The following is a 72089-nucleotide window of genomic DNA, read 5'->3' on the forward strand; positions in this document are numbered from 1 at the left end:
TTTCTTGTGTTGTGATTTGGATCCTGGGAGAGGATTTTTGATTATTTATAATTGCTTACTTTTAGTAGGTGACCTGATTTTTTTCTTTTTCTTTTATAATTGTGTGATAAGTGCCACTTAAAAAGGAAACTTTAGAGTCAGAGAAATGCTATGTTCATTGAATTTGAAATTCTACAATGATGATGAACAGCTTTTGGCATTTGTCTTGTGCTTTCTCATCAAGATCTTTGAGCCATTCTTGTTGTTACATATTCACCAGACATAAAGGTGCCTGGCCCATGTCAAACGGTGTAGTTTGAATCTGCCAAGTTGCACGGCTGTGTCTTCCTAGGGAATTGATGTCATCTTCTTTGCTTAACAAAACTGCACATCCTCTTTTTTTCCTCCCCATGCTATCTTGGAAGCAGATTGGATTAACCTGATAGGATTTGTTCTTAATGAAGTCTTTTTGGTTATTACCTAGTATCTTTTTTTCTTCAAAGAGCTGAAAATGTGATTTTTCGATGAGTGAAACCTAGATCTCTTGATAAAAGAGAAGATTCTCCTAAACAAATCTTGCCTTTTGCTAGTCCTGGATGGTCCTCTCTCTGATGTTGATGTTGTGTGTCTCACAGTAGAGGGAGTGTGGTCAATACTGGAACCATGAAGCATGTGTCCTTAAGAGTTTTCAGTTGTCTAATTTCTAGTACCATGTCTTCTGCAAAATAACCACAAATTAATTGCACCATTTTCAATAAGTGTGGCCACTGAAGATGGGCTCAGCATGCTTTATGAGATGAACAACAAAACATAACACACACACATACAAGATAAGTGTGTGTGTAGTGTGTAATGAACATTTTAGCAATTACCTTGCAAAATCTGTCTCTTATGGATTGACTTCAGAATGTATTTTGTAACTTTATATGTTATACTCTTGGATTAATTATAACTCTCTACCAGTGATCTTGGCAGCCAAACAAACACTTCCTTTGCCATTGTTAAAAATGGGATCATAAGCTTATGATCTGTACTATTATGAACAAGTTAAGTTGTCTAGGCTAACCAATTGAAAGTTGGTTAATCTTAAACAGATTCTCAAGTTGGAGGTATCTTTGGGCCATAGGCTACAAATTACTAATAAAGGAGAGGCCAGTCAGTTAATGTAAATGAGCATAATCAATGTCATGAGTGTAAGGTAAAATAACTCATGTAAATGGTGCAAATCACAAGGCCTTCTCAAGCAAGGATCTTTTTCTCATTTTGGGTAGAGATGTGGGTTCACAGAAATATTTTTGGCAGATAAAAAAATAGTGAAAATGTTACGTAACACATCAACTGTGACCTAGGAAATTCCAGCTTTGCAAATAAAAGGAGGGTGTGTCAGGAACATATTTTTGTCTCTTTCCTGGCAAGTGCAACCTGCGCAACATGGCTTGGGTGGGTGCTGGCCTGAGTTTGTAAGCCTGGGTTTCTGGTTACCTGGTCTGGTAGTGCTGGGAGTTACCAAGCAGAGGGTCATTTCTGGTGTTTGTGGGTTCTTTCCTGCCAGGGCTCCTCTTTCTTTCCCATGTCTCTTCCATCTGCCATTCCTTCTCTCTCATATTTATACAGTGGCAGCAGGGCGGGAGGATTGGCATTCTGAGTGCTTTGAGATTCCCTTGTCCTACTTCATTTGGCCGGGTTTTCATGCTCTTAGGAGAGTTATCCAGTAGCTTTTATCTTTATCATGTATGTCATCTGCTCCAGACAATCATATCAACAAATGGCTGTTCAGTGTCAGAAGGATTTGAACCACATTCTTTCGAGGAAGAGAGTGATTAGCCTGCCTCCTCTTGCCCACTGCATTGGAAAATCCAGGAAGCACTGTCTGCTCACAGCCCTTTCTCAGAAAAATGGCCCCCAGTAATTATTTCTATAGAAACTGGCTTTGTTTTGTGCTGAAAGACCTTGCTTTCTAATCTCAGCTGACTCAGGCTGGGAGGGCACATTCAAGCCCCTGGGATCTATTACCATCCAAATATTGATGCTTCTCAAAACTGTATTTCTGGGTAGACTGTGCTGATGAGCTCCAACTCTAGATCGCCAACTCTTTCTCTGTACCTGTGTCTGCGTGTGTCGGCTGCCTGCTAGACTTCTTCACATGGGTGTCTCACAAGCATCTTAAGTTCATTATATTCAAACTTGAACTCACCATCGTCTTCATCAAACCTGCTCTTTCTTCTTGATTCTCAATCTTTATAAATGGCACAACCAATCACTAGTAACCTGCGGCCAAATACCAGAGTAACTGACCACATTTTTCTCTCTCACCTCTATACTCAATGAATTGCCAAGTGTTACTGATACTACCTCCTAACAATCTTCCACAATTACCTACTTTCTCCTTCTATGCGGTTCCACCCAACTCGGCATCTCTATCCACCTACCGACCATCATTTGGATTTCCTACTAGGCAGCCCTGCTTTCACTCTTACTCTTCTCTAGTCTCCCTCTTCTCATCATCCTCACAACAACTTGTGAGAGTGATCTTTATTAAATGTAAATGTGTCTGGGCATGGTGGCTCATGCCTGTAATCCCAGCACTTTGGGAGGCTGAGGCGGGTGGATCACCTGAGGTCAGGAGTTCAAGACCAGCCTGGGCAACATGGTAAAACCCTGTCTTTACTAAAAATACAAAAATTAGCTGGGTGTGGTGGTGGGCACCTGTAATCCCAGCTACTTGTGAGGCTGAGGCAGGAGAATCGCTTGAACCCAGGAGGCAGAGGTTGCAGTGAGCCGAGATCATGCCATTGCACTCCAGCCTGGGTGACAGAGTGAGACACCGTCTCAAAAAAAAAAAAAAAAAAAAAAGTAAATATGATTATGTCACTCTTCTGCCTAAAACTCGGTAGTGGCTTCCATTTCTGCTTACTGATTCCTGCTTTTGGCTACAGTCTTAACTCTCCCCATACCCTAATTATACTGCATGCTCCAGTCCCTGCAAACTTACTTCATGTACCTTTTTGCCATGAAGGTCAGGTATCTTATTGTCCCTGGAGCTTTGTATATTCTATTCTTCCTGAATTAGGATCATTCCTCCTCCCCAAACATACACACCTACGTGCGTGTGCATATACATGTACATTTGGCCAACACCTTCATTGTAGATGTTACTTCCTCTGGGAGATATTTTTGACCTACGGGTCTGGGTTGGGTATCTTCTAATGTGCTTTAGAGAATCATGCCCTTCTCAGACTATTGTTATATTTATTATCTTATACTTTCCATATTTGCCCACCTCCCCAGCCCTACCCTATAAGCTTGGTGAGGGCAGGGATCTTGTTTATCCTATTCAGTATTCTGGTTCTATTTTAAGTACACAAACCAATGACTAATCCATAGTATGTACTCAATTAATATTTGTTTAAATTATCGATTAAAAGCCCACATTATATAGGTTGGATTTACAGGAAATCAAGGCACATATAGTGACTTGAAACATGTATGGGTGTTCTGAATCTGAACTGATTAAACCCATTTTTAAAAAAATGCAAATTTACAAAGAAATAAAGCAGCTGGAGCTTATAGACTCTTGTTTCTGATGGGATGATAAAATTCTCTGGGCTCCCAGAGCTGCTGCTGGACCTGAAAAATGAAAAGTTTTGATTCCAGTTCTTGGTGAGGCATCTCCTTTCTCTTAATATTGGACATTTGGCCTCAGAGTGACTCTTTGGTGGCTGAGATGTTTTCTTGTATCTCCTCATCTTCACATATCCTTATACTATGCCTACAAAATATTTGTTTATTTATTTTTACATAAAGAGACCTGTGATGAGACCCTGCACCCAACACACAGTCTCCCCATGAAGAGACTCTGCACCCAACACACAGTCTCCCCATGAAGAGACTCTGCACCCAACACAGTCTCCCCGTGATGAAACCCTACACTCAACACACAGTCTCCCCATGGTGAGACCTAGCAACCAACACACAGTCTATTTATTATCTTATACTTCCTATTTATTTTTACTATTTGGTAAGCCTATTTTCTTCCAAAGTTTAAGCTCAGTTTATAGGGCTTTAAGAAAAGCACAGCTTAACTTTTAGTGATTTCACATCAGAAAAAATGGGGAGGAAAAAGGGCCCATTTATTTTTACTGTCCCAAAAAAGTCTAAGTAAACACACATCTACACTTGTTTTCTTTTACTGTCATTTAAATATATCAATTTTTACATAGTCTGACACCATAAAGGACTAATTATCGATGGCTAAAATCTCGATATCTTCATATCTGTATCTCCAGGTATCTGCTATCAGTGCTCAACAATGGACTAGATTTCTTAAATTATTTCAAACAGTTTTATTTAAAAAATATATTATTCTAGGACTAGCCTTCTCCCCACCCTACCTTTTTGGTTTGTTCAATGCTTTGACAAATCTTTATTCTTTGCTTGGCTCTGTTGTATCTTCAGCTGGTCCTTGACTTTACTCTGGATGAGATTAATTTTCCTCACCACCACCTTTATGTGCTTCAGATAAAGTCCCTCCCCTCATTTATTCAGTTTGGAGATCAACTCTCCTCTCCTCAGTAGCTTTCTCTTCCTCTAATCTGCCTCTTTTTGAATCAGGAATGTTCTTAGGAGTCGTGTGTGTGCATCAGTACATGCTGGTGTTGTGACTGATGGAAAAACGCCAACAGATACCATTTAATTGCAAAGTATATAAAAATTCACCTGCCCTACCATGACTGCACAAAATAGACACACAGGATGTTCCCAGCCTGATAAATGGTGTCCCTGATCTCTCAAGCTTTCCAACCTGCTAATGACTCCACCTGCCCAGAGTGAAGATGCTGCCAGCTACAAGAAGCTTCCCTACCACTTTGCAGGAATGCTTATATTCTCTGGGCCCTCTTAGCTGTTCTAGAGACCCAGGCTATATGCCTGCCTGCTTACCAGGTGCAGGTATCCAGTGTAAACAATCTCAGACTCTTCCTGGATGTTAACTACAAAGGTAAATTCTCCAGGTTACCTGTTCTACAGCAGAACCAGAGCTTCAGACCAGCCTGTGATCTATTTCTGCAAGCCAGTTTGATTTTTCTCTTTTATGTTCTACCTACAAAGTCAATAAAAAAGCAAAATATTTCACCAGAGGAAATATCATAGGCTGTCAGGAGTTAGCCCCTGAGAAAGCTCAAGGCATTATTCTCTGGAACTTTTATTCTCTGGATGCCCTTTTTGCAGTATATCTTTATTGTTTTCAACTAGATCTATAGCATCCACTGCTGGTAACAGAAGTAATCCCTAGAGACTTCTAGAAATAAAAAAGCAGATATTTTTGGCAAAGACAACCATGAGACAGAATGAAATTGCAACCTTCATATTTTGCACACCATAATGCAGCGTGATTAAAAGAAAAGCTAATGTATGTAAAATACCTAGCCTGGTGCCTGCCTGCCACACAGTAGGTCCTCTAACCACAATTGTTATTATTATTATTATTATTATTATTAATCCACCTCATTGCAATCAGTTACAATGGGAAATCACAGTGGCAGAGGCACATGACAACTGTTTCTGTTCTTGCAGAAGGCTATCTCAGGCTCAGCATGGTTGAATATGTGTTTTCTATACTCATGCTGCAACTGTGGTAGGTGATATGTAAGTAGCTACAACACTCTTTCATCACTTTGCTAGAATGAAAACCCAGTAGTGGTTCATATGGAGCCATTTTAGACTAAGAGTGCTGGTGATTAATGTTCAGGCTTATTTTCTAGAAAGAGAAATTGATATTCTGTTACCTTGAGACCTATGGCGTGCACTAAGTCTTGTGATTTTTTTTTCCTCTTTGGCTGCCTAAAATATTTTCCCCCTTTCTAACAGTATGATGTTAGGCTAATTACCTCATCTGCACTGGAAGCAGCAGTGGAATTATAATTGGGTGCACTGCCCTGCACTAGCCTAGAGGTGGGATTTGACCCAAGTTAGACCAACTGAGTGTTCCCTCCCTGGAATATAAATCTTGGGTAGAGGGACAAAGAGATGGAATGTAATGGAAATCCATGTATCCCATTGGCAGACAAGTCTTGGTTAAAGATCATTCCTGACTCCTGCCTCTTTATATCTGGATCCAACAGCTGTGTTCTGCCTGTTTCTAAGTCTGATTCTCTAATCTTTCCATTGGTTCTGTCGCTACCTTCTAATAAAGGCACCTCGTTTATGTTGGGCAGCCAGTTTCCATTGCCTAGAGTAAAGAAGTCTAGTTGTTATAAGAGCCTGCCCAATAGTGACAGGCCTGACACATGGGCTGCACACTTCTTTCTTCCTGGACTTAGTAAGAGCAGGAGAGTCAGGAGAAAATCACTTGCTTTCTCAAAGACCCCAGCCCCGAGAAGTGAGAAGGGTAAAGTGAAATTTCTCATCTCGTAGCTAAGGCTAATCTCCCTTACTGGATTACAAACCCTTTTAATTATTAATTTGGCTCTTCCACTGAGGGAGAATAGCTTGCACATAGTAGGTGCTCTGTAAGTGCTAACTGCATTAACTGAGTTAACCCTCCAGGCCTCAAGGAATTCTTCCACCTCAGCTCCTGAGTAGCTGGCATCATAGACACCTACCACCATGACCAGTTAATTTTTAAAGTTTTTGTAGAGACAGGGTGTTGCTGTGTTGCCCAGGCTGGTCTTGAACTGGGCATAAGCGATCCTCCCACTTCAGCCTCCCAAAGGCTTGGGATTGAAGGCTTGAGCCATTGCACCCGGCCTTGGGTTCCAGTTCTGACTCTGGCATTATTAACAATGGGAACTTTGCTTAACCTTGGCCTCACTTTCTTCTTCCTAAGATTAGAATTTTAATATCTGCCTTACCTACTTGTGAAAGTTGTTAGGAGGTAAACCTGCACTCTTCTTTTTCAGCACTTGTCACCCTCATAATCAAATCATAAACTTTATATTTAGCTGTTTTTATAATTAGCATGATGTAGGGGAAAGGACTCTGCCACAAACTAAAGCAGGGAGAAAGCAGCTGGAAAAGGAAGACATGGGGTCTACCTTTGGCTCTGCCCAAGGCCCTCTCACTGTCGCCAAGCCCTTTTCTCCTTGGTCTTTAGTTTCCTGATTTATAAAGACAGGAAGTTGGACTATATGATTTTGAGGTTGCTTCCACTTCGAACTTTCTGTAATTCTATGGATGGAGAATTAGAATTATTTGGTGTGGGGCAGCTGACCTCATTTAGCAAGTCCAATCAGCTGCTTCTCTTCAACACCTTAGTCTAAGCCTCCATCATCTCTTGGTAATAGTCTCCTATCTCATAGATTGCACATTTGCTTCCTCTGATGTGCACTGAAGCCAGAGTTACATTTTTTTTTAAGAAAAACCAAATGCTTTTGCTCAGTATAAAGTTTACCCTTGACACATCCACACTGTCCCTAGCTCTCTGCAATGCTGCCACACTGGCTTTCTGTGTCTCAGAAGTGTAATTTCCTTTTCCTGTGTTCAGGGCCTTGTGCATAGTTTCCAGTTCTCTGTCCATTTAATTCCTACTCATCTTTCAAGGCTTACCTTGAGGATCACCATCTCAGAAGAGCCTTCCATGATTTCCTAGATTAGGTCAGACTCCTGTTAGGTGTGCTTATAGCCCCCTGCCTACTTCTTTTTCAGCACTCGTTACCTTTGTCATCAAATAATAAGCTTTATAATTCGCTATTCAAGGAAGACCTAATGCAATGGACTGAATATCTGGTTCCTCCAAAATTTATATGTTAAAATTCTAACCTCCAGTGTGAGAGTATTAGGAGGTGGGGCCTTTGGGAGGTAATTAGGTTATGAGGGTAGAGCCCCCATGAATGGGTTAGTGCATTTATAAAAAGAATCCCAGGTAGTTCTCTCATCTTCTCTACACCATGTGAGGACACAGCCAGAAGACAGCAGTCTGCAATCCAGAAGGGGGTTCTTGCAAGATCATGACCCAGCTGGCACCCTGATCTCAGACTTCCAGACTCCAGAACTGTGAGAAATAAATTTTTATTGTTTATAGGCCACCTATCTATGGTACTTTGTTATAGCAAACTGAATGGACTAAGATACCTGCTATAGTTTGAATGCTTGTCCTTTCCTAAACTCATATTGAAATTTAATTGCCATTGTAACAGTGTTAAGCGGTGGGACCTTTAAGAGATGATTAAGTTATGAGGGCTCCACCCTTGTGAGTGGGGTTGGTGCCATTATAAAAGGGCAAGTTCGGCGTGGTGGCTCACGTCTGTAATCCCAGCACTTTCGGAGGCCAAGGCAGGCAGACCACCTGAGGTCAGGCGTTCAAGACCAGCCTGGCCAACATGGTGAAACCCTGTCTCTACTAGAAATACAAAAATTAGCTGGGTGTGGTGGCACATGCCTGTAGTCCCAGCTACTTGGGAGGCTGAGGCAGGAAAATTGCTTGAACCTGGGAGGCGGAGGTTGCAATGAGCTGAGATCGCACCACTGCGCTCCAGACTGGGTGACAGAGCGAGACTCAGTCTCAAAAATAAATAAATAAATAAAAATAACAGGGCAAGTTCAGCCCCTTCTTTCTTTTTCTTGCCCTCTTGCCTTCTGCCATGTGGTGATGCAACAAGAAGACTCTCATAAGATGCTGGTATGTTAATATTGAAATTTTCAGCCTCCAGCACTGTGAACCAATAAATTTCCATGCATTATAAATGACATAGTTTCAGGTATTCTGTTATAGCAACATGAAATGGACTAAGATAACATCCCACTAGGTGGTAAACTCCATAAAGACAGAGTGTATACCTGTTTGTTCGCTGTTGTGTACTATCCCCTAGCAGAGTATTGGCACATTAGTAATTATAGGTCAAATAAGAGACTTTCCCAGTTACTTGATTATTCTGGGAGAGGTGAGATGCATGGAACTGAAATCCAAAGAATCAAAGGTGTTACATCAGAAGTTAGTTGAAATCTACAATGTAATGAATGAGTGACTATTTCCAGTGATACTTTCTCAAGTCCCACCTCTACCCCAATCCTCTCATTTTTATGTGGGAATTAATAAATTTGGGCTGCCTTAATTTTAGTCTACCATGTCAAATGGGGTGTGTCTGAGTTATCTATTTTTATATAGCCAATCCAGCACTTAGTGGCTTAAAATTACAGACATTTGTTTGCTTGCAATTCAGTGAATTGTCAACTTGGGCAGGATTCATGTGGATTGGCTCATCTCTGCTCCACTTGGAGTTGGCTGGGCTCACTCATGCTTTTACGGTTAGTTGACATGTTGGCTGGCACCTCATTCACATGTCGAGTATCTCAGCTGGGAAGACTGGAATAGATGGAGTGGCAGGGCCACTCTTTCCCAGTGATCTCCCTCTCCAGGAAGGCTGTCATCCTTAAGATGGCTAGCTGGGCTTGTTCACAAGATGTCAGTGTCCCAGAGGGTGGGAACAGAAGCTGCAGGTGCTCTTGAAGCTGATGCTTGCAAGTCACACAAGTCATTTCTGCCTCATTCTATTGGCCAAAGCATACCACAAGGCCAACTCAGATGTAAGCAGTTGGAAAATAGACTCCATGCAAAGAATATGTGGTTATATTTAATCTACCACAGGAGAGCATCCTAGAAGACACTGGGGGAAAAGCAGAAGTTAATATTCATGCATATGATAAACCTCACATTTTGAACTAAGGAGTAGAAAATTTTAATAGAAAATCATTGCTTACTTCCTTCTACCATTAAATAAACAGTGAACAAATGCTTAAGGAATACTAACGTAAAGTGATACCACATTGTCATCTTGCTGGGGTCCCCATATGTCTTGAATGGGGTTGGTATAAAGGGCTAGTATAAATTGTTGAAAGTGGATACATCCTCTTGCCCAAGGGAGTATCCAAGAGAGGAGCTTTTTATGTCAGATGATTTAAAATCCCATAAACAGAGCTCAAAAGCAATACAGAAAAGGTGAAGGTTTTTCTTGGCAGGGGGTGGATGTTAAGGATCTTTGAGGCAGATTAAGAGTTTATTTATATTTTCTTTAAATCAACAGGTTTAGCATCATCCAGTTACTCAACTATCATTATTTAGCTCCATTAACAGTTGTTTTCCCAATTGGAGTAGTATGTCTGATTTAGGACCAGTCAACTTTCTTAAGGAACAGATATTTTCTGGAGCCTTTCCAAGCACGTACTCTTACCAAGTACTATTTGCCAATTAATATTCTTTAAGCCAGTCTGTTTCTTTTCTAATAAATGTTCTGGCATGTACAATACTATTGTTGTAGGAAGCCTTTACACTGAGATTAATCTTTGTGACAATATGCTTAGTTGCACATTTACCTTTTTAAAATGGAATTCATTGTCAGATGTCAGAGTTTATACAAAGAGATGCGATTTTTAAACTCCTTTTGTGTCCCAAAAGTTCATGTTTTCTATGTAATTATTTTTCTATTTTAATTAACTGTAGAAATTATGGTATTACTATTAATGACTACCATGCATTTAGCACCAGGTACTTTGCTAAGCATTTTACTCACCTGATTGAACTGAATCCTCTCAAATCATTTATCCCAGGCTTGTCCAACCTGCCGCCTGTGGGCCACATGCAGCCTAGGACGGCTTTGAATGTGGCCCAACACAAATTCGTACATCTTAAAACATTATGAGATTTTTTTTCAATTTTTTTTTCTTTTGTTCATTAGCTATTGTTAGTAACAGTGTATTTTATGTGTGATCCAAGACAATTCTTCTTTCAATGTGGCCCTGGGAAGCCGAGAGGTTGGACATCCCTGATGTACCCTATTAGGTATGGATTATCCTCATATTTTAGATGAGGAAACCGAGGCTTAGGGGAGTTAACTTTCCCTAAGTCATCTAGCTAGCACACTATGTTTTCTATTGCCTTTATTTCCATGGGTAAAATCTGAAGACAAAGTTTAGTTATTTTTCAAAGACACATTTTGTTTCTTTGATATAGAAATGAATTAGCACATGTTCATTTGTGTGAACTTAATGCCTATAAGCTAGTGGTCCAAGGCTGGACATCTGGATACTCATAGAATACAGCTGATCCTTGAACAACAACAGTTTAAACTGTGTGAGTCCACTTACACCCAGATGTTTTCAACACAGTTGGCCCTCTAGGTTGGAGGGTTTTTCATCCACAAACAAATGCAGATTGAAATGGAGTATTCTTAGGATACAAAGCCCATGTGGAGGGCTGACTTTTCATATCCATGGGTTCTCAGGACCACCTGCAGGACTTGGGTATGTGTGAATTATCGTATCTGTAGGTCGTCCTAGAAACAATCCCCGAAGATACTGAGGGACAACTGTGTACTAAAGAGGTCCTCAACCCCCGAGCCATGGACTGGTACTAGTCTGTGGTATTAGGAACTAGGCTGGACAGCAGGAAGCGAGAGGCAGGAGAGTGATCATTACCATCTGAGCTCTGCTTCCTGTCGGATCAGTGGTGGCATTAGATTCTCACAGGAGTGTGAACCCTATTGTGAATTGCGTGTGCAAGGGATCTAGTTTGTGCTTTCCTTATGAGACTCTAACTAATGCCTGATGATCTGAGGTGGACCAATTTCATCCCCAAACCATCCCCTACACCCTGCTATCCATGGAAGAATTGTCTTCCATGAAACCGATCTTGGTCCCTGGTACCAAAAAGGTTGGGGACTGCTGGTAGACTAAATTATGATGAATTTGAACTTAAGTTGAAAACAAAATTATAGATCAAGGGCTGGCAAACTTTCTCTGTAAAGGGCCAGATAGTAAATATTTTCAGTTTTGTAGGCAATATGATTTGTCACAACTACTCAACCTTGTCCTGTTGTACAAAACAAAAAAAAAGTCATAATAGTATGTAAATAAATGGACATGTGTTTGTCTCACTAAAATTTTATTTATAAGACCAGATGGTGAGGTAAATTTGGCCTATAGGTTATAGATTATCAACCTGTACTAAAGGCCATTTTGTGTCCATTTAGTCACCATTAATGTTATTCCACTAAACAAAGATATTGGAATAAGTTTTTCATAAGATACAGTGGTTTAGCATAAAAAGGTCTGGAATACAGGAAAACCTGCTCCCATTCACATAAACTGACTTGGAATCGCTTGTTGGCTTTAATCGTCTGCATAATGGCTTCCTTAGTCTAATTTTTTAGCAGCTAATTGAGTTAGAATATCTATTGTAGAAGTCAAATTGAAGTGGCCCTGCCACTATCATGACTGAGCGTACTTATGTCCCACAGTCTGGATTAAAAGGAAACCCCACCTTGTACCCTGAGACAAACCAAAAAGAACAAATTTGTTCTCTCTAGTTTAATTTCCAAAGTGAAAGAAAACCTTGAGTATTTCCTGTAAGGTACTGACTCCTTAACAAAACAAGTGTATCTCTGACTTTTGCAAAACTGATGTCTGAAGATACATTATGTCATATGTGAGAAAACTCTGTTTTCACATGTCAAACTGAGAAAACTGCTGTTTTTTTCCCACCATGAATTCAGATTAAGTATAAACTCAGTAATCTTGGCAATTTAAAAAGTAAATATACTCATTGTGTTTTAATTTGATGAGTAAGTTCTCCTGAAGTTTGACTCCTTTGCAAATTCTTTGCAAGCAAACTGCTGCTTTTATTTTCGGTATGCTTCACCTCTGATTCTTCCTTTCACGTATGTTAAGGTTTGGAGGACTGCTTGCTTATAGCCCAATGTGAACAGGATGAAAAATTTCCTACCAGAAACATAAATGATTAGTAATTTAGGATTTTGAAGTTTGAGCAAGCTTGAGCAGGCTGGTCATGGCCTATTTTGACCAACAAGGGATACAGCTGTTGGACACTACAGCAAGAGAAACCTTTCCTTTGCCTGACTTTCTTCCATGGTGACAAAAGAGGAAAGATTTTGGGAAAATTAGAAAAAAGAAACCTGGAAAAATTATTAACATATTAAAACATATAAAATCTTTGTGAAATCTTTATTGCCTGAGTCAGACTTGACATTCAACTTATGCTTCATTCAAATGGTGCAGTAGACACAACAAGGGTAATTCAATAATCTGACATTCTACTTGTCTAATGGCTTCCATATTCATTGATCACAGGTTTCCAAAAGAGTTATGAATATGGAGTAAGGGGTCCTGCCTTTTACATTCCCAGTATTCCATTACTGCATTTCTCTTCTGTCCTAAGATTGAGACCCAAGCCAAAATGACCCAGAAAAAGAATCCACATATTGGATTTGCTAATGAAAATCTCCCAAATCATAGTTTTCATCATAATGAGATTATAAGAGCTACTTCCATGACAATAGAGAAGGCTATTTGGTTATATAGGGCAGATTGAATGCATGTATTTATCCTCGCTGCTTTCCAAAATGTCATGAGAATGACAAAAAAGAAATGAGTATACTTTTATAAGGACAGACGATAAGGAAAGAGAAGGCAGTAAATGAGCATTATCAAAATTTTAGAACTGCATTGTCTAATGTACTCACTAACTACATATGGCTGTTTACATTTACATTAATTAAAACTAAATACAATTAAAATTTAGTTATTCAGTTTCATTAGCCACGTTTCAAGGGCTCCATAGCTGCATGTGGCTGGTGGCTGCCTTATTGGATGGCACAGACATGGAACATTTCTATCATGGCAGAGAGTTCTATTGGACAGAGCTGTTTTAAAGATGGGAAGGTGATGGAGGAACAGGAACTGGGTGAAGTTTCAGGTTGCTCTGTTCTCCTAAGTAACTCCTTGGATGTAGTGGGTTGAATGTTGGCTTCCAAAAGATATGGTCATGTACTAATCCCTGGAACCTATGAATGTAATTTTGTTGGAAAAAGGGTCTTTGCAGACTTAAGGTTCTCGTGATAGGATCATGCTGGACTATTGGGTGAACTCCAAATTCAGTGACGAGAGTCCTTAGAGCAGAGGAGGAGGCCCTGTGAACATGGAGGTAGAGAGTGGAGTTATTTAGCGATGGGCCAAGGAATGCTTACAGCCACCAGAAGCTGGAAGAGGCAAGGAAGGATTCTCCCCTAGAGCCTTCAGAGAGAGTATGGCCTTGCCAACACCTGAATTTTTGACTTCTGGACTCTAGAACTGTGAGATGATACACTTCTGATGTTTTAATTTGTTATGGCAGCCATAGAAAACTAATGAAGAGGGAAAGTCAAGAAGACTAAATGCTTAATAAATAAGGAGGTTGAACTAGAAAGGCTTAGACTGGGAGACACTGGACATCATGAGGGTGGGAGTAGGGTGCCTTCCTGTGAGAGTCTGAGAGCAAGACTTTCATCCAAAAGGGGCATTTATTAACAAAACACTTTGGTATGTTACAGACCGTAAAAGTATTTCTCAGAGAAGAAGGGTCTTAGATGGGGCAGACACCCCAAACCATGGCTACTATTCCCCTCCACAACTCAGTACCAAGGTCGTGGTATTTGTCTTATCCCTGAAGGCGGAGGGATAATTTGTGTTATCTCAGCCATGAACTGAGAAACTAACTGGCCTCAGTCCTCTGAGCACTTAGTCCCCTGAGTGTTTACTTCCTCTTCGAGAGTTTTAGAGAAAATTTATACCATACCCCATCCCTTCTTTGCCTTCTGCTTCAGTTTCACCTGTTTACCCAGCCTCTTCATTCCTGATAGATTTCTTCCCTCACTCTGTGGCTGAGGTCCACTGGTGAAATATACAGAACAAAAAGAAAACCACACCCATCTCAAGAATCATCCTTTAGTTTGCAGGGGACACCAAATGTAGCCTGCTGACATTTCTGCCTTCTTCAGGAATCTTGGATTTTTGGACTCTTGATTCTTCTAGAGAGGATCTTTTGGGCAGGATCCAGATTTTATGAGGCTTTTGTAATTTTAGGAGTACTATTTAAGAAAAGGAATTCACATTTATAAATACAAAATTAAGCATAAGTGTCAATATTTATTTAAAGCATAAAAAGAAATCACAACAAAGTACCAACTTAAAAAATCTGATAAATACCCTAGACATATAAAATAGAAAAATAGCAAAGATTTAAAAATTTAATTGCCTGTTGATATTATAGTTTTAATAACTCTACATCTTGAGATTGTTCTGGGGTGTTAAAATTTCATGTACTACATTATTGAGTATATTCATTAATATACTCAATATAAGAAAAATTCCTTTTGGCTAGTAGTCAATGAGAACCCAATCTTTGTTTATACGGTTGACTCTTGAACAACTCAGGGGTTAGGGGCACTGACCCCCTGCACAGTCAAAAATCTGTATAATTTTTGACTCCCCCAAAACTTAACTACTAATAGCCCACTGTTGAAGCTATACAAATATCATCGACAGTCAATTTAACACAGATATTGCAGGTTATATATATTATATACTGTATTCTTACAATAAGTTAAAGAAAATGTTATTAAAATCGCAGGGAAGAGAAAACATATTTACTGTTCATTAAGTGGGAGTGGATCATCATAAAGGTCTTCATCCTTGTCGTCTTCATGTTGAATAGGCTGAAGAGGAGGAGGAAGAGGAGGGGTTGGTCTTGATGTCTCACAGGTGGCAGAGGCAGAAGAAGATCCATCTATAAGTGGACCTGTGCAGTTCAAACCCATGTTGTTCAAGGGTCACTGTAATTTTATAGGTCTTATGATTGGATAAATGTTCCTCAAATGAACTTTCAGCTTCTTGCATTTCTTATTCCTCCTCCACTCGCATACTCCCAACACTGGGTGCTGTAGGACCACTTACATTGTGATACAGCCTCTTGTCCTATATCTTCATGAGCCAGTGCTGGGGGAGTCGCATAGTGGCAGTAGGAATATTCTTCCTAGAAGCTCTTCTTACTAGACCAGCTAGCAATAACTTAGCTGTATGTGGAAGTGGCTGTGAACCACATAAGTACATCTCATTAAATTTAAATGTATTTCCAACTCAACTTTCTCTCTTAGCTGGATCCCAAAATAACTGCAGCTACTTTAACACTCTCCTACTGCAATTGGTTGATTAAGGCTGCTATTTCCTTCCACTACAACATCTGCATGAAGAAGATGTTGAAGTAGAAGGAAACAGGGGTCCTAATCAACCAAATGCAGTTAAAATATTTTACTTTTGCATTTTTTACAAAAACGTATAATCATGGTGACATTGTGAGGGCACTTTCAAGGGTCTTGGAATGGGCCCATGCGAGTGAGGGGCCTGGAAATTCAGATTCATTAGCTTCACCACAGATCTACTTCTGTTTAACCATTTCTTGAGTCTCTGCAGGGTCAGTAATTACAGATCAAATTAATTCATTCACTTCTCTCAAGTGCTAGCATTAGTCTTAGATTCTAAGAGCATTGACCTGAGAGACACATTTTCTCATTAGAATCTATTCTTCTAATTGGCAAAAATTATGTTCATACTTTATATTAGAATCTTTAAAGTAGATGAGTGACACAGCTATGATTCTAAAGAAACTTGAAGAGTGAATAACAAAGTGGCTTTAATAAAGAACTCCCCAGATCTTGCACTAGCACTTAGCTCTTTCTCCCCAAACATCTTTGGCTTCCATTCTGACATATACTACTTATGCAACATGCGTACTCCCATCATTCTTGACCATATAGTTCTGCTTTTGTCTCAAAGGATGGGGCATAGCTGTGTGGTTGATTTTCACCCAAGCACCATCAATCAAAAAGGACCCTGCCATGCTTTTCTTACATATAATGTACACAGAGAAGTGCATTACTGAACAGAAAATACCCTTGAAGTTTGCTTTCTTAACTCCTCAGAAGTGATCACTTTGTTGAGCCAAATGAGCTTTTCGGTACCACCCAGGTTCAGGATTTCATGATTCTGTGAGTCAATGGTGCTATACAGGCTGACGGTTTCAATCTTACCTGGCCAGTTGTTCAGAGTTATGGAAAACCTCACCCTCTTTGTGGGGTCTCCTGGCTCAGGATTTCCGCCATATCTGGCAGGGGGTGCACAAATAAAAGAATATCGTATCTTCTACTTCAAGACAGAAGATGTTGTCTGGGTCTCTGTGACTACCTGGGGGAGGGTAAGAAAGCCAACAGACTCTCCATGTGTTCCAAAAGGTAGTTGAACTCAGGCGCCAAGGGAGGCAGAGGAAAAGCCAGTCTGGTAAGTTTCTGAGAATGAAAGTCCACCAGACCATTCCCTAAGTGTGTGATTTCAGAAAAGTCGCTTAACTTCCCGAGGTTCAGTTTCTCTGCTGTCTGTGATAGGTGTTGTGAGGATTCAATAAATACATAAAAGGGTGGTGGTAGGAAGGTACTAGTTCGAGTTCATGTTGATTTTTTTTTTAATGTTCACAGTGTTGGCAGGAGCAAGATAGAGAAGCTGAGAGAAAAGTTTGTGTGTCGGGGGGACTGGGAAGGGAAGGGAGTGACCAAATTTAAAGTTCTATGTACATATATCTATATATATGTTTATGTATATGTATATGTATATGTATATGTGTATGTAAATATGTAGTTTTCAATAGGCCCCAAATAGCAATGTCAAGAAGAAAAATCATGCAATTTCTGGCTACTTGTAGTCTTTATTCTACGACTTGAAGACTATTGACGGCGTCTGGCTGTGAAAGTACCTCTCACTTTCCGGTGCCACCAGGAGGGCTGTGTTCTTTGGACTCAGCATAGGTTTTGGCTCCTGAACATCAACTGGGTTCTGAAGGTGTTTTTTGCACTGCATGAGCTTGGAGCATCCAGAAGCTGCCAGTTTCTCAATGCTTAAGGGATTTTATTTCAGCTCTAATTTCCCCAAACCAGCACAGGTCCCAGAGGAACCTGTATATCTTTAGTTATTTTAGTTTTTTTCCCCACCTTGAAATTATTTCTAATAATTATATTTAATAATCTACTACCTAATATACATCAGCTGCCTGAAATAAGTAAAACAATATTTCTTGAGAATTTTGAGGCTTGACACTTACCACTGAGTTTTGAATTAACACATAGCCTTTTATTTCATAGAAGGCCTTGTCAAAATTTGCTCTCATATATTATTTGAATAGAGCTGCCTAAAAGCTTTTTTTTCTTTCTTTAGGGAAAAAGTACTTCGCTAGAGAGTTGAAGGGCTTCATTTTAACGTTGCAATCACTTGTTTCTAAACTTAACATTTGAATAAAGTTTTCATATTAGATTCTTCTAATTTCTGGCTATGATTTGCAAAAGATGATTTATTTTTTCATGGAACAAGATTTTCAGAGGTAATTAAAAGTAATCTCCTATTAGGGAGACCACTAACAAGAGTAACACATTATATAACTTCTTTAAGATTTAACAGCCTTTTGTATTTACTTGGCCTGGGAGATTAGGCTTTTAGTGGATAATGACTTTCATCGTAACAATGAGAAAGATGGGACACTTCTATTATAACAGGCTGGGATCAAACTCTTCTATTAGAGTTTTTAAAGTCTTGTTTCTGTGTTCCACATTGCTTTTTATAATTAGTTTCAAGTTTAATCATATGTAATTTGAGGGGAAAAGGAAAGGAGAACTTATGTGAAAATCCACATTTGTAAATGGATAAGTTTTAAGCTATTTAGCATAGACCTTGATGGCCTATGAAGGCAGAGATGCCCAAATGTAGAAATAAAGAGGTTTATCCCTGTGGTATAGCCATGGAATTATACTACTTTCTCCCCTAGAGATAGAGTAATATTCTGGGGCTAGAAGATTGTCCTTAAGAATAGGGACATTTTCTATGGGTGGATATTAAACTAGATATTCTATTGTATAAAAATTCTTAATATAAAGTGAAATGTACCTCGTGAAGAGGTAGCCTATAACAAAAGAATAATTGTCTTAATATATACTCTTACCAGTCAATAAGGCAGACATGAATGTTCCATTAAAAATGGATGGAAGTCAATATTTAAATATAAAAGAAGAAAGATACATAGTTAATAAACATAGAAAAAGATTCAATTTTATTAGTAATCAACAAATGAAAATGACAACAAAGTGAGATGTCACTTTGCCTGTTAAATTTGAAGAGATCAGATCATTAATATCCCGCATTAGTGAAAGTGTGGGGACTGAACACTATTCATGCAAGTGGGGTGGAGGCGATCTGTACAAGTAGAAGCTTAGGGCAATGTAATGCACATATTAAACAAAATTTCAAAAAGCATATACATAGTCTGACTCAGCAATCCTACTTCTAGATTAATCTGAAGGAAATAATAGGACAAGTCCAAGAATATTATTAGTGGCTTTAGAAATACCTAAAAGTTATTTTAAAACATTAGTTAAATGTGTCATAGAACATTAATACAATTTAATATTATGCAGCCACTAAAAAGAGTGACATATACATATAGCCTGCTGAGAGGTAATTCTTCATGAATCTCTCACATTCATGTATGGCTTGAGAGCAGAGGTGCTGACTGCGTTAGCTCCAAACCAACTTTACAAGGATGCTTGCCTAGTGAACAACCTTGGAATAGAGAGACAGCATTTTCCTCCAGAGCAAAGCACTGGCATATTTACTACCTAGTATAAAAGATTCTGATTCTTTTAAGGTTAGGGTTCTTCTCCTTTAACACAGCCCAGGGCATGTGTGCAGGTATCACCTGGTCTTCTTTGTCCTGCAGGATTGGAAATTAATATAAGAAAATATTGACATTCTGCCTATTGTTATTTCTGTGAGTAATATTTATTGCTGACTCAGGAGTCTTGCATCTTTTATCAGTACAATGGACTCAATGTTTATGCCCTGCATAAATTCATATGTTGAAATCGTAACCCTCAAGATAATGGTATTAGGAGGTAGGATCCATGGGAGGTGTAATGGTTAATTTTAGATGTTAACTTGACTGGATTAAGCGATACCTGGATAGCTGATAAAGCATTATTTTTATGTATGTTTGTGAGGGCTTTTTCCAGTGGAATGAATAAAGAATATCGCCCTCATCAATGCATCATCCAGTCAGTTTAGGGCCCGAATAGAATGAAAATGTAGTGGAAGATTTGCTCTCTCTGAGCTGGGACATCCACCTTCTCCTGCCCTTAGATATCAGTGCTTGTGGTTCTCAGGCCTCTGGACTCACACTGAGACTTAGACTAGTGGCTCCCCTGGTTTTTGGGCTATCGGACTTGGACTGAATTATACCATTGGCTCTCCAGTGTGCAGACAGCCGATCATGGGAGTTCTCAGCCTCCATAATCGCATGAACCAATTTTTATAATAAACCTTCTTAGGTATCTATCTATTCATTTATCCTACTGGTTCTGTTTCTCTGGAGAATCCTGATTAATACACCATTGTATAGTGGCTCATAATTTATTTAACCAGACTCCCATTGGTAGTTCCAGTTTTTGACTGGTACAAACAATGCTCCAGTAAATCTTCTTGTATAGATACCTTGATGGATATATACCTGCAAACTAAAAACATTCTCAGATCTGTGCTGAAGTGTTTTGACCCCATGGGGATTGGTTGGGAGCCAGAGGCTGATTTTATAGTACTAGGTCAAAAATGTTTTTGAAAAATAAACAAAAGATATTGAATAGTATATTTAGTATGGCCTCATTTTGAATACATGAATAAGTAGAAGTCTGGAGGAAAGCTACAGAAATATTAGCAGTGGTTAATTCTGGGTTATGACCTTTATTCCTCTTTATAATCTTTCATATTTTCTGATATTTTTTGCACTATGCATGCATTACCTTTGTAATCATAAGGGCAATAAAGTTACTAAAATTGAGAGGCAGTATGTAACAAAGCAAGGGCAGAAAATGGAATATAGACACAAGACATCAAAAGATGTGAATTAAAGGTTTCATGTCGAAGAAATGATGTGACAGATTTTAATTAAAATTGTTGGAGGCAGCCTTAGTATTTCTTGAGTTCAGGGGAAAGAAATGCTTCCCAGTAGAGCAAATGTGGGGATTAGCAAAACAGAGATACACATTTATTCTTTTATTTGTTCTGCATTCTTATTTTTTTCTTATATTTACTAATTGATTCTATTTCTCTACTAGTTACTGTATACCTAATCTTGCTTTAGATGCTGTATCAGATGCAATATCAAGAACAGGTAATAATATGTAAAGCAACTAATAATATGCTTGATAGTAATTTTACCCAGAAATGGCTCCCAGTTTGTCGTTAATTGAGGACATTATTTTCTGTTTTACTGTTCTTTTGATCATCTTTATTACTCACTATTCTATTTTCTACAATTGTGTGGATTTGTGAAAGAATGTCGAGATAAAATGAAGAGTCATTAATTCAGCCACATGCTGATCAAATGAGTGTCTTGCAGAGAAATTAAGGTGAGTCCCTTGACACTTTAGCTGCTGATTTTTGAAAAAAATGCAGGTGTGCATAAAATGATTTATTGATTAACAGACAGCTAGCAGTTTAAATGGAAATTTCCCCTTAGCTAGCAGTTTATATGAAAATGCGTATGATGTGTATGATGACAGCACTGAGTTTGCACATTTTCTGGTTAGCAATTGATATGGTTTGGATGTTTGTCCCTTCCAAATCTCATGTTAAAATTTGATCCCTAACGTTGGGCCAACATTAGGGGCCAGGTGGGAGGCGTTTGGATCATGAAAGTGGATCCTTTAAAAACTTCTTGGTGCCACAGCAAAAGAAACTATCATCAGAGTGAACAGGCAACCTACAGAATGGGAGAAAATTTTTGTAATCTATCCATCTGACAAAGGGCTAATATCCAGAATCTACAAAGAACTTAAACAAATTTGTAAGAAAAAAGCAAACAACCCCATCAAAAAATGGGCAAAGGATATGAACAGACACTTCTCAAAAGAAGACATTTATGCAGCCAACAGACACATGAAAAAATGCTCATCATCACTGGTCATTAGAGAAATGCAAATCAAAACCACAGTGAGATACCATCTCACACCAGTTAGAATGGTGATCATTAAAAAGTCAGGAAACAACAGATGCTGTAGAGGTTGTAGAAAAATAGGAACACTTTTACACTGTTGGGAGTGTAAATTGGTTCAACCATTGTGGAAGACAGTGTGGCAATTCCTCAAGGATCTAGAACTAGAAATACCATTTGACCCAGCCATCCCATTACTGGGCATATACCCAAAGGATTCTAAATCATTGTAAGATAAAGACACATGCACACATGTTTATTGCGGCACTATTCACAATAGCAAAGACTTGGAAGCAACCCAAATGTCCATCAGTGATAGACTGGATTAAAAAAATGTGGCACATATACACCATGGAATACTATGCAGCCATAAAAAAGGATGAGTTCACGTCCTTTGCAGGGACATGGATGAAGCTGGAAACCATCATTCTCAGCAAACTAACAGAGAAACAGAAAACCAAACACCACATGTTCTCACTCATAAGTGAGAGTCGAACAATGAGAACACCTGGACACAGGGAGGGGATCATTACACACCAGGGCCTGTGTGTGGTGGGGGTCTGGGGGAGGGATAACATTAGGAGAAATACCTAATGTAGGTGATAGGTTGATGGGTTCAGTAAACCACCATGGCACGTGTATACCTATGTAACAAAACTGCACATTCTCCACATGTAACCCTGAACTTAAAGTATTAAGAAAAAAAAACAAACAAAAAAAACTTCTTGGTGCCATCCTGGAGGGTAATGAGTGAGTTCTCATGCTATTAGTTACCCTGGGAGCTGTTGTTAGAAATAGCCTGGTCTGGCACCTCCTCTCAGTCTTTGCTTCTTTTCTCGCCATGTGATGCCTGTTCCCATTGCCTCCCACTGTGAGTGGAAGTTCCCTGAGACCCTCACCAGAAGCAGATGTTGGTGCCACGCTCCTTGTGCAACCTGTAGAACTGTAAGCCAAATAAATCTCTTTTCTTTATGAATTACCCAGCCTCAGGTATTCCTTTATAGCAATCCAAAATGGACTAAGACAGAAGTTGTCAAATTTAGACCTTCACACTTAACCTCTGTAGCAGGGAACTATTTTCTATTAATATTCTTTTTTAAACCTCTTCTCACCAGTAAAAATGAGTGTCCTGATTTTCAGGGATGCCATCTTGTGTCTTCTCTTCATTTGAGTCTTCATTGAGTCTTGTGTGGGTAACGTTAATGAGTCCCTCTGACTCTGTCATGACATATCTGACCTAGTACTCTGGAAAGAATATATCCTTTTAGTATACAGAAAGTCCTGGTAGGTCAGGAAGCATTTTAGTTTATTCAAGTGGAGACATTCAGCTCATGCTGGGAGAAGTTAGTTTATTTGTTAAGTTTGTGGTGAGACTTTAAATTCTCACATTAAGTTTGACAGAGTAGTTGATGATATTTGGTTATGTTTTGGCTTCCTAACAGTCTCTGGCTGACTTAAAAATAAATCATTACAGACAGACCATTAAGTTTTATGAACTATGAATGTGCTTAAAAGCCCATTTTAATGAAATGCTCTAAGTTTCTCCATGGGCCATTGCTTTTACCTGAGCCATGACTGCATTTCAAATCCTGCTGACCGTTTCAAAGGTGATTATTCCACTCAGATGATAGCATGACTGGTGCCTTTGTAAAGCATTTGAACTGTGTTTGACCTCACAGCGAGGTGAGGTTGAAAACTTTGGTAGTATTACAGCAGTTCCCCGTTATCTGAGGGGATACGTTCCAAGATGCTCAGTGGATGCCTGAAACTGTGGATAGTACCAACCCTATATATACTAAGTTTTTTCATATACATACATAGCTACGATAAAGTTTAATTTATAAATTAGGCAGAGTATGAGATTAACAACAATAAGAAGGTAGAACAATTATAACAATATACTGTAATAAAAGCAAAATAAGGGTGACTTGAACCCTATACTTCTATTGCACTGCAATATTGCAACAGTGATCCGATAACTGAGATGGCTTCTAAATGCCTAATAGGTGGGCAGGGTCTACAGCACGGATACACTGGACAAGGGATAATTCATCTCCAAAGCAGGATGGAGCTGAATGCTGTTCAATTAAAATCTTGTGAATTATTTCTGGAATTTTCCATTTAATATTTTTGGACCTTGGTTGGCCTTGCGTAACTGAAACCACAGAAAATGAAACTATAGATAAGTGGTGGTTGGCGGGGACTACTGTACTGAGTATTTGCTAACTAAGTATTTGTAAAACTTTTGGTTATGGTGTGTGATTAAATTCCTTCTGACTGCATAAAAGCTATGGTCTATGAAAAATGATTTAAAAGATTGTTTTTTGTTCACAACATTTATTTTATTATTTATTTATTTTTATTTAAGTTTTTCTTTTTTAGAGATAGGGTCTTTTATGTTGCCTAGGCTGGCCTCGAACTCCTAGCTTTAAGGAACTCCCGGGTTCAAGTGATTCTCCTGCCTCAGCCTCCATAGTAGTTGGGACTACAGGAACATGCCATGGTGCCCAATCTACATTTTTTAAAAAGTGAACTTTGTTTCCTCTAAAACAATAACTTGTCTCCAAATTTTTTTTATTATTATGCACAAGGTGACGTAGATTTTTATTTTATCAAATCTGGAAAAAAAATGGAAAGGAGTTTATCATGGTGGTTAGTAATTGAGTTTCTGTTCTGGTTGTACTATTTAAAGCTGATACTAATTTAGGTACCTAGATCCTCTGAGACTGCCTTTAAAATGAGAACAGCACCAGTATCATAGGTTATAAGTTACAAACTTATAAGTTATAAACTTATAAGTTACTATATATCTCTATATATGTATGAAAATGTATTGCTATTGTTGTTTTCACTGATATTTATATAGCAACTAGACTAGGCATCAAATTATTTTACAAAGAGCCTTATCATGGTTTCTCTATTCATTGGAAGCAGCATAGATGAGGAAGTTGCAGGGCCTAGGAATTTGATATTGATGAAGAAGGCCCATTTTCTATTTTCAATTTTCTGGGTCCCCTCTCTTTTTTCTCCTTTGCTTAAAAAATACACCTTACCCACAAACCCTCTTTATCAAGACTCAGCATGCTTCAAGGTGACTTTATGGCCTTTGCTAAGACCCCCTGACCAAAGACCATCAGAAACACAGCTAAAGTAAAAATAAAAGGGTTAAATTTAATAGTTTGCCTCAGCAGGGAAGGATGCACACCATGGATGAACCTTGGGCAGTTCATCTTCCATTTACCCTTCTCTAACTTCCAAAGGGAAGTTAGAGAAGGGTAAATCTAGAGTTTTGAGGACTAGAGTTAGTTAGTCACCGAATAGTCTTAATGGGTACTAGTAGAATTTGTCAGCTAGGGTGAGCCTGTGTCTTATCTTGGAAGATAGGGCCCGAGCAAGCTGCTGTTAAAGAATCTGAGCTTAGACTGTTTTCTTGATGCCACAATTTGGTCCAGTTTTGCAAGTTGTGAGTTCTGTTTCAATTCTTGGTTACCATCTTCTGGTCATTCTTCAGTCTAAACTGAACGAGAGATCATTATTTCTGCGACATGATCTATCAGATCTGCACTATTGTCTGGAGTCTGTTGATTAGAAGGTTGCTCAGAGAGTGTCATCTGCAGTTGAACTAGAGTTAGTCCCTCATGTTTCTTTAGTTGCAGAATGACCTGTTGCATCATCTGGTATGCCAATGACTATATCGCAGCATCTCAGACTCTGGAGACATATACCTGGCACCTGCCAGATAGGCAAAACTAGGACAAGGATTATTACTACAGTTTGAAACATGCCCGTAACTGATTTAGATGTCCCTTTAATTTTGATATGGATTGTTTGACTTTGCCAATACCTGAGTAATTAGTCCTTAACCCAGTGGTTTGTTAGGGGTAAAGTTCTTGAGATTACCATGATTAAAAATGGAGATGTCTACTAACAATTAATTTATAACCTTAATCCAGCAGGAACAAAACCATGCAATGCAGCACATGGTAATCAGTGGTTTCTGCCTCTGGAGAGGTTTGTTTTCAAAGTACTGGGTGGAAGTCATCTTCAATACTCGGGCTGAAAAGTCCTAGAAATCGTCATTCAGTCACAGGAGACCCTTCATGGTGCTGATGTTAATGGTGCCTGGGGATTACTCCCCTGTAGTATTAATAGACCAGGGTACCTGGTATAATCCTTTATTGAGGTTCTTTTGTTGTTACTTCTACTATGGAAGATTCAGATCCTGATCTTAAGCTTATGGCAGGGCCTTTTAGGTGAATATAAGGAAAAAGCAGAGATCGTTTTCCATAATATGATTAAATGGCTCTGATTATTTTTTGTAGTAAGTAACAACATTAGAGTGAAGGGGAGTGGAATTCTATAATGATTAATAATACAAAATGCTCTTATAAGAACTTAGTCCTTATAAGATTTTCCTAGAATTAGAACATGTTATGGACTGTGAAGGTATTGACAAATCTCTAGGCCTTCAATTTATCTCCAAAAGTATACTACGAATGTTACCAGTTGACAAGTATGTTTTAACAGAAAGGCAAAAATATTTTGTATATAGTTATTATATCAGCCTTTTATGTGAACATGTGTGTTTCTTTATATCTGAAAGGCATGTGACTATTGGAACATATTTATATTAACTCATTCTACTTTTATATAATCTTGGAAGTCTGAATTTTTCTTTTGACTTTACACTCCCGAGAAAAATAAAATTTATCTTATGGAAAAATTTTTTTCAAGGTAACTGTGCCAACAGTTTGAGTAAACTTGGAAGATTCTGCAATGAGTAAATACTGCCCTATAGTCTTGGAAGAAGACTCAAACTTTTTACTCAAACTAATTATTTACATCCTTTAATTGGTAATAAATTCAACTGAATATGCGTATAAGCTTCGCAAGCTTCATTCCCACTCAAAAATAACAAATATATTCAGGTTGCTTTTTAAATTTAAAAAGTGAATATGTTGAGTCAGCTCTTGATTAATATTTGTTGATTGAAAAATACTGCCCAAAATTTATAAGTTGCTGATATTTTTGAGCAGAGAACCCAGATCATGAACCCAATGGTTTTAAAAGCCTAATTTTATTTTTTTTCCTTCTCTATTTGCTATCCAAGTTCCAAAATTTGTTATTTGCTACTCAAGTGACAGTGTTAGTAAAATGTGAAATTTGTTCTTATAATAACATGGAACCATTTCAGAAATAAGTTTAGTTTTATCTTGACATTTGTTTGACAATGGGAGACCATTATTGGATTGCAGGCTCACATCTGTCTAAGTTATTGTCTAATTAACCTGAAATATGCTTGCAGAAGCATAATTTTCTCTATTTCATTGGTTTCCCAACTTTTTTTTTTATCACAAAGAGGCCACATTTTTTTTAATTGACAACTCAATCTCTACATACATACAGTATTGCATGAATTATAAGTGGATCAACAATCATATTATTGATACAAACTCATGAGCATTTACATAAAACTACTGCTCTAGGTTTTGGTGTGTTTTGTGCCAGCTACTTTAGTGAATAAACGAAACATTAAGGAACTCAGCTACTTGAATTCATGAGAATCAGCTTTCATAAAAAGCATATATATCATCTCATAGAATACTTAATATGTCAAACCGAGGAAAATCAGTAACTAAGTGACAAAAGGAACACTTTTAAAGAAAAGTTGGTGATAAATATGTTAGGCTAAAATACTAAGAACTTTAGCAACTGGACCGAGGAACCGGAAAGTGTATGCACACTGGGAATTTTAACAAAAGATCCCCATGTTCTCCTGCACAGTGAGGACCGCATTCCAAAAGCATAATTCTGTGTTGCTACAATGTCATCTCTCCTACAAACCACTGTTTCAAAGGTGAAAGAAACAAGATGGTAATTCACATAAAAAGGTTTTAAAATTCTTCCCACTCAAAATAAAATAAAAATAATATAATCTCTATCAAATTATAAAGAAATTCTATTAAAATGTTGACCACATAAAGCAGTCAGACCATTTGCCTTCGCTGACTGCCTCAGAGGGCAGAGCATGTGTCACCTACAAGGAAGCGGAGAGGGGGGTAGAGTCCCTACTCTCCCCCAACCTATAGAGTCAGGGTGGAGACGAGCCCTTTGGCTTCCCTGGGGTTTTGCTTCCTCACATAGAGAATTGAGGGAGGTGGGCTAGATGGCTTTAAGAGACTCCTCAACTAAAAGAATCAAAATCAGCTTGAGATCCCATCTCTGAACAGACATATAGGGTGGCAAAAGAAATGGATTAAAAAACAGGTGGATGACGTCTCTCTCACCTTATCATACCATCACTCAGAACTAATCTGTACTATAGTTGAAAAAAATCTTTGCCTGGTACTATTAAAGCGTATGCAATGAGGCAGCTGACAATGAAATTTTTCATAAAAATGTATGAAAAGGCTATGTTAAGTTCGGGTGGAAGAAACAAAGCACCACCATATTACTACCAGCAGTCAGGACGTCCTGTCTCAGATTTTAGGAGTCACCGATCTGGTTGGGAGAAATGCTGAGGGATGTTCAAGCCATTCAATAGCGATCTAAGGAGTGCACACAGTTCAGGAAATGGATAAACAGGTGTCCAGGAAGGCAACTTTAATGAAACTGGTTCTAAAACAAAGGATGCAAGAGATCTAAATGATCCAAAGAGAGTGATGACTTCTCATTTTGTCCCCTATAGAGAATACAAATATCATTTCTTCTGGAATCCAACACACTGGCTTCATTTTCAAGATGTATCACTTTATTTTCCAGTACGTGACAGTCACATGATTTCTGCAGTGAGCCCCAAAGCTTCCACCAGCTTTCCTGGAACCTACGGCCAGAAGAGTCCTGAGATTTCAAATATTAAAGCTTTCTCCACAGCCACAAGTCCCTTTGATGTTTGGGTTATTGAACACAAACTCACTGGATAATTTGTCTTCAACATAGTCCGTTTCTGTTCCTAAAAGTGTTAACTGTGCTTTCTTTTCCATGAATACTCTGACTCCATCTTGAATAACTTCTTCATCAGAATCTCCTTTTGTCTTTGTATATTCTAGAGTATAAGAAAGGCCGTTACAGCCCCTGGCTCGGACACCAACTTTTACACCTACATGCTCAGGCTTATCTTTAAGAAGTTGTTTTATCTTGTTTACTGCTGAAGGTGTCAGGGTGAGGGCTGCCTGGGTGGGCTGCAGCTTCCTCTTGCTCACAGCCTGGACAGTTGCCCGGACTAAGGAAGCCAACCAACATCTTCGCCGTCCTGGCGCCCTGGTGCCTCGGGCCGGAGGTCGGCTGCCTCAGCCTCTCTCCACGGACACGGCAGGCGCATTGGTTTCCCAACTTTTAAATTGTGCCTCTCATTAGCAAAATAGTTTGAAAATGTCTCTCTCTAAAATGTGTGCATATTCCTTTTTTCTTCAAATCATATACATATAGTATTGTTATTCTGTATATTAAATATTAAGAAAGCCTAATTTCTAATTTTTGAGATAAAAGTATGAACAGAAATTCTATTATTTTAAAACATATTTTCTGGGGTATGTAACTCCACTTTGGAAACTGTAGTCCTATATTTCTGATTTGTAATAATTTTCCTGCTCTAATATTTCTTTGGGATACAACTTTTTTTCTGTCATTTTAACACCATGGAGCAGTGGCTCTCATCCGAGGGCAGAATCTGATGGCAGTTGCCTAAGAACTAGAGTTTAAAAAGGCCTGTCCGTGATCCTGATCCACCTCCCCCAGGACCACTGTATTCACCACCCAGCTACCCCATCTCATGAAGACGGTGACTAGTAGTAGCAACATGGCCTTAACATACCTTACCTGGGTAGCAAAATGACATGACTAGCAATTTATGCAGATTGTACTTGCCTAGATGTGGTAGAAAAACAGTGAGGCAGAATAATAAAAAAATAATTTGTGTCCTATTGAAAAAAGCTTATATGATAAATTTAAAAAAAAGTGGTTTACATCTGTGTGTATTTAATGCAATGGTCACTGTGCAATGCCACATGCAATTGTGTCTCTCTGTGAGCCAGGAGTTTTGTTGAGTATGTGTAAGTGGGTAAACTTAATGGTTATTTTGTAGAATCATTTTTTAAATGTGGTGGGAGAATCTGTGATTTAAGGAGTTTTATGGGGAATCTCATTTTGTGATGTAAATACTCATTTTTTGAGTATAAATCCAAATTTTTGTATGCTGTTAGCCTAATAAGTTCCCTATCATAGACAATATTAGGTGATGGCAGGGAGGTGGGACCCCAAAGCTTTCATTGTACATGTAAATTAGAATGGCTAATTGAAGCAGATATCCAGATAATTCAGACCAAACTCTCCCTTTTTGTTTGCAATATACTTGGCTGAGTTGTTTAAAAAAAACAAAAACCTGTGCTTCTTTTCTTAACCACGACCTCAGCAATCTTGAGCAAAATGTCTGAGGGAGTGTTCTAACAGGCCTAAGAGGAAGCCCTTAAAAGAGAGACCTGTGGTCATACAGACTTGAGAAACACTTCCAACTTGTCCCTTCTTTTGGAGAGTCATCATGCATTACAGACTATGAGAAGTCCTGCACAAAGGAAAACTTTTGAACTTAGTTTAACCCAGTGTTTTCTAAACTTCTTTGACAGGCAACCCTTTATTTACATAAAATTTGCTAACTTACAGTCAAACTGGTGTTCTTTGAAAGTCCATTTTGAGAAATGCTGGTATAAATTAAAGCGGTACTTATACAGCCACAAGTGCTAAGAGTGCTAGTCAGTAATCCTAAGAAGCCAAGGATGATGGGGCATGAATGTCCACAGTTTCATACTGCTGCCACTGGTAGTTTGAGGGATTTGCTAAGGGGATCCTCCAGGCAAACACTGGGTTTATAATGGTTAGGCTTTATCCCCAAAGAGAAAAATAACCACCCAGTGGGCTGAGATTGGCCCATTAGTTTTCCCAGAGTCTCTTTTTCTCCTGAGCACCTCCTCCCACTCCCAATTTTTGCAACTTTTTAAGGGGATGAGAGGGATGGGGTGGAGCATCTTTTCCCAAGTGGAGAGGTCCCAAGGGCTCTGTCATGGAACACCGGGAAAACAGAAAACATTGAGTAGAGACAAAGCCTTGAGCTCCCCCTAGAGGTAAGTATCTGATCATCTCTACTGTGGCAAGACACGAAAATACCATTTTTTTTAAGATTTACATATCATGGACATCATTTAAAGTTCGATTTAACAATCACCTGAATATTTTAGTTAAAAAGTAAAAGAGTAGTTATCTTTTAATATTAGTGCTTATTTGAGGTTAGATATTATTTTATAACTTACATTGTACCTCTCGTCAGCAAAATATTTTGAAACTGTCTCACTGTAAGTGTATATATTATTTTTTCAAAATATGTACATGTAGTATTGTCATTCTGTATATTAAGTATTAAGAAAGCCTAATTTCCCTACAGCTGTTGCAGTGTTTACCAATAGCTACTCCTGTCTAAGGGCTATGAACTAGTCGGAATCTGCATATGTTTTTGGTCAGAAACAGCCACACAGGGTCAGTGCAGATGACCCAATCTGCAAATACTATGTCTTATAGAAACATAACTTTGGCTAATGTGACTGTTATGAGGATTTCAAATGCAAATTCTTCATCCTTCTTCCCAAACTGAGCCACTGAAGTACATTTATTTATTTATTTCCTTTATTTATTCACCTGTATTTGGTAAACAGCAGGCACTTCTCTCAAATGTTATGACATTAAGGGATGCCTTATGACATTCCCTTAGGGTGCCTATGACATTTGTGATTCTGTTAAGATCACTTTGGCATTATGGTTGTTCTAACTTTGTTCACGAATGTGTTGTGTTCTGTTTTTATGATGTTTATGACCAGAGATGAAAGTAGGCTGAGCTCAGACAGCTGGTCCCTGTTTAGCCTATTTCCTCCCACATTGTGATTTGGAGAAAATCCTTTAGTTTTTCAGGGCCTTGGCGTTTTATTTATTAATCATGAGATGCTGGCCAGGCGCGGTGGCTGATGCTTGTAATCCCAGCACTTTGGGAGGCCGAGGTGGGCAGATCACCTGAGGTCAGGAGTTTGAGACCAGTCTGACCAACAATGGTGAAATCCTGTCTACTAAAAATACAAAATTAGCTAAGCGTGGTGGCACACGCCTGTAATCCCAGCTACTTGGGAGGTTGAAGCAGGGGAATCACTTGAACTGGGGAGGTGGAGGTTACAGTGAGCCGAGATCGTGCCATTACACGCTAGCCTGGGCAAAAAGAGCGAAACTCCATCTCAAAAAAAAAAAAATAAAAATAAAAAAAATAAATCATGAGACGCTACAATATCCAAAGGTGGACCCACACTCTTACTTGTGCTAATGGAAGGGCAGTCCCACGTGGTAGCACATTGAGGCACATGTATCCTCAAGTGTGTGGGGAAGGTGCCGATGGGTCAGCAAAATCACCATATGATTATAGCACGCCTCCCTAAAGGTTCATATTTCTCAGAGATGTAGGAGAAGGCAGTATTGTTTTGACATTAAAACCAAGAAAATTTGCTTGGGAGCAAATTAAAAAGACATGGAGGTTTACCACAAAAGAAGAATGAATTTGGAAGCTTCCAACAGGCCCCAGGGCATACATTCACCGCTCTTTACAGTTAGTGGGGTTCCAATAGAAAGGCTTGAGAAGTGTTGCCTTTGGCCCCAGAGCCCGGGGTGACACCAGTGTGCCTGGAAACCCACTCCAAGCTTGATCACAGCGTCATCTTCAAGCTCACTCGGGGTCACTGTACATCTCTTCTCCCTACACGAGGGTGGTGGCATCTATTACACCACTACTGTGTGCCAGGCTGGGTGCCAAGCCCTTTATATGCATTTACTCTTCGCAGGGGTCCTATGGTAAGAGCTGTTATCCCATTTTCGATGACAAAACCAAGACACGAGGATTTGAAGTTTCTGTATTTGCCGTCAGTGAGTGCCTGACGCAGAAACTGAATGCTTGGTCTGTTTAGCTCTCCAGTGTGCAGTTCCAGCTGCAACCCTGTGGGAATGCTGGCTAGGCTGCTCCCTAGCGGTGAAGTGATGGGAGCGCAGGAGCGGAGCGGAGCTGGAGAATCCCACTCCTCCCATTCCGAGCCTGAATTTTAAGGGCTGAGCAGTATCAGTGGTGGTGTACCATGATTGCATTATCAGTCTGCCTTTACAGAATCCAGGACATATTCCACTGTGCAGTTTGACGTAAGTCTTTTTTTTTTTTTTTTTTTTTGAGACGTCTCCCTCTGTCGCCCAGGCTGCAGTGCAGTGGCGCGATCTTGGCTCACTGCAAGCCCCGCCTCCCGGGTTCACGCCATTCTCCGGCCTCAGCCTTCCGAGTAGCTGGGACTACAGCGCCCACCACCACGCCCGGCTAATTTTTTGTGTTTTTAGTAGAGACGGGGTTTCACCGTGTTAGCCAGGATGGTCTCGATCTCCTGACCTTGTGATCCGCCCGCCTCGGCCTCCCAGTGCTGGGATTACAGGCGTGAGCCACCGCGCCGGGCCCGATGTAAGTCTTATATTTCAAAGTTTTATCATTTTGCCCAGTCGTGGTGAGCACAGTACCATAATTCACTCTATGGCCCAAAAGAGGAGGTCCGAGATAAATAAAGTGCTTGGAGGTTTTTAGGTCTTTTGTGCTGCTAAGTCAGAAAATGGAGAATGAAGACAATTTAGCACAACTTAAGAAATATGAATCGGGTGCTCACTATACACTAGCACCGGGCCCTACAGTTGGAAGAGATAGACATGCACACAAATCTCTCTCTTTTTTTTTTTTTTGTAGTTAAATGCTATGAGAAAGATAAAGTAATACCCTTTATCTTGGGTATTTTCTAGTTCATATTCTCAAAGAAGATCACTTCTTTTGAGGGAGGTGGGCAGACTATGCCCAGGTCAAGGTCCCTATCATTTGTTGGGGGCAGCATTGGACGACATCGTAGTTTCTTGGAGGTTCACAGTGGCTTTCTGTGGAGCAGGCACCAAGATTGAGGCAGTTCATGCATCACTTATTAAGACAAATTCCCTTGGTCTAGCACTGTGACTGTTGGCCTGATGAAGGGAAATTGTGAGAAATTTTGCTTGTTTCAGAATTTCAGCTTGCTGTTCTGGCCATCGCCTTGCCTCTGCTAATGTTATTTGTGTCCCAAGGTTTGAAATTATTTGGTTTATTAAGAGAGCCTGATATGAGGTGCTCAGTCAGTGTCATCTCATCTCCTAAATACTGCCCGAAGTTCCAGGAGGAAGGGATTTAATAGACTCGTTCCTTTAGGAAGCTTAATTTGAAATTCATTTGGGTTCAGAAATTTTATGGGTACAATCGGATCCAGACATTGCTTAATGAAGTTCTAGGCAGATGTACAGTGAATGATCTGTGCCTTCTCCAAATCCTCAGTTAAGCTCCTCTGATATACCATTAACTTTTAGAAAACCAGAATCTATGACCCAAATTCTAATTAATCCTAAGAATAATGAGGTACAAAGGCATTATTTTTTCTTTTTTTGAGTTTTCTTTCTCTTGCTAACAAAGAATTTTAAATTGTGGCTCTAGCATTAAAGTGCATACATTTTGAATTTACAAAGTATGGAGAATAACATGAAATCATCAGCAGGTCAATGAATTAGATTTTATTTTTGTGTGTGTGGTAACATTAAACATCTATCGTATAACTTTCATTTATTCTTATGTCAGCTATTGCTTAGAGTAATTCAGTATCATAATCTATATTTAACTTATTCTACTTTATAAAGGACTTTAAAATAACATATATTATCTTCCATAACATATGCTATGACACTGGTATTATTATCCCCACTTCGTACTTGAGGACACTGAAATTTAGGAAAGATTAGTTAACTTGCCTAATTTCACACAGTTGTGGTCCTAGGAAAGAAACATATATTTTAATAGCCAGCCCAGGTTTTTTTTTCCATTAAATGATAGATTCTCTGCTATTATGTTTTTGGTTTTAGTTAATAGACATATTGGTTGCTATTGACATTTGGCACATCTGGCTTGCTGTTCTTAATGACCAGTGGGTTCTGGGCACTCAAATATCGACCAGTGCCAGGCAGCTAATGTCAATGAGTGTGGTGGGCTGGGTGTCAGACAGGGAGTGGTGGGGACAGTGGCAAATTGGAGAGTGTACACTCCATTTAAAAAAGAGTTCCCTTACCTATTCCCACTGGGCATGCTGGCCTGGTGTTGCAAAATCTTCTAAAATTTTAAGAGGAGCCAGAGATCTGGATTTTATGTGGAATCTCTCCATTCTAAGTGTTGGCAACCAAATTTTTTTTTCCCTTTTAAACTCTGCAAGCCAAGCAAAACCCATCTATCAGTTGGATTCAGCTCATGACTGCTAGTTGTGACATGGGCTTGCTTTTTACTTTTTTGGAGGTACATGTGAAGGAGGAGTGAGTGGGTGGGGTAAGGCCAGCATCACTTACTCAGACTATAGATGGTTCTTTTCCTGAAGCCAGGAAGTCTGAGCAAAGCTGGGGAGGCTGTGGGTTTCCGGGCTGCTTAATGTGGGCTATTCTGGGACTGCCCTCTTCTTGCAGAACTATCTGAAATGAGGGAGACTTCCTTATAATTAGGGGCTGACCACTGAGCACTGTGGCATCGCCCACTCTCCAGTAGTTAGTTGTACTTTGTTTAGTAACTTTATTACTATTCCTTTGCTTCCTTCATTTCTTTCCTCTTCTTGGGAGATTTCATTTTCAGCTGAAATCAGTAACATTTGCAATGAAACTGAAACTGAAAATCAACTGAAACTGTTGCAAATGAAACTGAAATCAGTAACATTTGCAAACTTCCGAGACAGAAGACTTCAGAAGAGGGTGAACTTTATTATTATTATTATTATTATTATTATTATACTTTAAGTTCTGGGATACATGTGCAGAACATGCAGGTTTGTTACATAGGTATACACCTGCCATGGTAGTTTGCTGCACCCATCAACCTGTCATCTATATTAGGTATTTCTCCTAATGCTATCCCTCTCCTAGCCCACAACCCCCGCGACAGGCCCCAGTGTGTGATATTCCCCTCCCTGTGTCCATGTTTTCTCATTGTTCGACTCTCAGTTATGAGTGAGAACATGTGGTGTTTGATTTTCTGTTCCTGTGTTAGTTTGCTGAGAATGATGGTTTCTACCTTCATCCATGTCCCTGCAAAGGACATGAACTCATCCTTTTTTATGACTGCATAGTATTCCATGGTATATATGTGCCACATTTTCTTTATCTATCACTGATGGGCATTTGGGTTGGTTCCAAGTCTTTCCTATTGGGAATAGTGCTGCAATAAACATACACGTGCATGTGTCTTTATAATAGAATGATTTATATTCCTTTGGGTATATACCCAGTAATGGGATTGCTGGGTCAAATGGTATTTTTGGCTCTAGATCCTTGAGGAATCACTACACTGTCTTCCATAAAGGCTGAATTAATTTACTTTCCCACCAACAGTGTAAAAGCATTCCTATTTCTCCATATCCTCTCCAGCATCTGTTATTAGAAGAGGTCTAACTTGTTTTAAACTAGATTTCCTTTTGCTTGTGTGATCTATGGATTTTATTTATTCAGTTTCCTGTACCTGTAAGCACAGAAAGTTGAAAACTAATTTGATTCAATTTTCCCAGATGCAATCTCATGTGTATTTTATGCTAGTTTTTAAGGTTTTTGAATTTTAACCAAACTTGGCACAAAGTGACTATGTTACTGTTATATGCCACATGTTCCGCTGCACAAATACATAAGCATTAGACTCAGGTTTTTCTCTATTGTAAAGAAATTCAGACCTTCTCTGGGTGTCTAGTAAAATTCCATCTAGATTAACATGTGCTGTGACCAAGGGATTCTTTTACTGTATCATTGTAATGGTTTGAACATTTTTGAGCTTTGGAGATATGATGAAAAGGTGGCAAAAGCATGTAATGAAGAAGGTTCAGAAACTCTAGAATTAAAACCTATTATTTGCTGAGCACTTATTATTTGCCAGGCACTGTGCTAATACTTCACAGTCATCCTACATTACCTCATTTAATCCGTTAAACCATGTGTAATGTACCTATCAGTTATACTTTAAAGATGAGAAAATTGGCCGGGCACGGTGGCTTACGTCTGTAATCCCAGCACTTTGGGAGGCCAAGGTGGGCGGATCACGAGGTCAGGAGATGGAGACCATCCTGGCTAGCACGATGAAACCCTGTCTCTACTAAAAATACAAAAAATTAGCCGGGCGTGGTGGTGGGCGCCTGTAGTCCCAGCTGCTCCGGAGGCTGAGGTGGGAGAATGGCGTGAACCCAGCAGGCGGAGGTTGCAGTGAGCTGAGATCGCGCCACTGCACTCCAGCCTGGGCGACAGAGTGAGACTCCTTCTCAAAAAAAAAAAAAAAAAAAGATGAGAAAATTAAGTCACAGATTCAGTACTTTGCCCAAAATCCTATGAGTAGTCAGGGGTGGAACTTGGATTCAAACTCAGGCTTATTTGATCCACAAAGTGTCACATTTCTAACCACCATGTTATATAGCATTGTTATCAAAGAATGACTTCTACTTCAGGAGCTATGCAACAGAATAAGCAAAGAAAAGAGAACTAGTTGGGGTGAGATGTGAATATCACTCTGTGCAATTAAGATGGCACAAGACCCTTGGCAGATAGAGCAGAAGCACACTGGTCATACTTAGCAGGACATCGAATGTCATGTACTTCCTAGGACTGGTGTAGAATTAAACTGGGAATGCTGGCGACAGCCGCAAACTCCTCTTGCTTGCTGAGGAATGTATGGGTGTATAGTGTGTGAGACTTTATGCCTTCAGCAGTTCATGACACTGGTGTTAAATGACCATTGGAGGAAACAGTGTCAAGTTTTATGATAAGGTGGAATATTGATTTCTGTAATGTTTTGCATGAATTTAATGGCTGCTTTGTGTTTCAGTATATGAATGTGCCTTAATTTATTCAACCAGTTCTATTAAGAGATACTGAGAATTTAATATCTATATATTTTGATCTCCAACAAGTTGTTGCCACAACTAGTCACTTTGAATTGGGCTTCACCATCTCTAGACTCTCATTTGGATTTTAGTGTTTGGTATCACATTAGTCACAGTACATTGCATTTGTGAACAATAAAATCTAAATACTTCATCTTTGGCAACCAAAGTCTTCCATGATGTTCCATTTCAAGACATGGCTAGTTAACAAGATAGGTGCCAAGATCTGTAGTTGAACCTATTCTGGGTACTGTTTGTGCTGCCACACAAACTGCTGCTAAAATTGTTTGCTTTTAGAATGTAGACAACCTGCTGGAATCAACATAACTGGGAAATATGGAAGAATGAAGCTATTGTCTTAATACTTGTCCCTCTTGAATCAGCCACTAAATTATAGCTTTATCAGTCTTCACTGGTCAAGTGTTTGCTATCTGTGGATTGTTAAAGGCTGACAAGTTTTAAAGCATATATATATATATATATATATATATATATATATATTTTGTTTATTGAGTGCATTTAATTTAGACATTAATGAAGCTAAGTTAAAATATGTATTTTATGGCTGCTGTTTTTTTTTCCTAATAGTTGTTAACATATGTAGGTAGCAAGATAAAAGAAACAAAGAATTTAAAACTAATAACCTTGGAAGAAATTCCAGACTAGGTACATTTGGGATTGCCAGGAATGTTCTTTCATGATAAAGTTATTTAATTATCATCTCATCCTTTGCTTTCTTTTGGGATATTAGTGTAATTAATGTGATAACTTATTTAAGTTTGTGGTAAATAATTCAAATGGTCTAGAGCATGTAGGGAACATAAATACTTCTTACTCCTTTGAGTGCGCTTCTGAGGAATTCTGTATTGACGGATTTTTCTTTTATCTTTCTGGAAACTATGACTACAAATATTTTTACTTATAGTCACATTGGCATCTACATACCATATATGTATCTATTATATTTAACGATAGACCTATTTAAAAACATCTATCTTTGTTTTTCCATAAATGGGATGATAATGTTCTCAGTTCTCCTATAACTTACTTTTTTCACTTAATAGCACCTCTTTAACATATTTTTCCATTGTTATTATGGGATGACCAATAAACGTACTCAAAGTTGTATGTCTTTGCAAATATCTAGGTGTGAGAAATGGCTGAGGAGTGTGCTTGGACCCCACAACCCTATGTACAGGTGCTTTGCTATGGCTTCCTGGTAGAGTGGGGGCTCCACTGTGAAAAGGCACAGTTGGAATCCATTTCTCACCACATAATATCTGCTTGACCTTGAGGAAGTTACCTAACCTTTCTTTGCTTCAGTTTAGTTTAATTGTAAAATGGGGATAATAATACTCTGTTTCCTAGGTTGTGAGGATTAAATATAATGTAAAGTCGTTAGCATAATTTCTGACACATGGTAAGTTGTCAATAAGTATTATTATTGTTGAGCCTGAGGTGGGTTATAGCTTTGTATTTACTTTCTGAGAATTTAAATATGCAGTTATCTTCTATGCATGTTAATATGGGTGTTCTTAAGCATGGGGCACGTAATTTTTTAAAAAAAGCTTTAAAAATCAAATTGGGCTAGTCTTAACATGTCAGTCAAATTTGAAAAGGTTCATTTTTATGCAAATAAACTATCAATCTACTAATGAATGGTATAAAAGTTGTATATAATATTTTATTTTACATATTCTGAAAGATGGGGAGAAATTATACCAGATTTTTAGAAGACTAAAAACTGAAAGAGGTAAAAAAATTTTTATGAAAAAAGTTAAAGATGGCTGAGATTCATGAACCTAGTTAATAGAAGTTTAAGGGATGACTATGGCTATTTTCAACACTATGAAGTTTGTTAGGAAAAGGAGTATATATGGGAAAATAGAGTCAGATTATTCCCTGGAGAGAGACAAGGAAGAAACTGTGTAATGGATGTAATAGCTATCAGGAAAGGTTGAGGAGGCTTTGAGGTATATTTGGGTGTGTTTTTACACACATGTACACACTCACACACATGCTTGCTCCTCCAGATCTTCTCCGCCTTGCTGTACACTGCTAGCCCTGTGTGCACTGTGCTCTCTGGCTTCCAGTTAGCCCAGTAGAGGTACCAGTTGCAGGTTGGAGGGCAAGAGGAGAGTGAGGTCCAGATGTTCATTCTTCCGGCTTCCTCCTGGTGATTGTAATTGGTGTGGCTGCTGTTGTTCTCTATGACAGATCTTGTTTATTTCCTCAGGGTTCTTCTATAGTTGTTTTGTTTATTTATTCATTGGTTCATTGTTTGTCCTATCAGAATGTAAGTCCCAAGAAGGTAGGGACACTGTCTATGTTGTTCACGTTAATATCTTCAGGCCAGCACAGTATTTGGGTCATAGTGGGTGCTCAATGAATAATTGTTGCACAAATGCATAATAACAGAAAGACTTATTAGCATAGCCAATGGTCTTTATCAATATGTTCCGTATGTAAGCTCTTTGACATTGCTTTGTACCTGCGATCTCCCCAATGAAACTTAAATTTTCAGAGGGCAGATGGTTTATGCTAAAAAAAAAAAAATTCTCCATAGTGTCTAAGATCACATAGAGCACACCTAGGCATTCAAAACATATTTATGCATTGGCTGACTATGAGCACATGCTATATTGTTATAATTATTAATTAATACATTCAACAAATATTATTGAACCCCTACTATGTGCTAGGCATTGTTTTAGGTTCCCAGATACATCAGTGAACAAAATAAAGACCCCTGGAATCTTTGGGAGGGAGAAAGACAGTATATATAACCATAAAAAATGAGTAAAATATATAGTACATTAGAAGATGATAAATACTGTGACAACATTAAAGACAAGAAGAGCATGCTCAGGAAGATGGAAAGGTGGGTGCTGAGACAGGAATGGGAGAGCAGGTTGTGATGAAAACAGGATGTCTAGGAGAGGCCTTACTGAGAAGATGATATTTAAACAAAGACATGAAGAAGTCAAAGGAGGTGGGCAAGCTAACACCTTGAAAAGAGGTTTTATTCCAAATGGCAAGAACAGCCAGTGCGATGCCCTAAGGCAGGTGAGAGTTCAAGGAATAGCAAGGAGGCCCATGTGACTGGAACAGATTAAGGGGCAGAGAAATAGGAGATGAGGTCTTGGAAGCAAGGGGGAAGGACCTGTAGGCTTTGTAAGACCTGGGGAGCTGTTTTGAGCAGAGTTTTGAGCAGCAGGGTGACACAATCTGACTTTTGATTTAGAAGGATCACTTGCTTCTTTGTTGAAAGGTACAAAGCAGGAGGCAGGGAAACTGATTAAGAGGCCTCTTAGCAACCCAGGAGAGATGGTGACAGTTCAGACAGGGCCGCTTGAGAGGAGTGGTCAAACTCTGGATGTGTTCTGAAGGTTTCTGTAGCTACTTGACAGCCAGGTTTAGCACGCATTTTACCTTTAAATTGGGACATAGAAGAAGAGTAGGAAAGCATCTTTGGGTAAATGTTTTTGTGTGGTAATTGTGACTAGCATGCCTCTGGGTACCTTTCATTAAATACACTGCAGGCATCTGTTTCTCTAATCTGTTCTACATTTCATGGACAAAACTGTGTTGACAAGCCTTTAAGGCAGAAAAGGAATGCAGAGGAAAACAGTTATCTATTCATTTCAATTTGGGGGATGTATGCAAGTAAGTATAATACTTTTAAAATTCATTTAATTTCGAATGGGCTAATGTCATCTTCCTGGCTAATCTAGGGATCCCTAAATTTAAGGGTCCAACAAACAATGATTTAAGCATATTGTTTGAATATTCAAATTTCAAAATTTCTATTAGAAACCCCAAATTGCTAGTTTTTGTTTAATCTTATATGACTGGAAAATGACAATGTGGATAGTATTTTGTTTGATCTGCAACATTTCATTATGACAAAATTAATTTATATAGTGATTTGATTGAAAATTCAACAAAGTTAACGACAGTTCCTTGGTACAGTTAAAAAAAAGCTGGTTGTTAGATTTGGGCCGTGGGTAAGTGAATGTTTCTTATTTTCTTACATTAAAATGCGAATCTGTAACAGAGATCATGACCTATCCTGGTAAGTTTTACATCAAGAGGAAATGTTATGAAAATATTTGCTGTGGAGTGATATAAGCCTCAGTTGGAGAAAATCGATCTAATTTACAACTATTCCTCGAGGGTCTACAATGTACCAGGCACTGTTCTAGGCAAGGGGATATATCAGTGAACAAAACATTTCTGTGCATGGAATTGACATTCAAGCGAAGGAGACAAGAAAACATTGACATAATGTCAGTTAATTGTATGTGCTATAAAAATAAGCATGTAAATAAATGAAGAGTATACATTGAATAGGGTTGTTAAGGAAGGTCTTTGTGAGGATTTGGCATTTAAGGAGAGGTTTGAATGAAGTAGAGCTGTGAGCCATGTAAATATATCGTGCAAGAGCATCCCAGAACAAGCAGATAGCCAAGGGCAGAACATGGAGGTGAGGACTTTACAGCTGTTAGTATAAATCCCCAGGTCTGTTTGCCACTGTGCTTAGAATCATAGCTGTGCTCTTGGATGTTCCTTGCAGAGTGCAAGTGGCTGTGGACAGGTTGGTGTGACTGGTGTCTCTACCTCCAAGCAGGTGCTCTAAGACTCAAAAATATTGGGTCCTCTGTGACTACCCCTTATCTACTCAGCTATCAATTCCTGATGGTGCCTTTTATATGTCTTTGTATTCACTTGTTCACAGGCTTTGTATTCAGAGGCTCACAATCATCATCTTTCTATGTGCTCAACTATTCCTACCTAATTTGCTATACAGGGATTGTTGGAAGGTCATTCTGTTTTCCTAGTTCATCTGGTTTCCTGTTTGTCTTCTGAAGCCACAAAGAATAAATCTGTGCTTTTTTCCTTCCTTTTTATATGTCAGTTGCAGTGCTTTGAATGTGTCTCCCAAAGTTTATTTGTTGAAAACTTAATCCCAGTTCAACAGTGTTGAGATGTGGGACTTTTAAGAGGTGTTCAGGTTATAAGGGCTCTGCCCTAGTGATTAGACTAATGCCATTATTTTGGGAGTAGGTTCATTTTCACGAGAGTGAGTTTGTTATAAAAGTGAGTTTGGCTCCCCTTGTGCTCTTTAATCCTCTTGCTTTCCACCATGGAATGATGCAGCAAGAGGGTCCTCACAAGATGCCAGCACTTTGATATTGGACTACCCAGCCTCCAGAACTATAAGAAACAAATCTCTGTTCTTTGTAAATTATCGAGGTATTCTATTACAGCAGCATAAAATGGACTAAGATGGCAGTCTTCAAATATTTGCAGACAGCCATTGTATAATTCCTTTCAGCATTTTCTTTTCCAGACTGAATTTCCTGGTTCCATTGATAGTTTGTCTATGAGATGTTTCTAACTCTCTTACTTCTTTGTTGCCCATTTTTTGGCATATTTTCGAGTTTGTCAAAATTTCTTAAAAATTTGATGCTTAGTATTTAGAGCATATATTGTGTTCCAGATATGCTCTAAACCATTAGTCTCAAGGATGAAAGGACTAAAAACTCCCTTGATCTGAACATTGTATTTCCTTAATCTGAACACCATACTTTGATTCAAAAATTACATCATTTTGTTCTGCAAATGTATCTTATAATTAATTCATATGTATCGTATAAACATGAGGCTCAACCTAGCTCAAAAGTGAGACTGATATAAGTTAAATTCAGACTGTACCATCTCTGTGTCTTTAGGCAAATTATATTTAACCTCTCAGAGTCAAATTTTCTTAATTATAAAATTGTATACATAATCGAATTTATTTCTCACTTGGTTGTTGTAATAATCAAGATTACTCATAAAAGGTAAGACTTCTAGAAAGCATTTAGTGATGTTATGTCTTTTTTACTTACACCATTATCCATTCTCTAGGGTAAACTCTCCTGTCGGTTTGTGTATGAAAAGAAGGAAGCTAAAAGTCATCCCACCCTGTCAGGTTATGAATGTATTGCCCTGTGACCCCTGAAGAAGACTGACCTGGCACATAATAGGACCTCAATAGATACATATTTGTTGAATGACTTTATAAAGTCTTATTTCAGTTAGAAAGGGTAAATTGCTTGTGGATTGGCTGCTGATAAATGGGCGTGGTCTCCTCGTTTGCCTATTTGTAGAGCTGGCTTTGTCTGCTTATGTTTGTCACAATTATAAAGAGTTGACAAGATGATATAATGAATGCCATTAGTAAATTATATAGAAAAGGGTTGCTGTTTGCAGGGCTGTTAATTTAGTCTGACCACTGGAGAGCCATTTAGTGCTTTGGAATAGATAATTTGTTAAATGACACATAAGGAAGTTGAAAAAAATTAATGCTCATCTCCAAAGAGCAATTTACTCCTTTTTTTTCTATTCAAGCTAAATATTTGTTCAGAGCTTTGACTTCCTTATAAGAGAGAAACTATAAAATGACAATATAATCATCTTTTTATTTTCTTATTTAGAACAATGAAACCTGAGGAAGAAACTTAATATTGAGAATGGATACTGGCACACCTAGAGGAATTTCTACAAAGAATATAAGATTGCCAAACTGAACATAAGAAACCATAAATGACATGTACACTGTTGGAAATATATCCAAATTTGCATAGAACTTTGTCAGATAAATGACAGCTAAACCTGTTGAATTTTTTATAATCAAGAGCAATAAGTGTGGCTGTCAATGTGAATTTTAATCCGGGTTTCTTAGAAGTCTGTAATTGTTTCAGGTTGGTGAGATACAGTTTCTAACACAAAGTACAGAATTTCTCCCATCAGAATAAGAGATTCTTGTGCCTGTGTGTCTGTTCTCTCCTACCTGAGTATATAATGTCTCTGCTGGATTATCCAAGACCCTTCTGTTCACAAACAGCCTGAAGTGGAAGAATCTGTGGGTATTTACATGTTTTCAAACCTGTCTGGACTGTTTAACTACAAGGGAAAGTATTAGGCCAAATTAAAATGCTAACTTTGCAAAAGCACTCAACCAAAAACAATTCAGCATCACTGTCTTAAAAGAATTTGGGCAAACTAAAAAAGCAGGCTTCATTTATTTTATTTTATTTTTTCAGACTGAGGCTTACTCTGTTGCCCAGGCTGGAGTGCGGTGGCGTGATCTCGGCTCACTGCAAACTCCGCCTCCCAGTTTCAAGCGATTCTCCTGCTTCAGCCTCCTGAGTAGCTGGGTAGGCGCCCACCACCATGCCCGGCTAATGTTTGTATTTTTAGTAGAGGCGGGGTTTCACCGTGTTGGTCAGGCTGGTCTCGAACTCCTGACCTCGTGATCCACCCACCTCGGCCCCCCAAAGTGCTGGGATTATAGGCGTGAGCCACTGTGCCCAGTTGTAAACTTTAAATTAATACAATATAAAGCCTACATAACTCCCTGGGAAGGTCAAACTTGTGGGACTCACAGTGGATATACGTGAAAGGCCATATCCTGAGATCCAAAGGAAAAGCTGATTTAAATGACAAGATATGTTATATTTACCAATGCATATATTTAATGAATCAGGCATACAGTGCTCACCTATTCAGCAATTTCAGCGCTTTTCCTGCTTGCCTTCAAAATTTCATCTAGGAGTTCACAAAGGAATACTCGTTGAAGCTTCATCATCAAATGGATTTTTCCCCAGGGAAGTCCAGTTTTTAGTTGTCTTTTATTGTCATCAATCCTTAGTCTAGGTCTGTCCTCTGGTGATGGGTTGTGTTTACAGCAACAGTGTTCCTGGACCCAGAGATCCTCAGGCAACATTATAGTGACCATTTATTCTGACCCCCTAAATGGAAATGAGGTCTAATGAATGAGGCTTATACTGTTATTTGGTTTTCCTGGAATAAAATAACCTGGAAACAGTGGTTGGAAATCACTGGCTTGGAGAAGCCAAGAGTGCTTGCTGTCTTCAACAGTTCAGTATGTGCTGCTAATTACATCAAGATACACCAGTGAGCACCTGACCAATATCTCTGCACGGAAACCTTTGTCAATCTTGTGCTCCCTTTCTTCTGTAGTTCCTGGTCCAGGCTGCATGGATAATGAGGGAGTAGGAAAGAGCTAACACAGTTTACCTTGGCTTCATCCAAAAGCCAATTCTTGTCTTCCCAGCTACATCCCTGTGATAGTTTCAACTCCTTTATCGTCTGCATTTTAGCATCCCTTTCAGGAAGAGCTATTTGAAAATCAACCAAATATTACATACAAGCCTTAAATTGAAGTTTGCCAATTTAGGTGCAGTAACTGCAGAAGAAATAAAAAAATTACAAGAGGAGTTGAGGAGAAAGATCACTAAATGGTAGGTAAGAGAAGATTACCCAAATAGGGAGAGCAAGGATAATTTTTAAGATCATGGCATTGGTGTGCACAAACTTAGCTTCCTTTGGGACAGGCCTCATATCATAGTCAGATACCATCTCCTTTAAATGTAATGGCAACACTTGACTCATTCTAAATTACAGGCATCCCTAATTTTTATGCCAAGAAAGATTTTCTCCAGTGTACTGCGGGAAGACCAGATGGCCTTGTCATTGCTAATCAGTGGATCACGGAGCTCTTGAGAGCGTGCCGAGGGCTCTGGCTTTAGCTAATTAATGTGAGCTCCGAGTCAGAGGCAAGAATTAAGCAATCAACTCCTTTCTCGGATTCTTATACATTTTGGAAGCGTGCCCATGATTAGCTTGCTCTGAAAAGTCTCAATGTAGAAAAAAAAAAGTGTCATTTGGGCTAAGCAAAGAATTATAGGAAAACTCCCGTATGTACTTGGAAAGAGAACTTAAATGTCTAATTAGGGCAAGATAAATAAAACCAGATAGAGCCAAATCTATAATACTTTTTTGTAGGAGAAATATTTATTTCTATTAATAGAGGTTGTGTAAAGTTTTGAGAGTTAGGTGGAATCAGGTGGCCTCTGATTAAGTTGCATTTTAATATTTCATACAATTTTTGAGGAAAATAAAGCCACTATTAGTCAAGTGGATATTGTAAATGATGTCAAGATTATTTTTCTGTGTGAAAGAGTGCATCATAAATCTTTTTCCTTCAGTCTTTCTTGTGTTTATTATTTCTATATACACAGCATCCAATAGAGTGACTAACACATGGTGAATATTTAAAAATGTTTGCTGAAAAAAATGACTAGATTTGGAACAAGATTCTGTGTGGTACTGTTGCTGCTATATGGTTATTGCATGGGAAGCTTTGAATCCATTTATTAACTTGTTTGCTAAACAAACAATTGTTGATCTCCTGCTGTGGGCCTAGGTATGGAGTTCTTAGGGATAAGAATAAAACAGACAAAACAAAAGCTGAACGTCTACAATTTTGAGTTAGTATGACCCTTTGAATTTGTGAAGATTATTGATATTGATATGATATTTCTTCTAATATGATACAGTTCTTCCAATATTGCAGCAACATGATGATTAAATACAAACACCCCCCCAAACAATAGCTTTTTGGACTCACAACCCAAGTATGTGAATTTCTTTCATTTTCTTGTCTCCTTGCTTGACTCCCATTACCCTATTTTTTTTTTGTTTTTTGAGATGGAGTCTCACTCTGTCACCCAGAGTGGAGTGCAGTGGTGCAATCTCGGCTCACTACAATCTCCACCTTCCGGCTTCAAGCTATTCTCCTGCCTCAGGCTCCTGAGTTGCTAGGACTACAGGCGTGCACTACCACACCCAGCTAATTTTTGTAGTTTTAGTAGAGATGGTGTTTCACCATGTTGGCCAGGCTGGTCTCGAGCTCCTGACCTCAGGTGGTCCACCCGAGGTCTCCCAAAGTGTTGGGATTACAGATGTGAGCCACTGTGCCCGGCCCCATTACCTTACTTTACAGATTGCTTCCATTATCCAGCAATTTACAAGAAGAGAGCTGCTTCTATATCCCAGGTCAATGTCGCTTTCAGGCAGTGGAGCCAAAGGGTAGAGAAGAGTGAGATAATGTGGATCGATGGCCATGTGCTTTTTCCCCTGTGCTGGCCTGGAAAGAATGTCCAAAGCTCTCGCAGATGTGCACGCTCAAACTAACCTTTATTTTATGAAAGTTCTTTCCTTTGGCATGCAGCCTTTGTCTACAGCACAGCTTTCTGACAAAATTCTCCCAAGGCCTTTTCTTAAGGTGGTGCAAGCTCTAGGCTTGGGGTGTCCAATATGGTAGCCACTAACTACATATATCAGGCCCTTGAAATGTGTCTGGTGTGACTGAGGAACTAAACTTCTAATTTCATTTAATTTTAATTAATTTAAAGCTAACTTTAAAACTGGTAATTCAGTTTTGGAAATGTTTCAAGAATGTTTGGAACAACTTGGTGCCTCTGCAAATCTGTTTTTTTCAACAGTTAATTTCATGAAATCTAAATACAGATCAAGTATTTCCAATGAAAATTTAGTGTCCAAATTGAGATGTAAAGTGTAAAATATGTACCAGATTTCAAAACAGTACAAAATGTAAACTGTCTCAAATAATTTTTAAAATATTGATTACATGTTGAAATGAGAATATTTTAGATATATTTGATAAAATAAATTATTAAATAGATTTTTCCTTTTTGTTACTCTAAATGTCTTCTGCAAAATTTAAAACTATATGTGTGTCTTGCATTATATTTCTATTAGGTAGTGTTGCTTTAGACAAAGTGTAATTATTGGAGGAACCCACCCCCAATATTTCAACATAGGTTCTTTCAATTTTCCATAAGTGTCGGCTGGCTGAGAAATAAAGAGAGACAGTATAAACAGACGAATTTTATAGCTGGGCCACCAGGGGTGACTGTGATGCCCGCCTGAGTCTCAGACCAGCAAGTTTTTATTAAGGGTTTCAATAGGGGAGGGGGTGTAAGAACAGGGAGTAGGTACAAAGATCACGTGCTTCAAAGGGCAAAAAGCAGAACCACTGATAAGGGTCCAACAAAGATCACAGGGCAAAGGGCAAAAGCAGAACCACTGATAAGGGTCTGTGTTCAGTGGTGCACGTATTGTCTTGATAAACATCTTAACAGAAAACAGTGTTCGAGAGCAGAGAACCGGCTGGACCACAAATTTACCAGGGCGGAGTTTTCCCAACCCTAGTAAGCCTTAGGGTTCTGCAGGAGACCAGGGCGTATCTCAATTCTTATCTCAACTGCACAAGACAGACATTCCCAGAGCGGCCACTTACAGACCTCCCCCGAAGAACGCATTCCTTTCCCAGGGTATTAATATTAATATTCCTTGCTAGGAAAAGAATTTAGCGATATCTCTCCTACTTGCACGTCTGTTTATAGGCTCTCTGGAAGAAGAAAAATATGGCTCTTTTTGCCCAACCCCACAGGCAGTCAGACCTTATGGTTGTCTTCCCTTGTTCCCTAAAAATCACTGTTTTTCTATTCTTTTTCAAGGTGCACTGATTTCATATTGTTCAAGCACACATGTTTTACAATCAATTTGTATAGTTAACACAGTTATCACAGTGGTCCTGAGGTGACGTACATCCTCAGCTTACGAAGATAACAAGATTAAGAGATTAAAGACAGGCATAAGAAATTATAGAAGTATTATTTGTGAACTGATAAATGTCCATATTAAGATGAAATCTTCACAATTTATGTTCCTCTGCCACAGCTCCAGCTGGTCCCTCTGTTTGGGGTCCCTGACTTCCCACAACATGTAATTACTTCCTCTAATTACTATTAGCTACTTTTTCCTCGTTGTGAAGTAGTTACCATAAGACGCAGGTGACTACCCCAGAGTAGCCAGGAGTGGCCTGCAGTTTCGGTCTTCATTGAGCCCTTAACTCTACTTCCTCATCTAACCAGTCAAAAGAATTCTATCTACTTTTTGCCCTTGTTATCCTTCCTGTCCTTCTCCTCATTCTTCTCCCTCTACTCCTCCTACGTCTATAGACCTGCACAATTTCTCCTGAGTTAAATAATTTCACTCATGTTATTTCTACTGCCTAACTTTGACAACTTTCCCTCTTCTATATATTATAGAGTTCTCCTTTGAAATTCCCCTCTGACCAATACAGACTTTGTAATTCACCTTCTATTGATTGCAATATTGAATATGGGCTAACATTTCCCAGAGGAAATAAAATAATTGAAATGCCAAATAACACGTTAGGCTGGGTGCAGTGGCTGACACCTGTGATCCCAGCACTTTGGGAGGCTGAGGCGGGAGGATCATGAGGTCAAGAGATTGACACCATCTTGGCCAACATGGTGAAACCCTGTCTCTACTAAAAATACAAAAATTAGCTGGGCATGGTGGCATGTGGCTGTAATTCCAGCTACTCAGGAGGCTGAGGCACGAGAATCACTTGAACCCAGGAGGTGGAGTTTGCAGTGAGCCGAGATCACGCCAGTGCACTCCAGCCTGGCGACAGAGTGAGACTCGGTCTCAAGAAACAAGCAAAAATACACGTTAGTTTGTTGCTGTACACATTTGTTCTAAATTATTTTCTAAGTCATTTTCTTAAATGACTTTTTCTTTGTTGATCAGAGGTGTGACTGTGTAGTGAGCGAACCGAATGTGGGAAAATAGTGGGTGTCAAAAATAACTTTAGCTTCAGTAGTCGAATGCATAAATGCGTAGTGGTATAGTTAGTAGGAATAAGCAAACGAAGGAGAGGAGTTTTTTGGGCAGACATAGGACATTTTAAATTGGGCATATTAGTTGTGGAGTGCTGGCAGGCATGCAATGAGCCCAAAGTATCTCAGCAGGTAGCAACAAATGAAAGCCTAGAGCTGTGTACTATCCAATATGGTAGCCACTAGCTATCACATTTAAACTAAAATGAATTATGTGCATAATGGTCACATGTGACTAGTGGTTGCTGTATTGACCAGCACAGATGAGAACCTTTTTTTATCATGACAGAAAGCTCTGTTAGACAGCATTACTCTTAGAGTTGGGGCTGGTTGTGGTTGGAAGATTTGGGGGGTAACAGATATAGAGATATACTACTGTTTGGATATGGGTTGTTTGCAACCCCCCTGCACCCCACTAAGTCTCATGTTGAAATTTGATCCCCAGTGTTGGTGGTAGGGCCTGGTGGGAGATGTTTGGGCTAAGGGGGTGGCTGTCGCATGAATAACTTGGTGCAGTCCTTGTGGTAATGAGTTCTTGCTCTATTAGTTCTGTGAGAGTTCCCATGAGACCTGATTGTTAGAAAGAGCCTATCACCTTCCCCTTCTCTCTTGCTTCCTCTCTCATCATGTGATCTGCACACACTGGCTCCTGTTCAGCTTCCACCATGAGTGGAAGCTTCATGAGACCCTCCTCAGATGCAGATGTTGATGCTATGCTTTTTGTACAATCTGCAGAACTGTGAGCCAAATAAACCTCTTTTCTTTGTAAATTAACCAGCCTCAGGTATTCCTTTATAGGAACACAAATGGACTAAGACAAGATGATAGCTGAAACTGGGAACTAGATGAAATCACTGAGGTTGAGAGAGAATGTTATGAGAGAAGACAGAGAGGACCTAATCTAGGAAGACTCCCATTTTAACAGAATAAGTAGAAGAGGGCCAATAAAAAAAAAGACATTCTACTTTTCTGGTTCTATTGTTTTGCACAAAATGAAAAGGATAACTTTGTATAAGCTGCGAAGCTCCTTATATAATGGCTATTGAGTACCACAAGGAACAATGTATTCAAACTATAGTTCTGTGAAGGAAACACATGATTTTTTTGTACCAAAGCAAAATATTAAACTGTGGCATTGGATCACTTCTGCAAGGGAATGAGTGATTTTTTTTTCTAATAACTTTAATGATTTCAGGTTTAGAGCTTAGATAATTAACAGTACAACAGAATTTCTTTCAAATGCAATTTTCGTTAAGCTTTTGGCAAGTGCAGGGTGACAGTCAATCTATGACTGAATTCTGAGACAAGTGCCTGTGGTACAGGTGTTCTGTTCTTTTGGTTACAGCAAGTACTATATTCTTTAGGGCCAGATGTGGGGGAAGCAGAATCATGGACTTCTGTAGGAGTTTCAGAACCTGACTTGAATTCCTGTACAGACAGGGCTACTCAACTTCTCTATAGATGGGGTCTTTGGGAGACTTGAGGATGGCTGAAAATAGTACTGATGCTTTCCTTGGATGTAGTCACATCCTTGAATTCATAAATTGGCCCATGGGGTTGGATAAATATTTAATTGAAAATGTAATTATGCTTCACATAACATGAAACACATACTTTGAGAATAAAATGATAAAAGTACAACTATTATAAAATGACTAATTTGACCACTAAGCAAGTTCTCTTGGAAGTTTCTTGATTTCATGGCCCTGAAAAATATCTAGTTTAAGAGAGGATTACATCATGAAGTGCAAACAAGATAAATGAGATATGAAAGAAATCCTAAATGGGACTACTCAGTGTGGATATTTATTATTTTCAATGTAACTGTTAGCAAATATCTATCACATTTTCATTTAGTTTAGCCGATGTAGAGCTCCACTTCCTGAGAAGTATATTGGGTTGTTTCCTGTATGTCCCTATGAAAAAATAAAATAAAAGAAAACGGAAGTAAATTGGGCTTTTATCTGCTATTTTGAACTACTCTTACTTAGAAATTATTAAAATGTATTATAAGTGAAAAGCTTTTTGCATTTTTTTCTTTCTTTTTAAAATTATTATACTTTAAGTTCTGGGGTACATGTGCAGACTGTGCAGGTTTGTTACATAGGTATATGTGTGCCATGGTGGTTTGCTGCACCCATCAACCTGTCATCTACATTAGGTATTTCTCCTAATGCTATCCCTCCTCTAGCCCCCCACCCTGAGAGGCCACTGCATGTGATGTTCCCCTCTCTGTGTCCATGTGTTCTCATTGCTCAACTCCCACTTATGAGTGAGAACATGTGGTATTTGGTTTTCTGTTCTTGTGTTAGTTTGCTGAGAATGATGGGTTCCAGCTTCATCCATGTCCCTGCAAAGGACATGAACTTATCCTTTTTTATGGCTTCATAGTATTGCATGGTGTATATATGCCACATTTTCTTTATCCAGTCTATCACTGATGGGCATTTGGGTTGGTTCCAAGTCTTTGCTATTGTGAACAGTGCTGCAGTAAACATATGTGTGCATGTGTCTTTATAGTAGAATGATTTATAATCCTTTGGGTATACACCTAGTAATGGGATTGCTGGGTCAAATGGTATTTCTAGTTCTAGATCCTTGAGGAATTGCCACACTGTCTTCCACAATGGCTGCACTAATTTACCCTCCCACAAACAGTGTGAAAGCATTCCTATTTCTCCACATCCTCTCCAATATCTTTGTTTCCTGACTTTTTACTGATTGCCATTCTAACTGGCACGAGATGGTATCTCATTGTGGCTTTAATTTGCATTTCTCTAATGACCAGTGATGATGAGCTTTTTTTCATATGTTTACTGGCCCCATAAATGTCTTCTTTTGAGAAGTGGCTGTTTATATCCTCTGCCCACTTTTTGATGTGGTTGTTTTTTTCTTGTAAATTTAAGTTCTTTATAGATTCTGGATATTAGCCCTTTGTCAGATGGATAGATTGCAAAAATTTTCTCCCATTTTGTAGGTTGCCTGTTCGCTCTGATGATAGTTTCTTTTGCTGTGCAGAAGCTCTTTAGTTTAATTAGATGCCATTTGTCAGTTTTGGCTTTTGTTGTCATTGCTTTGGGTGTTTTAGTCATGAAGCCTTTGCCCATGCCTATGTCCTGAATGGTATTGCCTAGGTTTTCTTCTAGGGTTTTTATGGTTTTAGGTCTTACATTTAAGTCTTTAATCCATATTGAGTTAATTTTTGTATAAGGTGTAAGGAAGGGGTCCAGTTTTAGTTTTCTGCATATGGCTAGCCAATTTTCCCAACACCATTTATTAAATAGGGAATCCTTTCCCCATTGCATGTTTTTGTCAGGTTTGTCAAAGATCAGATGGTTGTAGATGTGTGGTGTTATTTCTGAGGGCTCTGTTCTGTTCCATTGGTCTATATCTCTGTTTTTGTATGAGTACCATGCTGTTTTGGTTACTGTAGCCTTGTAGAATAGTTTGAAGTCAGGTAACGTGATGCCTGCTGCTTTGTTCTTTTGCCTTTGGATTGCTTTGGCTATGCGAGCTCTTTTTTTTGGTTCCATATGAAATTTGAAGTAGTTTTTTCCAATTCTGTGAAGAAAGTCAATGGTAGCTTGATGGGGATAGCATTGAATCTCTAAATTACTTTGGACAGTATGGCCATTTTCATGATATTGATTCTTCCTATCCATGAGCATGGAATGTTTTTCCATTTGTTTGTGTCCTCTCTTATTTCCTTGAGCAGTGGTTTGTAGTTCTCCTTGAAGAGGTCCTTCACATCCCTTGTAAGTTGTATTTCTAGGTATTTTATTCTTTTTGAAGCAATTGTGAATGGGAGTTCACTCATGATTTGGCTCTCTGTTTGTCTGTTATTGGTGTATAAGAATGCTTGTGATTTTTGCACATTGATTTTGTATCCTGAGACTTTGCTGAAGTTGGTTATCAGCTTAAGGAGATTTTGGGCTGAGATGATGGGGTTTTCTAAATATACAGTCATGTCATCTGCAAACAGGGACAATTTGACTTCTTCTTTTCCTAACCGAATACCCTTTATTTCTTTCTCTTGTCTGAATGCCCTGGACAGAACTTTCAACATTATGTTGAATAGGAGTGGTGAGAGAGGGCATCCTTGTCTTGTGCCAGTTTTCAAAGGGAATGCTTCCAGTTTTTGCCCATTCAGTATGATATTGGCTATGGGTTTGTCATAAATAGCTCTTATTATTTTGAGATACATTCCATCAATACCTAGTTTGAGAGTTTTTAGCATGAAATGCTGTTGAATTTTGTTGAAGGCATTTTCTGCATCTATTGAGATAGCATGTGGTTTTTGTCATTGGTTCTGTTTATGTCATAGATTACTTTTGTTGATTTGGGTATGTTGAACCAGCCTTGCATCCCAGGGATGAAGCCAACTTGATCATGGTGGATAAACTTTTAGATGTGCTGCTGGATTAGGTTTGCCTGTATTTTACTGAGGATTTTCGCATCGATGTTCATCAGGGATATTAGCCTGAAATTTTCTTTTTTTTGTTGTGTCTCTTCCAGGTTTTGATATCAGGATGATGCTGGCCTCGTAAAATGAGTTAGGGAGGATTCCATCTTTTTCACTTACTTTTGTATGATGGGTATCTGTGGGTAACTGAAACTGCAGAAAGAAAAACTGGATGAAGGAAGACAGCTGTACATGAAAATATTTATTAAAATTGGCTGCTGTTTTTGAAATAAAAGGTTTGTGTGATTCAAGGAATACTTCAATTACTCAAACAATTCATTCTGAGAATAAAAAATGTAAAAAACAAAGAAATTTACTTGGTAATATTTCTTCTCTGATTTGGTTATTAGCCAGCATTATTCATACATTTCAGTATTTGCATGTGTGTTTGTGTGTATAGATGTTTGTTGCCTTACATGTATTCAAAGTGACAGTCTAAACAGGGTTGCTAGTTGTATGTTTACACAAGGAAAATATTCATTTTTATTTCTTTGAAAAATGTACCAATTTCAGCTGGGTGCGGTGGCACACGCCTGTAATCCCAGCACTTTGGGAGGCCGAGGGGTGCAGATCACCTGAAGTCAGGAGTTCAAGGTCAGCCTGTCCAACATGGTGAAACCCTGTCTCTACTAAAAATACAAAAATTAGCTGGTCGTGGTGGCAGGTGCCTGTAATCCCAGCTACTCTGAGGCTGAGGCAAGAGAATTGCTTGAACCTGGCAGGCGGAGGTTGCAGTGAGCTGAGTTCATACCTGGGTGACAGAGCAAGGCTCCACCTCAAAAAAAAAAAAAAAAAAAAAAGGTATCAATTTCAATTAAAGCTCTTCAACTCTGAATTGTATATGTGGTTCATTTTGCTAACTTGGACCTGAATCATTTTCTTTGCCAGGAGTTGGTACCAGAGAGGCCAGTCATTTTTTTCCGCCAACCATTTCAGCTTTGTTTCTACATATTCTTCATAGAAGACAGTCTGCTTCCTCACACATCGATGAATGGTCTTTAAATAGATCACATGGTTGTTCTCCCTCTTCTCCCCTTCGAGTGCTTTGGTCCAGGGATGGACAAAATGGCAGCAGATTATTTTCTTTTGAAAATTTGGAATTGGACTCAGAGATTTTAGTATTGAATACCCAAATGAGAAAATTTACAAAGCATAGCAGGGGGAGGAAGAGGTAAAGAGAGAAGAAAGAGGCAGCAATGGAAAACCTGAAAAATAGAGGAGGCAACTCAATTTCTGGCTTCCTAGTTTTTCATACAAGTTTACTTGAAGCTTGATTTTACTTTCTATTTTTGAGATTTATTCAGTATTTCTTCAGCTTTCCAATAATGTCTCTTGTTTGGTTAAGGTCACTTGCACTTTTTAATAGATTTCATGAAGGTGAGAGTATAGCTATAATTGATTATGTGTGTGAATGTGTAATTTGCACAGGTAATTGCTGGTTATTATTGAGTCCAGATAATTGATTTTTCACTGAGTGTTTCTTTTCAGGATGTTGGAGTAATGAGTAGAACCATTAACAGCAATGAAGAATAAACAAATACATGGCTAGCTATGATGTACTGTCCACTATGTGCTGGATGCTATAATCATATTTCATGTGCATTATGTCCCTCAGTCTTAAGAAAATCTTATGAGGCAAGTACTGGGATTGTCACCATTGTGCAGATGAGTAAATGGAGACTTAGAAGTGCAAGGAAAGCCTCTTTTCTAATTGTCCCCTTTGTTTAGCATAATGATATAAGGATTGATATCCAGAGCTGTAGCAGCTATTATTTTTTTTACCATGAGGCAACAAACATGAGAACAAGATACTAACACACTGAGGATGGTGGAGCAGAAGAACGGCAAGATTCTGGTACATTTATATGATTAAATTGCTAAAGAAAGCTTGGAACCACTTACCCATAAATGTCTTATTAAAAAACACAACTCTTTTTTCCAAGTTTATGCTGGTCATAGGTTTTCCATTTCCTGAGTTTAATGTATTTTTATGAATGTTATGTCCAGAGAATAGTGGCTGGTCCAGTTCGGTTAAAGTGTGGAGTACTGAAAGGTCAGCTGAAAATAGTAAGTGATGAAAGATTATAGAAGCTCTACTTGGCAGATTTTAGACTCTTGACTGTTTGGTTGACAATAAGGAGCCAATGAATATTACTAACCAGGAAAGTGACAGGCTTAGATTTGTGTGTTATAAGGTTCTGGCCTAGAGACTTCTAGTTTCAGTGTAAAGGAAACTGGAACAGATTTGTAGACAAAGTGATAGGAGCCAATAATGACACAGACGTTGAAGATGCAGGAGAAAAAGGGGTGCTTCATGGACAGGTTTTATAGTGGTTGGCTGGGAATGGCACCACGAGACCAGTAGACAGACTAGCTGTTGGGAATCGGAGGGATAGCAGTTGACTAAATTAATAATTTTTAGATGAAGATAAATAAATGGAGGGAGCTCATATTTGATGGCATCAGTCTCTAAAAGCTTAGAAGGAAGAGTTAACTTAGCAGAGTGAGAAAAAAAAATGGGCTTGATAAGTTTGAGAGTGAAAACTATTTTGTTTTAAAAATTATGGCCTGGTTGCAGTGGCTTACACCTGTAATCACAGCACTTTGGGAGATGAGGTGGGAGGATCGCTTGGGACCAGGAGTTGGAGATCACCCTGGGTAATATAGGGAGACTCCATTTCTACACAAAATTAAAAAATTAGCTGGATGTTGTGGCACATGCATGTAGTCCCAGCTCCTCAGGAGGCTGAAGCGGGAGAACCCCCTGAGCCCTGGAGGTTGAGGCCACAGTGAACTATGATGGCACCACTGCACTGCAGGGTGGCAGAGCAAGGCCCTGTCTTTAAAAAAATAAAAATCCAAAACCAACCACACAAAAACCCAAATCAACCAAACAAACAGGATGGAAAATTACCTAGGTTTCCATTTTATGCTTATTTTATCCTAATCTGTATTGGTTGTTGTGGTAACCATCCTTCAAGAAGGCTCCCACAGTACCTGACTCATAGGATTTTGTTAAGACTGACGGACATAATACATATGAAATATGATCATAGCATCCAGCAGACAGCGGACAGTACATCATAGCTAGCCATGTATTTGTTTATTCTTCATTGCTATTAGTGGTTCTACTCATTACTCCAACATACTGAAAACAATCACTCAGTGATTTTTGCCTCTTGGTATTCACACCCTTGTGTAGTATCCTTTTGCGCAGAAGGCTGATCTGTGTGGCCAATATAGTATGGTAGAGGTGACAGTGTGTGATTTCTGAGAGTAGGTCATAAAGTGAATTGCAGTATTTATCTTGTTCTCTTGGATTGTTCATTGTCATAGAAGCCAGCTACCATATTCTGAGGATGCTCAAGCATCCCTGTGCAGAGGCTCATGTGTAGAAAAGCTGAAGCCTCTACAAACAGCCAGCACCAAGTTTTAGCCATGTAAGTCAGGCTCTTTGGAAGCACATCCTCCATTTCCAGACATACTTTCAGATGATTAACAGCTCCACCCAGCATCTGCGTGCGATGTTGTGAGGGATCCTGAGCCAGAAGTGTGTGGTTAAGCTGATCTTGAATTCTTGACCCATAGAAACTGTGAGGGACAATTAATGTTTATTGTTGCTTTAAGTGACTACATTTGGGGTAATTTGTCATATAGCAATAGATAAATAATACAGTTATTTACATGTTTGTATCTGTAAACTTGACTGAAAACTCTTTGTGGGTAAAAAATAGCTGTCTTTGTGTTTGTGTTTTCATCTAATTTCTGGCTCATTGCCTGGCATGTGCTTATTCAAGAGAATTTATAAGTGTAGCTGGCTTTGGAAAATATAGCAGGGAGTCTGAAAGAACTGAATAAGGGAGTCGGGCTAGTTAAGATTAACGACCATTAATATGTTACTGCTGTGTAACTGGTTATGCATGAAGTGAAAATAGATAAGGACAAAATGCCGTTCGTTTCTGTGGATGCAAGGAAGGTATTAAATGACAGTAACTTAAAAGACCTGTGAAGGTGATAAAATGAGGGAAGGAATGTCTATAAAATCAGCGGGTTGTTAGGTGGAAAAGAACCTATATTTTGCCTGATTGAGAAAAATAATTCTTCATTTGATTTTGGAAAAGTCCTAGTGCAGTAAACTTGTGATATGCGAAAAAAAGGGAAACGAGAGTTGACTGACACAGAGCTGAAGAGTAATTGATTCAAAGGTAATTCTAATTTTGGTAAAAATGATGAACTCTTCAGAAAAAATGAAGCTGGACTTTGCTTCCCATCATGTATTAAAATAAATTCTTCAAATTTATAAAACTCTTAGACAACAATTTAACCTCAGAATAGGGAAGAACTTTCTAAGCCTAACCAAAAGAAGATCACAAAAGGAAAAGACTAGCAATTTGAATGATAAAAATATAAACTGTGTAAATCAAATGCATGGTAAGGCAAATTAAAAGCATGATAAGGCAAATCAAAAGACAAATTGGGGGAAGTATTTGTAGTATATATAATAAAGAGTTAATTTTCTTACATTAAAAAACTTTGCAAATTAGTAAGAGAGATTCCAAAAAACCTTAATGTCATAAAAACAAGAGACAACCAAGAGTGCTTTTAAAAATAAAAAGGTTATTTTTGTTCAATAGTCATAAATTATTTTTAAATAAGTTTAGCAAATTTATGTTGTGGTAGGATACTCAGTAAATTTGATTATGTTATGATGACACATTTGTATTTAATTTTTTTTCTCTCTCTCTCTTTTTTTTGAGACAGAGTCCCACCCATACTCTGTTGCCCAGTCTGGAATGCAGTGGTGCAATGTCAGCTCATTGCAACCTCCACCTCCTGGGTTCAAGCGATTCTCCAGCCTCAGCCTCCCAAATAGCTGAGATTACAGACATCCACCACCATGCCTGGCTAATTTTTGTATTTTTAGTAGAGACAGAGTTTCACCGTATTGGATAGACTGGTCTCGAACTCCTGACCTCAGGTGATCCACCTGCCTCAGCCTCCTAAAGTGTTGGGATTACAGGCGTGAGCCACTGGGCCCAGCCTAATTTTCTCTTAAGTTTATTTCTATTCATTTTGTAGACAATTGAATGTTTAACAATAATTTGATTTTTATAAAAAATAGTCATCTCATGCCATTGATTCTAATTTTCTCAGGCAAACCATTTCATTTTTACTATTTTGTGTGCCAACACTCCCTTCTACAGCTTCAAATACTCCAGATACTGTTATCACCTGTTGTCATCATAATGAAATAAAAAGTACAAGTGAGGGTTGTGTTGGTATTTCAGACAAGATCTGGTGTGTTCATGGTGGTATGGCCATGAACTGCGTTGGGATTTCAGAGTGGCTATCAGACAAACTTGTTCTGACTTTGTTTAAATCTCTCTGACTACACCAGTTACCTAGGCAAGAAATATGCCTATCTGTCATGAACCTCCAGACCTTAAGGGGTGATTACGTGACTGATTGGTGATCAGGGGCTTTCCATGACTCAATAAAGAGACTGGTGTGCCATTTGGAAGTCTAAAATGATTCCTGAGTGATTAACTGATAAGTTCCTCATGGAGGCTGATTCACCAATAAGCAGTATCACTCAATAACCAAAACATGGGCAAGTGTTGCAGTAACCTGCTCTGTTGTGTCTCTCTGGTTCCAATTCCGTGTTTCATACTGATGCACACTACATCAGCATACCACTTAAAAAATATGCTCCCAAGATTTCCAAATGTTTGAAACAGAAACTAATTTTCTTCATTGTAGCAGATTCCTCATTATAACAGCAGTTTATTCTTGGAAGGGATCCACACAAAGGTGGAAGTCAGGCAAAGTGACCAGAAAATCGAAGATGTTCAGAAAGAGGAGCCCCAGGAGTCTGGATGAGGCTGGATGATTCTGGATGAGGCTGCTGAGCTTGGATTTCTGCACCTCTGAGGATCTGCTTTGTCAGATTTCCCTCAGGGCTGACATGTGTCATCTGGAGTGTCCTACGGAAACAGCCAGCTAGAAAAGAGTCCCTAGAAAATGCCTGTTTAATAGTTAATGCTAGCAGTCAATCGGGAAAGTGGCTCTGAGAATGCAGAACAGGGAGTGTTAACTCTTGACTCCTTCTGAAGGACTCAGAACAGTGCTGGTGTCTGCTGGGGCCTCGGGTTCTGGTTGGTGGTGCTGATGCAAGACAAGGAAAAGAGAGAGGAAATAGTGATGGGGGAGGAATCCGTCTAAGGGCTTTGGGCTTAATAAAGAATTTATTACTATGGTGTGTGAATCTCAAGATGGAGAGATGGATAAATGTTTGGAGACCCTGACCAAATTTGCATGGAATTGCTCAGCACTTCCTGTCCCCTATGTGAATCATATTTTGTGGGAAATAAGTGATGGTGGAGGCATGGAAGAAAAAAGTCTCCTTTTCCCTGACAGTGGGCTGTGGAAAAGGCAGAGCCAGCTGTGTGATTCTCTCCTGGGGAATTTGAGATTGTAGAAAGTTATTGTCTGTTTGACTTTCTTCATAGCTTCTATCAATCTGTGTCCATCCATTTCCTCCATATTTTCTTCATTCTCTTTAATATAAAATCCTTATTTTCTACCTTATCTATGAAAGCCTTAACAACATTACAACATTTAAGCCTATGAATGGCAACATAGGTCTTCAATGCTTGAAGGTAAATCACAGCTGAATAATGTCTCTTGTTTGGTTAAGGTCACTTGCACTTTTTAATAGATTTCATGAAGGTGATAGTACAGCTAAAAGTGATTATGTGCGTGAATGTGTAATTTGCATAGGTAATTGCTGGTTATTATTGAGTCCAGGGGTGCTTCATAATTTCACCAATCATGGGAGAAATGTTTATTGAAACAGGTGTGCTGAGGCCTGCGAGAATTGCAGAAGTGAAACGAATCCTGTTTTGTGGCCTCACGTGCTCTCGGGGGGATAGATACACAAAGAGCTCTAGGAAATGGTGAGTGGCAGCAAAAGAGGTAGCAAATGAACTGCTCTGGGAGGATGAGGAAAGGGTGTGGCTGTGGACCAGGGTAGGCTTCATGGAAGAACTGGGGAATGACTTGGGCTTGTGGACTGGAAACATGAGGAATGGCCTCTTGTGATAGGTCATCTTTTGTTAGGAAGCGCCTTCCCTTTATGGCATGGAGTAGAATCTAGACTCAAAAGCCATAGTAAATGCCCTTTTATCCAGGATTCAGATCAAAAAACAAAAAAACAAACAAGAACATCAAATGCTTTCTCCACCTTCCCATCATTTAATCATGCAAGTCATGTTCATAATATGTGACCTTGAGGCCTAACAAGATCCTACAGGGTTTTCAGAATCAAAGGAAGATTAAAACATGTTAAAACAGTTTGCCAGGGTAATGTAATCTTCTGATTTGTTGGCAATTAGTCATGGTTGAATATGAGGTGAGTATATGAATGAAAATCTTCCCAAACATTCTTGATAAATGGACTTTATTAAAATAGTGCCTGAATAAATTCTAAATATCAGGAGTTTTCTGCTTCAAACGGTTATGCCTCTCCAAGTTTGATTCCAGGAAAAGCTGAAAGGAAGGTTGTGTTCATCCTCTTTCTCCCTCATTGTCATTCATTTAAGAAACATCTGTCCGGTGCTAAGGGCTAGGTATTACAAAGGCAAATAAGACAAAATCCTTTTTTGAAAGAAGTGTGTTATCTATTGAGAAAAGGCAGATATGAAAGCAAATATCTATCTACAAGCTATATTCAACGTACAAAATTCAGTGAGAATAAAGGGAAATGAAAAAACTTGAAAAATATTAAAGATTAGGCTAATTTTGTTGTTGTTTTTGCAGCTTTAAACACAAAGGAATTCAGATCATGTTTACAACAGTGGTAGGTAAAATTCTGACACAAATTGAGAGTCCCTAAAGTAGGGATGTGTCCCCAACTCACATTTAATCCCGTAACTCCCCCTCTCCTATAGTGGAAGGCAACTCAGTAGCCACTTCATACATGACATGATTGGACCAGGAGAGGGCGTCAGACTCAGGCTGAGCCAATCAGTCTTTTCCTTAGAAAGGAGACCTGAGAGCTATCAGGAAAACACCTGAAGCCTGCTGGGCCAAGAGCATGGCAGCTGTTAACAGGGGAGAGAGAAGCAGAGGAATATAGCGAGAGAGAAAGATGGAAGCAGGGATACTTTCCTCCCCTTAGGCGTGAGAGACTCATGACCCCTTATAATCAACTTTCTTATTAAGCTAGCTGGAGTTAGCTTTGGTTACTTCCTGCTAAGACTTGTAATTAATAGAGTCTCACATTGCTCTAGTTTCCCTTTTGCTATCACTATGCCTGGTCTCGTGCTTCCTTCTGGGTTGTCTAAAAGGCCTGACTGAGCCTCTTAACCAGGCTGGGTCATTTCCCAGCTCCCTACGCCCTGACCACTGTCCCTGTCAAAACTTTCCTAATGTAGCCTCAATCCTCCTGAAGCTCTCTCTGCCAGTTTCCTTTTTTTCCGTTGCTACCAGGTCTTAAGTATTGACATGTTCCAGGCACAGTTTACTTACGTGCTCTGTCATTCACAAAGCACTGGGAAGTAGGCATTTTTATCCCATTTTACATGCAACCCAGGTAATACCTGGGGTCTCCCGGTCCCTAGAGATTTAGCTAAAACCAAAGCAAACTTCCATCTATGGCTTGAGGATGTGGAAAGCTTCCCCCAGATCTGTGAATTTCCAGAGCCCTTTTGTTCTTAGTGTCATTCCTGGCTCTGATTTGCTGATTCCACTTCATTATTGTTCTCTGTTCTGGTGCCCATTCTTTTATTTCCTTCCTGGTGACCACCCAACCTTGGTATCTAGCATATTCGCGTTTAACTTTCCCCAGCCCTGACACCCTCAGAAGCATCCAAAGAGAACTGTGCATAAAGAACTAACTTTTAGTGAGGGCTGTGGGTTGTGGGTTGTGGGGGACAGGTCACACTGTGTACTATAAACAAATTGAAATTGCATATTACATATTACTGTTTCTAAAAGTCCTTTAAACTTCCCTGCCACCATGGACTCTCAGTGGCTACTTCATTCTATGCCACACAAGCCCTCTGCCCTGCCATAGGCTCCAATCTCTTCTTTCTGTTCTCATCTTTCCTCCATGGCTGGCCAAACAAAAGGGCATTTTATGTCAGAGTGACTGCCCTCCTTAGAAAGCTTTTCTGATTAGAAATGACAATTCTCTCTGTTTTCTTTATACCACAGGGAAGCCGAGGCTCCAAGTACTGTTATGAATTGACCAAGCTTGGTTCCACAGAGCAAGTAGATTGCTCATACAGGATTTTAATCCGGGACCATCTGGTCTTAAAGAATGTGTATTGATTTATTATACTCTATTGCTTCTTATCTAATAAAGAAATGGTGCTAAGAAGTTAATAGTGGTCAGGATGATCTGAGTTTCATCAATAATCAATACTTTAAAAAGTCATTAAAAATAAAAGCAACAAATGTACATTTTCAAACATTTAAAAGTGAAGAAAAGTATAAAAATGAAAATTGAGTCTTTTTCTCTCCCAGCCTCCTACCCTAACTCCCAGTCCTTTTTATCAAGTTACTTTTGTTTACTGCCTGGAAGTTATAAAATTTTGTGGTCACTGTGTCTATCTTTTCCTTGATGGCTTCTGGGGGAATTTGTTTTTCAACCTAAGGGATTCCCTAATGGAGGCATTTAAAGCTATAGTAATATGTTGTTGGGTTGGTGGCAAGGTACCGACATACTTCTTTTTATTGTGCATTGCAGATACTGCATTTTTTACAGATTGAAAGTTTGTGGCAACCTTGAGTACAGCAAGTTTGTCAGTGCCATTTTTCCAAGAGCATGTGCTCACTTTGTGTCTCTGTGTCACATTTTGGTAATTCTCACAACAGTTCCAACTTTTTCATTATTATTACTGTGTCTCGTGTAATGACTTTTTTTTCTTTTTTTTTTTTTTTTGAGACAGGATATTGTTCTGTCACTTAGGCTGGCATGCAGTGGTGTGATCTTGGCTCACTGCAACCTCGGCTTCCTGGGCTCAAGTGATCCTCCCTTCTCAGCCTCCCAAGTAGCTGGGACTACAGGCATGTGCCATCATGGACACCTAATTTTTTTCTTTTTTGGTAGAGATAGAGTTTCACCATTTTCCCCAGGCTGGTCTCAAACTCCTGGGCTCAAGCAATTTTCCCACCTGAGCCTCCCAAAGTGCTGGAATTACAGATGTGAGACACCAAACCTAGCCAGTGATCTTTGATGTTACTATTGTAATTATTTTGGGATGCCATGAACTGATCTTTGATGTTACTATTGTAATTATTTTGGAACACCACAAACTGAGCACGGGCCCAGATAAGACAGCAAACTGCTGTGTGTGTTCTGATGGCTTCACGAGCTGGCCGTTCCCCCATCTCTCTCCCTCTCCTTTGGCCTCCCTATTTCCTCCTATTTCCTGGGACACAATAATATTGACATTAGGTCAAGTAATAACCCTACAATGACTTCTTAAGTGTTCAACTGAAAGGAAGAATTGCACATATCTTATTTTAAATCAAAAGCTAGAAGTGATTAAGCTTAGTGAAGAAAGCTGAGAAAGATTAGATAGGCTGAAAGCTAGGCCTTTTGCCTCAAACACTTAGCCAACTTGTTGAATTCTAAAGTTCTTGAAGAAAATTAAAAGTGCTATTCCAGTAACCACATGAATGATAAGAAAGCAACAGAGCTTAGCTGCTTATATGGAGGAAGTTTTAGTGGTCTGGATAGAAGATCAAACCAACAACATCCACTTAAGCCAAAGCCTAACCTCAAGCAAGGCCCTAACTCTCTTCAGTTCTATGAAGGCTGAGAGAGGTGAGGAAGCTTCAGAAGAAAAGTCTGAAGCTAGCAGAGGTTGGTTCATGAGGGGTTTTTTTTTTTTTTTTGATGGAGTCTCGCACTGTCACCAGGATGGAGTGCAGTGGCGCGATCTTGGCTCACTGCAACCTCTGCCTCCCGGGTTCAAGTGATTCTTCTGCCTCAGCCTCTAGGTAGCTGGGACTACAGGTGCACACCACCACACCCAGCTAATTTTTGTATTTTTAGTAGAGACAGGGCTTCACCATGTTGGCCAGGATGGTCTTGATCTCTTGACCTTGTGATCTGCCCACCTCAGCCTCCCAAAATGCTGGGATTATAGGTGTGAGTTACCATGCCTGGCTAGTTCATGAGGTTTAAGTAAAGAAGCCATCTCCATAATGTAAAAGTACAACATGAAACAGTTAGTGCTAATGTAGAAACTGCAGCAAGTTGTCCAGAAGATCTAGTTAAGATCTTTGATATAGGTGGCTACACTAAATGGATTTTCAGTGGCGACAAAACAGCCTTATATTGAAAGAAGATGCCATTTAGGATTTTCATAGCTAGAGAGGAGAAGTCAATGACTGGCTTCAAAGCCTCAAAGAACAGGCTGATTGCTTATTTTTGGCTAACATAGCTGGTGACTTTAAGTTGAAGCCACTGCTCATTTATTCTTTTGCAAATCCCAGGGCCCATTGGAATTGTGCTAAATCTACTCTTCCTGTGACCTTTAAATGAAACAACAAAGCCTGGATAACAGCATATCTATTTATGGCATGGTTTACTGAATAGTTTAAGCTCGCTGTTGTGACCTACTGCTCAGAAAATAATTCCTTCCCAAATATTACTGCGTATTGACAATGCACCTGGTCACTCAAGAGCTCTGGTAGAGATGTACAAGGAGATTAATGTTTTTTTTCATGCCTATGAATACCACATCTATTCTGTAGCCCATAGATCCAGTAGTAATTTCAACTGTCAAATATTATTGCATAAGAAATACATTTCAGAAATTTTTAGCTGCCATAGATAGTAATTCCTCCGATAGATACAGGCAAAGTAAATGGAAAACCTTCTGGAAAGAATTCACCATTCTAAATGCCATTAAGAACATTTGTGATTCACGGGAAGAGGTAAAAATATGAACATTAACAGGAATTTGGAAAAAGCTGATTTCAACCCTCATGGATGATTTGAAGGGTTTAAAACTGAGAGGAAGTAATTGCAGATGTGGTAGAAACGGCAAGATAACTAGAATCAGAAGCAGAGCCTTAAGATGTAACTGAATTGCTGCAATCTCATGATAAAATCTGAACGGATGAGAAGTTGCTTCTTATGGATGAGCAAAGAAAGTGGTTTATTGACATGGAAACTATTCCTGATGAAGATGCTGTGAGCATTGTTGAAATGATAAAAAGGAATTTATAATATTTTCTAAACTTAGTTGATAAAACATGCAGGGTTTGAGAGGATTGACTCCAAGTTTGGAAGGAGTTCTACTGCGAGTCAAATTCTATTAAACAACATCACACGCTGCAGATAAATAATCTTTCATGAAAGGAAGAATCAATTGATGTGGCAAACTCCATTGTTGTCTTATTTTAAGAAATTGCCACAGTCACCCAACCTTCAGCAACTACCACTCCATTCAGTTAGTAGCTATCCACATTGAAGCAAGACCCTCCACCAGCAAAAAAATTGACTCACTGAAGGCTCAGATGATCGTTAGCATTTTTTAGCAATACAATGTTTTTAAATTAAGACATGTACATTGCTTTTTAGACAAATGCTATTGTACACTTAACAGACTGCAGTATAGTTTAAACATAACTTTTATATGCACCAGAAAACCAAAAAAATTCATTATTGCAGTGATCCAGAGATGATCTTGCAATATTGCTGAGGTGTGGTTCTATATGGAATCACTTGATGGAAACGGTAAGAGTTGACATTTAATTGAACTCCTCACCAATAACTTTCAACCCCTCCCCAAAGGCCACCATTGCCATGAATTGCATTTTATATGGTTTGTAGATAAATGCATATATGTACAAAAAAACATGTCCTTGAAAAAAATATATATCACATGCCCGATGGTTCATGATACGGTTTTAGAATTGAATCCTAGCAGGGTTTTTCCTCTCTGAGTTTACATTCTTCATTTAAATAAAGGGGATGATAATAGTTACATAAGGCTATAGTGAGCATTAAAAGACACCATGTCTCTGATGTGGTCTCTGTGTCCCACAAAACCTGGTCTTTAATGGATACTTAATTCCAGGAGATCCCAGGGCACAATTTAATAAGCTCCTTAACTACTGTATGTGTCACAGGGTGCAGTTTCCATCCCTTACACAGCCTTGATTTTCTATACCCTAAGTTTCACTTACGACAGATACCCAATCTCATATCCCGAGACTGAGATTTCCTGTGGTTGTGTCTATAGCCCCTTAGTTCTGGTTCCAGATGTTATGCTAGTTAGGGCCTTAGTTGCAAATAAGAGAAATGGACATTGGTTAAATTAATCAAAAAGGATACCAAAAAAAGATAGCTGGAGTACCAGGTCCAGATAGAAACCTCAGGAGGCCAGGTCAGCTGGGTCACCCTGCTATGCTGCTAGTTACCATGTGCTAGCTACTGTTAGACCTCTGGACTGTCACAAGATTTAAAGGCCCAAGTTGGGAGCCTCTGATTGGCTGCACTTAGGTCCTTTGCCTATGATCTAGCTTCCAGAAGCCAGAGAGAGGAAAATACATTTGCCACACATGCTCTGGGGTGTAGAGCATTTGGTTTAGCACATGGGGGTTCTATGGGGGTGGTTTAGCATTGCTTTGTCTGGAATCTTAAATAGGTTTAGGTCTGGATCAGGATTTTTTTTTTTTTTAAATTTCAGCATTGAGTTGTAATTTACAAGCAGTGAATTGCTCAGATCTTTAGTGTGTTGTACAATCAGTTTCAATAAATGCAAATGCACATTTTAGCCACTCCCGTATCAAGTCATGAAGCATTTCTGTCATGCCAACCAGTTCTCTCATGTCCATTCTCAGTCAATCCTCATTCCCAGATGCTACCATATATATGATTTCTATTACCATGTTGTAGAATTTCATATGCAATGTAGCATTCAGGACACACTTTTGTTGTTCTTTGGACCAGTTTTTAAAGCCGTTATTGACTCATGGCTTCTTCACACAAAGTAGTGTGAATTCAGCCTCACCCACAGTGGAGTATAGACTTTCAGTGCTGATTTTCCGATGGTGACTCCTGTCCAGCTGCAAACCAGGCAAGTGAGGAGCTTTCATGTTGTTTGCCTGGGCCTCATTTTGTTTTTCTCAAGTCCCTCATTCCCTGGCAGGACAAGTCTTTATTGGCTCCCAGAGTTATATAAGGGGTCAAGTCCTTGACCTGGGACCCTTTTTCCATCGATATAGCTTTAATTAACTCACATTTTTTAGTCCTAAATTATCTTTTTGTTTCTGGTACACTTGGAGATTATGATTTTTTTGTTTTTGTTTTTGCTTTCGAGTCCAGTTTTATATTTAGAAATGATGTTCTTACAGTTAAGCATATCTATGTGCTTACTCTAGGAGCACTCAGTCTTCTATCTCATCCAGGAGTCCTAGTTTGCTGCTTTTGGCACTGAGGCACTCAGTGAAGGAAACTGTGCTCTAATAAGTTGCCGTTTGTTCTGATAATCTGTACAGAGTTTCCAATAAACAACCCAAACCCACAAATGTGATTTTATTTTCTCTAATTTTCTTAAAGTGCCAGTGTAGCAGGGGTGCCCTATAAGCATGTGAGTCTAAATTGTGCTTATGCTGCGATTCAGATACTTTTTGGGCATGCCAAATTTGATGCTGAGAGGATGAAGTTGTTACTGATCTTTTTGCATAAATGCTCATCTTATGGCAAGACAGCAGAGGAGTTCAAGTTTGGGTCAAGGACAACAGGCCAGCGTCACAGGGACTGAGCAACACTGAGTAGGGCATCATTTGTAGTGTCTTCCTTGGGCAGAGCAAAACCAGGGAGGGAGTGAAATTGGAAAGAGCTGCTTAGGAGAAATTGCTGTAAGAAGTTAGGTCCACAAGGAAACACAGTTTTGGGGCACATGTGGCAGAATGTACCACATATGCGAAGAGGATAGCTGCTTTCTGCTTCATAAAGAGCTCAGCAGGGTGGGTCACATTGCAGGCTTCAGTGCAGCAGCCTCTGCATCTTCCTGCCAGCCTCCTCAGAATCCTCACCAGGGGACAGCATGGTCACGGGCTTCTTGCTGAGGCATCAGAGGGGTGAGAAAAGAAATGTGGCTGGTATTGTGATCTCAAACTCAGATGGTGAAAAGAGAGGCAGCAGGAGACAGAAGGATCCTGAATGCTCCAGACCTTGTTAGAATCTGTTCACACAAAGGAACTAAACTGTTCAATCTGCTTGTTCAATCTGCTGTCAATGAGCTTCATAGAATATTTTTTATTTTCCCTCTTAAACTTACATTCTAAATGTTTTGACCTATGTATTATTATCATTCTTTCCCACCTAAAAATAAGGTTTTCCTATTACCTTGATCTGCCAAGCTTTCCAATAAATCCTCGTCACAAGTTAGCATATCACCATAGAGTTACATGGCTCAAGATATATAGGTAGGTACTATGATGTAGGCAGAAACATTTATGAAGTGAATGCAAGTTTTATTAAGGCAAATTCAGTGCTTAGGAATGTGAAAATGTACTTTATAGTGGGACAGATTGCTATTTAATACAGAGTATGTTTCTAATAAAATCACACCTTATGTATGAGGTTTTCCAATGAGTATTTTAGAAATGTGGCAGGATGTATTTAAAATGGATGTAATGAATATTCTATTTGTAAAGTTTCTAGAGAAAATGTTTACTTTGGATGAGAACATGTGATGGAGGTAGAATAGTGATGATGATCGTGATCTGGCTGGGGTGAACATTCATCTCTGACAATGACCTTGAGAGTCAGGCCAGAAAAGATATGACTACCTTCATATTGAAAATTTTGGGGGCTTGGTCTCTGTGATGGCTAGTTTTATGTGTTAAACTAATTGGCCACAGAATGCCCAGGTTAAACATTATTTCTGCTTGTGTCTGTGAGGTTGTTTCTAGATGAGATTAGCATTTGAATTGATAGACTCAGTAGCACAGATTGACCTCCCCAATATGGGTGGGCTGATATCATCCAACCCATTGAGGGCATGAATAGAACAAAAGATAGAGAAAGGAGGATTTTACCTCTTTTGTTTCCTGCCTGCCTGTTTGAGCTGGGACATCTAATCTTATCTTTTCTAGCCCTCAGACTGGAATTTATACAATTGGCTTCCCTGGTTCTTGGCCTTCAGACTTGGACTGGCTTTCCTGGGTTTCCAGCTTGCAGACAGCAGATTGTGCTATTTTCTGACTCCATAAACACATGAGCCAATTCCTCATAATTAATCTCTTCCCCACCCCTCATGCTCTCTCTCCTTCTGTCTTACCTTACCTTATCTTATCTTTTCTTATCTATTCATCTCCTATGGATTCTGTTCCTCTGGAGAACCCTGACTAATGTAATATCTTTTCCTCTAATGTCTACCATGGATGCTTTATTCATGAATTTATCTAAACATCTGGGTGTAAACAGATCTCATATGGAACCCCAGTTTCACTATGATTTTGAATAAATTATTTTGTCATTCAGACCATGTATTAGTCCATTTTCATGCTGCTGATAAAAACATACCCGAGACTGGGAAGAAAAGGAAGTTTAATTGAACTTACAGTTCCACATGGCTGGGGAGGCCTCAGATTCATGGCGGGAGGTGAAAGGTACTTCTTACATGGTGGTGGCAAGAGAAGATGAAGAAGATGCAAAAGCGGAAACCCCAGATAAAACCATCAGATCTCATGAGACTTCTTCACTACCAGGAGAACAGTATGGAGGAAACTGCTCCCATGATTCAAATTATCTCCCACTAGGTCCCTCCCACAACATGTGGGAATTATGGGAGTACAATTCAAGATGAGATTTGGGTGGGGACACATCCAAACCATATCATTCCACCCCTGGCCCCTCCAAATCTCATGTCCACACATTGCAAAACCAATCATGCCTTCCCAACAGTCCCCGAAAGTCTTAACTCATTTCAGCATTAACCCAAAAGTCCACAGTCCAAAGTCTCACCTGAGATAAGGCAAATCCTTTCTGTCTATGAGCCTGTAAAATCAAAAGCAAGCTAGTAACTTCCTAGATACAATAGGGGTACATTAGGTAAATATAGCCATTCCAAGTGAAATAAATTGGGCAAAACAAAGGGGTTACAGGGCCAATGCAAGTCTGAAATCCAGTGGGGCAGTCAAATTTTAAAGCTCCAAAATGATCTCCT

The 72089-nt window shown here is 39.0% G+C and overlaps 1 pseudogene; it reads right to left on the reverse strand.

Annotated features, from left to right (window-relative positions):
* Positions 1–28502: 28502 nt before the first annotated feature.
* On the reverse strand, positions 28503–39997 carry LOC100939584 (uncharacterized; annotated as a pseudogene).
* Positions 39998–72089: the final 32092 nt, after the last annotated feature.

This window comes from Pongo abelii, chromosome 4, assembly GCF_028885655.2.
Source record: "Pongo abelii isolate AG06213 chromosome 4, NHGRI_mPonAbe1-v2.0_pri, whole genome shotgun sequence".
Lineage (NCBI taxonomy): Eukaryota > Metazoa > Chordata > Mammalia > Primates > Hominidae > Pongo > Pongo abelii.